Source organism: Oncorhynchus keta, unplaced genomic scaffold, assembly GCF_023373465.1.
Source record: "Oncorhynchus keta strain PuntledgeMale-10-30-2019 unplaced genomic scaffold, Oket_V2 Un_contig_932_pilon_pilon, whole genome shotgun sequence".
NCBI lineage: Eukaryota > Metazoa > Chordata > Actinopteri > Salmoniformes > Salmonidae > Oncorhynchus > Oncorhynchus keta.
Window position 1 is genome coordinate 1 of NW_026290487.1, and position 72,089 is coordinate 72,089.

Below are 72,089 nucleotides of genomic sequence, written 5' to 3' on the forward strand. Positions count from 1 at the left end.
TACCACCACTTGGACAAAGGTATATGCTGAATGTGTTATGTCCCGTGTATCACTCAATGACTGTCTGTTCTTCTGCTACAGTGTGGAACATGGTGGAGAGTACACAATGAAACCTGGGCTTAGAAAATGTGAGTGTTGACTGAATGTTACTAAGAATAAGTCTTAATTCAAGTTAAGTCAAAGACCACCATCATTACTTACTTGGTCATATTAAATATCAGCTGTAGTTCTACAGAAGCAGAAATCAGGGACACCAACGTGTACAAAGAGTTGATTTGACAGTGTGTGTGTGTGTGTGTGTGTGTGTGTGTGTGTGTGTGTGTGTGTGGCGTGTCCGTGTTAAGTAAGGAATGTCTGTTTTTGTTCATGCATGCATATGTGTGTGTGTGTGTGTAATTAATGTGAATAAGTGTGTTTTATATTACCATACTGTGTAACATATGATCCTTCAACAAGTCTCAAGTTACCTTAACTTCTCCTTTTGATACCTAGAAACATCTACATTAAATGAATTAGTGAAAAGTGAGTTAACATTCTAATGTGAATGATGATGATTTCTAATATTGTGTCTGGTTTCATCCATCAGATGTCTGTGATCTCACACTGGACCTAAACACAGTAAACAGACTCCTCTCTCTGTCTGAGGAGAACAGAAAGGTGACATGTAGGACAGAGGAGCAGCCGTATCCTGATCACCCAGAGAGATTTGAGGACTGTGGACAGGTGCTGTGTAGAGAGGGTCTGACTGGGCGCTGTTACTGGGAGGTAGAGTGGAGTGGGAGAAGGGCTGATATAGGAGTGACATATAAAGGAATCAGAAGGAGAGGAGGGGTTAAGGACTGTTATCTTGGATGGAATGACAAGTCCTGGAGTCTGAACTGCTCTGACAACAGTTACATTGCCTGGCACAATAATAATCCCACTACCATAGACGTCCCCTCCTCCAGCCCCCACAGAGTAGGAGTGTATCTGGACTGGCCAGCCGGCACTCTGTCCTTCTACAGAGTCTACTCTGACACACTGACCCACCTGATCACATTCACCTCCACATTCACTGAGCCCCTATATCCAGGGATTCATATTTGGTATGATGGTGACTCAGTGTCTCTGTGTCAAACACAACATGATGTTTCACTCTAATCAGGGTCATGTTCAGTAAGACACTGGAGCAACAATGTAGAATATCTCTCTAGTGTGTTAACCTCTCTATCCAGGGTGTTTGGTATGAAAAATATGTAGTAGCATTACTTTAAGGTTAATATAAATGATAGGTGTGTACAATAGTGTTACTCTGGTTGTGTAAATTGCTGTTTTCACATAAATCTGCACCTAATTCACCACGGCTGTGCACATCTTGTCTGTTCCGAACAAAGTCTCTCCTCATCCTCTATTCTAAGAACCAACTGTTCTTGGTTCTCGTAGGAGAACACAGAGGATTCTGACTAGTTGGCCACCTCATCCTCTATTCTAAGAACCAACTGTTCTTGGTTCTCGTAGGAGAACACAGAGGATTCTGACTAGTTGGCCACCTCATCCTCTATTCTAAGAACCAACTGTTCTTGGTTCTCGTAGGAGAACACAGAGGATTCTGACTAGTTGGCCACCTCATCCTCTATTCTAAGAACCAACTGTTCTTGGTTCTCGTAGGAGAACACAGAGGATTCTGACTAGTTGGCCACCTCATCCTCTATTCTAAGAACCAACTGTTTGGTTCTCGTAGGAGAACACAGAGGATTCTGACTAGTTGGCCACCTCATCCTCTATTCTAAGAACCAACTGTTCTTGGTTCTCGTAGGAGAACACAGAGGATTCTGACTAGTTGGCCACCTCATCCTCTATTCTAAGAACCAACTGTTCTTGGTTCTCGTAGGAGAACACAGAGGATTCTGACTAGTTGGCCACCTCATCCTCTATTCTAAGAACCAACTGTTCTTGGTTCTCGTAGGAGAACACAGAGGATTCTGACTAGTTGGCCACCTCATCCTCTATTCTAAGAACCAACTGTTCTTGGTACTCGTAGGAGAACACAGAGGACTCTGACTAGTTGGCCACCTCATCCTCTATTCTAAGAACCAACTGTTCTTGGTTCTCGTAGGAGAACACAGAGGATTCTGACTAGTTGGCCACCTCATCCTCTATTCTAAGAACCAACTGTTCTTGGTTCTCGTAGGAGAACACAGAGGATTCTGACTAGTTGGCCACCTCATCCTCTATTCTAAGAACCAACTGTTCTTGGTACTCGTAGGAGAACACAGAGGATTCTGACTAGTTGGCCACCTCATCCTCTATTCTAAGAACCAACTGTTCTTGGTTCTCGTAGGAGAACACAGAGGATTCTGACTAGTTGGCCACCTCATCCTCTATTCTAAGAACCAACTGTTCTTGGTACTCGTAGGAGAACACAGAGGATTCTGACTAGTTGGCCACCTCATCCTCTATTCTAAGAACCAACTGTTCTTGGTACTCGTAGGAGAACACAGAGGATTCTGACTAGTTGGCCACCTCATCCACTAAATATGTGTTGGTTCGACACATTGAGTCAGTTGTGGTGGAACCAGCCATGACTAAGCATTTATAGGTTTACTATATGAGACCTCTGTTGGTTTCTGTATGTCAGAGCTCTTGGCCCAACACCCAAGAGTGTGGGGTCGACCAGCCTCATTATTCCAGGGCTCTCAACGAATCACTTATGGGTGCAGTGGCGACCCATCATTCAGGGCAGGTGGAGCTGTTATGAGCACCAAATCTTTACCAACATAAATCAAATCCCACCCAAAATGGTGGCTTGCTTGTTTTGCATGTTATTTTGGCATTAATACGTGACACATATCCGTTTGCAAACAATGTACATTTTTTTAATATATCTATATCATTGAATTAATAAAGCGGCATACAAACATGGTTTCTTTTTCGATTTATTGAGTAAGGCAACTGTTAATTCAGAACTGCGAAAACTTGACTTCAGTGAGTTCAAGACAACTGGGAAGTCGGGAATAAACAAGCTCCGACTGGGAAAATACGTGTTGAACAGTCATCCAACTCGGAATTGTAAATCTGGCCTCTTCCTAGAGAAACGACCTGAAGCTCAATGACGTCATCGTGATTTAATCTTGTTTTTTTGGAGTTACCAGTTGCTTTGAAAGCACCATAAATCCAGAGAATGCCAGAATTTGATGACAACATTTTCCCACAAAGGACCACCGTGCCACCTTCCTGTTCAAGTGAGCACAGCACAGCACAGCACAGCACAGCACAGCACAGCACAGCACAGCACAGCACAGCACAACAATGTGAGTCCAAAACTGTCTTCTACGCTGCTGCATAAATGATGTAATATGCCAGGGAGATGTGTATACTGTAGCTACAAAAGTAATACTAAGTGTATGTTGTGTAGTAAGATGTTAGTAGCCCATGTGCCTCACCCTAAGAATTTGTTCTATTTACCCCTCTTAATTTCGCTGTTCAGACTTGGTGGTGCAAATGTAGCCTATAACCCGTTTTAGAGAAATGTAATCATTGAATATTGTAAGAGCTTTCATTGTCTACTTATATGCCCCCTTTATTTATCCTACGGTTCTGACTTGGTGTACAGGGAGAACACAAAGAACAGCCCATGTTCTGAATTCTGTCGCTGTACATTTCAAAAGTGCTGAACAAATTGTTATTTTGACTATGTCCCATCCTCACTCATTAACCTGTTACTCCTACCCCCTACTTTTTCGAACATTCTGTTAAAAATCGCTGATAGAGGAATTCTAGATTCCTATGTATTTTGTAGCCAAAACCAAATTAGCACTCGTTTCTAATTCATTAATGAGGTGTAAGTTCATTAATTATGCATGAAGTAGATCGAGACCAGTCTTAAAAGCCAGGTAAGAGCGTTTAATTCCAGAGAGTACTAAACGCATACGCATATTTCCACAGGTTATAAACTGAAAATGACATCATCAGTTTCCCACCCTCTCTCCGATTCTCACAAGAGCCCATTGTTTTTAGGTCTGGAACTCTCCTTCTACTCCCCCCATAAAACTACATTCCAAACTGTCTAAAATATATACTTTTCTCCACTAATGGAACACCACCCAAACATTTCTTATCTGTCTGAAAAGCTATAGCATCTTTCGCCGTTAAACTTCCCGAGAGGCACAGACAATTAATTCGTTCTGCTTACATTTTCAGTAACAGCCAATAACCAAGAACCCATACTTTTCATACCATAACATAATAATATTAGAATAAATGGTTCTAATCAATAATGTATACATAATTAATCATTTCAACTATAATTTCCTCTATCAATTAGTGAACTTAGAGCAGAAATGGAGAAAATTATACCAACCGGGGTATGGTCGCAACACGATACAGACGTCGGGTTAGTTAAATCTGCTAGTCCTGTTTGTGTAAAAATAAAACCTGATGCCAAACTTCCATGGAAAACCCAGTATCCTATGAAGCCTGAGGCTGAAGAAGGAATAAGATTGACAATAGAAGGACTGCTCAGGGCAGGTGTATTGATAGAGATGCCCAGTTGTTGCAATAAACCCTTGTTACCTGTTCTTAAAGCCAATTGTAAAAAATGGAGACTGGTCCATGACTTAAGAGCTGTAAATGACATAGTTCAGGATTGTCCTGCTGAAGTCCCAAACCCTCACACGCTGTTGACCAATGTTCCCCCGGATGCCAAATACTTTACGGTTATTGACCTATGTGGAGCGTTTTTTACTGTATCCCTGGCAGAGGAGTGCAGACATTTGTTTGCGTTTAGATATCGGGGCAAAACTCTGTCTTATACTAGAACGCCACAAGGCTTTAAGCACAGTCCGCATTTTTTCAATCAGATATTGAGAGCTGATTTGGAGGAATTAATATTAGATGGCACACTGATTCAATATGTGGATGACCTGTTGATCTGTGCCTCAACTTTGGAACAATGTAATTCAAACTCACTAAAAGTACTGCAGCGACTAGCTGAGGGGGGACACAAAGTCTCTAGAACAAAACTACAGTACTGCCAACCTCAAGTTGAGTACTTAGGAAGAACAATAGCTCATGGGACCACAAACAGTAGCTCAGATGATGACCTTTTTGGGAATGACAGGGTTCAGTTCAGATTGGATAGAAGAGTATGTAGTCAAAACAGCTCCCCTGAGAGAAATAATGAAAGAAGCTGGACAGCTTAATCTAAGAGCAAGACTAGATTGGAACACTGATGCGTTGGTTGCTTTCGAAACACTTCAGACAGAGATACAAACAGCACCAGCTCTAGCAACCCCAGATTACACCAAACCATTCCTGTTATACGTAGCAAACAGGTGCAACAACTATGCAGCAGCTGTTCTTATGCAAGAAACATGTAGCGGTAGGAAGAAACAACCTTTTGCCTTTTACAGCTCTAAACTAGATCCGGTAGCCCAGGGATACCCACCATGTTATCAAGGATTGGCAGCGTTGAATTATGCATATGACAAAGCGTCAACAATTACCCTGTGATTATCAGCACTCATCATAAAATAGTGGAGTTGATAGAGCAGGGAAAATTCGTGCTAACTAATGCAAGGACGATGAATTATATGAGCTTGCTCACGTATCCAGACGTTCTCATTAAAATACGTAGCACTGTGAATCCAGCAGAAAGGATTCCATTTGATTTTGAAGGAGAAGCACACGATTGTGTAGCCGAGGCTTTAACACCAAATTACGCCCTGACTTAGAATCAATTCCGTTAATAGATCAAGAGGGAGATAATCTGGAAAGTTACTTTGTAGATGGTTCTTGCTTTAAAGATTATACAGGTAATCATGCAGGGTTTGCGGTAGTCAAGCAAGAGGGGAAAGCTTTCACTGAGGAAATATTACATCACATACCGGTTCCAGAAGGTCCGTTTAGACACATCGTGATGGACTATGTAGACATGATAAAACCTATACGGGGTAAAAGGTACATGTTAGTTATCATAGACAGGTTCAGTAGATGGGTAGAAGCAATACCATCGGTGGATCAGGGGTCAGGAACAGTCGTAAAATTCTTATCAACAGAAGTAATTCCCAGGTTTGGGATTCCATTTCAGACAATGGTTCGGCGTTTATACAAAAAGTTGTAAAAACAATAATACAGCAGCTAAGGATGAAACAAAGGTTGGGATGTGTCTATCATCCCCAATCGCAGGGGATGGTTGAAAGAGTTAACGGGACCCTGAAAAACAAGATAACAAAGATCTGTGGATCTACAGGACTCAATTGGGTGGATGCTTTGCCGCTTGCACTAATGAGTTGTCGCATGGAAACTAACAGAAACACGCACCTCTCGCCGCATGAAATGCTTATGGGTCGACCCATGCCAATACCAATGTTAGGAGGACTGTATAAAGGTCCCTCCTTAGATATATTGCAAAGTGAATTGAAATCGTATTTGATGTATCTAACCAAAATACACAAAGCCATATACTTACAGGAGAAAAAGATGGTGCCAGAGCCGGGTCTGGAAGGACCTCTCCCAGTGGTACCAGGAGATCTGGTCTACGTTCGAGTGTTCCGAAAGAAGTGGGATCAGCCGAGGAGAGAAGGACCCCCGAGGTGGCAACAGCCACAAACACGGCCGTCCAAGTGAAAAGAAGCAAGACGTGGTATCATCTCAACCACTGCACCCGAGCCCCGACAGAGAGAAGGATACAACCCTACAGAGATGAGGACACAGAGGATGCTGATTCACCAGGCGGGACCCCGGAGGGAGCAGGAGCAGCGGAGACGATCAAAACGCCAGAGAGGAATCAAGAAAATGGCAGACCAGATACAAATGCATCAGCTAACAACTGGCAGAAGCACAGATACAAACCACAGATATGAAGAGTGCGCCAGCTAATTGCACTCAGAAGGAGCACCAGGGGAAAAGAGCCTGAAAAGAAAAGAGACAAACAACCAAAGCCTCCTCCAGTATGGCCAGAAAGCCCAGAAGTGGGTGGGGGGGTAACATGTCTGCTACTCCTGACGATATACCTGTTGGGGCAGACTTTGTTGACGGAAGCCCTCTACAGTGGGACCCCGAGGTAGATCCTCTTATTGTCACTCATATGCATCCTGATTTACAAATTATTATTATTATTAGATATTCTCACAGAACTAGTTTGACTCCAGGTCTGATAAACATCCTAATGAATGTTCCCCTCCCAGTCTAGGATGTTATATATTCATTGATAAATGACTCCAGGTCTGATTACAAGCTGTTTGCAGCCCAGTCTGATCTCCACCATTGAAAGAGGTTGACCAGGGACTTCATCTGGGAAAATTACATTATATAATACATGTCCCACTGATGTTGATTTTACATTCATACATAAGCCCAAGAAAGATAAATACTCTGCTCAACAAACTTCAAAATTATTAGCTTATATATTTGCCCGTTTTGTTGACTAGGAGGTGAAACAGTTACAGACTTGGTCTTCTGATAAACACTCCTGTGTGATAGACATAACAACCCAACCAGAAGCTGTTACTCAATTATGATAGACATATGTTTTTATCACATTCTAATACAGAATCAAACTGTGTAATAGGAGACAAATATGAACTGGTATGTTAGTATCAGACCTCATGTACAGACAGATTGCTCTGATGATGTTGATTTGGGATAGCATATGTTGACACTGTGTGATAGAGAGTTCTCCAGACTGTCTGATAGGTCACTGGTTCGACAATACAGACCAAGCTGTGTCCATCTGACATATGTTCAGACTGTGGTGAAAATCTGTCTGATAGACATATGTCCATCCGTTACAGAGGTGTAAGACATATGCAGACCTGATAACCTATGTTGACCTGCCCTCCTAGGAGTAATCCATATGTTATTTTGCTCTACTCATGTTATTTAGAGAACTGATAGACATACTATGGTTAACCCTGTGTAATGTATGAACAACACTTTTCACTGCATGTGACAATAAAACATTACAATTCTTTCTCAATTGAAGAAAACAACAATTCAGTTTAACATTGTTGATTACCAAAAGTTATAATACCTTGTTGACATTCATCCAATGACAATTAACCCCACGTTGACTTGCATTACATTCTCAGAGCGCTAATTTGTCTAGAACAACATGCTCATGTTATGAACCAGAAATGTCACATATCTGTTTGACAGTAACCCTGGATGAGGAATGTGTGAACTATCTTGTCATCTTTTGGGTAACCTGTCACCCTGACCATCAAAACTGTTTGCCCCACCACTTTGTATGTTTCTATGTTTTGGTTGGTGACAGGAGGTGTGATCTGAGCATTCTATGTTGGATGTCTTGTTTGTCTATTTCTGTGTTTGGGCCCTGATATGTTTCTCAATACAGAACCCTGTTGAACAGCAGTCACTGCATGTGTGTTAGTCATTTTCTCTGATTAAACATTTACATTGATTTTACTATAAATGACATGACATATTTAAAGGTAGAAAACCTGAATCAGAAATGTCACATATCTGGTTTCATTATACTGTGTGTGTTTGTTACTTTGGGTGATCGTTCCTGTTTTTGTGTTTGAAACAGTCTTTATTTTTGAAGAACAGCATATGGTTCAACTTTTTAATGCAGAAGGATTACATTTGTTGTTTTGTTAGTTATCTCATGTGTTTCTTTATATCTGGAATCTCATGTGTTTCTTTATAAATTAAAGAACATGAATAACCACGCTGCATTTTGGTCCGCCTCTACTTCACCTAAAGAAAGCCGATACATAACCACATTGGAACATTCTAGTCTTTAATGACATGAACTGGCAGAACAGGTTTCAGCAAAGTATGGAGTCATTGTTTTCAGGAAGGTGTAACCATGACGATGGGAGGGACAGGAGGAGACTAAGTGCAAAGACCTGAACTACAGAGACAAACAGCCACCTGAACTACTGTCCTACAGAGACAAACAGCCACCTGAACTACTGTCCTACAGAGACAAACAGCCAAATGAACTACTGTCCTACAGAGACAAACAGCCACCTGAACTACTGTCCTACAAAGACAAACAGCATCTACACAAACAGCCACCTGAACTACTGTCCTACAAAGACAAACAGCATCTACACAAACAGCCACCTGAACTACTGTCCTACAAAGACAAACAGCCACCTGAACTACTGTCCTACAGAGACAAACAGCATCTACACAATCAGCCACCTGAACTACTGTCCTACAAAGACAAACAGCCTCCTGAACTACTGTCCTACACCTGAGACAAACAGCATCTACACAATCAGCCACCTGAACAACTGTCCTACATCGTTCCTGTTTTTGTGTTTGCAAGACAAACAGCATCAAGACAAACAGCATCTACACAAACAGCCACCTGAACTACTGTCCTACAAAGACAAACAGCCACCTGAACTACTGTCCTACAAAGACAAACAGCCACCTGAACTACTGTCCTACAAAGACAAAGAGCATCTATAAAAACAGCCACCTGAACTACTGTCCTACAAAGACAAACAGCCACCTGAACTACTGTCCTACAAAGACAAACAGCATCTACACAAACAGCCACCTGAACTACTGTCCTACAAAGACAAACAGCATCTACACAATCAGCCACCTGAACTACTGTCCTACAGAGACAAACAGCATCTACACAAACAGCCACCTGAACTACTGTCCTACAAAGACAAACAGCATCTATACAAACAGCCACCTGAACTACTGTCCTACAGAGACAAACAGCATCTACACAAACAGCCACCTGAACTACTGTCATACAAAGACAAAACAGCATCTACACAAACAGCCACCTGAACTACTATCCTCCAAAGACAAACAGCATCTACACAATCAGCCACCTTAACTACTGTCCTACAAAAACAAACAGCCACCTGAACTACTGTCCTACAGAGACAAACATCATCTACACAAACAGCCACCTTAACTACTGTCCTACAAAGACAAACAGCCACCTGAACTACTGTCCTACAAAGACAAACAGCATCTACACAAATAGGGAATCTGAGAAAAATGGCTTTAAAGTTTGTTTTCTTGTCCATGCATATCAACCATGACCACTGATCTGACCTATGACCCCTAAGTACTGATACTACACTCTGCCTTGGTATGACCTATGACCCCTAAGTACTGATACTACACAAACTGACCTATGACCCCTAAGTACTGAAACTACCACCTGCCTTGTCTGACCTATGACTAAGTACAGCATACTGCACTGCCTTCCTGACCTATGACCCCTAAGTACTGATACTACACAAACAGCCTTGGTCTGACCTATGACCCCTAAGTACTGATACTGCACTCTGCCTTGGTCTGACCTACTAAGTACTGATACTGCACTGCCTGGTCTGACCTATGACCCTAAGTACTGTCCTACACTCTGCCTTGGTCTGACCTTAAACAGCTGTCTGGGTAATGAAACAGCAAAGTGCAGCATCTAGAAATCTAAATGTTGATCCAGATTTATTGTTGTTTTTCTGTTTGATGGAAACAGTTTGAGTTCTAACTACATTCCAACTGTATTTAATGGTGTTATGTAGTTGTGTTGTCATGTTGTATTGTAGTAACCTCAACTGTATTTAATGGTGTTAAGTTGTGTTGTCATGTTGTATAGTTACTGTATTTAATGGTGTTATGTAGTTGTGTTGTCATGTTGTATTGTAGTAACCCTCAACTGTATTTAATGGTGTTATGTAGTTGTGTTGTCATGTTGTATTGTAGTAACCCTCAACAGTATTTAATGGTGTTATGTAGTTGTGTTGTCATGTTGTATTGTAGTAACCTCAACTGTATTTAATGGTGTTATGTAGTTGTGTTGTCATGTTGTATTGTAGTAACCCTCAACTGTATTTAATGGTGTTATGTAGTTGTGTTGTCATGTTGTATTGTAGTAACCCTCAACTGTATTTAATGGTGTTATGTAGTTGTGTTGTCATTGTAGTAACCCTCAACTGTATTTAATGGTGTTATGTAGTTGTGTTGTCATGTTGTATTGTAGTAACCCTCAACTGTATTTAATGGTGTTATGTAGTTGTGTTGTCATGTTGTATTGTAGTAACCCTCAACTGTATTTAATGGTGTTATGTAGTTGTGTTGTCATGGCCTTGTATTTAAGTTAACCCTCAACTGTATTTAATGGTGTTATGTAGTTGTGTTGTCATGTTGTATTGTAGTAACCCTCAACTGTATTTAATGGTGTTATGTAGTTGTGTTGTCATGTTGTATTGTAGTAACCCTCAACTGTATTTAATGGTGTTATGTAGTTGTGTTGTCATGTTGTATTGTAGTAACCCTCAACTGTATTTAATGGTGTTATGTAGTTGTGTTGTCATGTTGTATTGTAGTAACCCTCAACTGTATTTAATGGTGTTATGTAGTTGTGTTGTCATGTTGTATTGTAGTAACCCTCAACTGTATTTAATACACTAGTTGTTTGTCATGTTGTATTGTAGTAACCCTCAACTGTATTTAATGGTGTTATGTAGTTGTGTTGTCATGTTGTATTGTAGTAACCTCAACTGTATTTAATGGTGTTATGTAGTTGTGTTGTCATGTTGTATTGTAGTAACCCTCAACTGTATTTAAAGTTATGTAGTTGTGTTGTCATGTTAGTATTGTAGTAACCCTCAACTGTATTTAATGGTGTTATGTAGTTGTGTTGTCATGTTGTATTGTAGTAACCTCAACTGTATTTAATGGTGTTAGTTGTGTTGTCATGTTATATTGTAGTAACCTCAACTGCATTTAATGGTATGTAGTTGTGTTGTCATGTTGTATTGTAGTAACCCTCAACTGTATTTAATGGTGTTATGTAGTTGTGTTGTCATGTTGTATTGTAGTAACCCTCAACTGTATTTAATGGTGTTATGTAGTTGTGTTGTCATGTTGTATTGTAGTAACCCTCAACTGTATTTAATGGTGTTATGTAGTTGTGTTGTCATGTTGTATTGTAGTAACCCTCAACTGTATTTAATGGTGTTATGTAGTTGTGTTGTCATGTTGTATTGTAGTAACCCTCAACTGTATTTAATGGTGTTATGTAGTTGTGTTGTCATGTTGTATTGTAGTAACCCTCAACTGTATTTAATGGTGTTATGTAGTTGTGTTGTCATGTTGTATTGTAGTAACCCTCAACTGTATTTAATGGTGTTATGTAGTTGTGTTGTCATGTTGTGAAAGTTGTATTGTAGTAGGCCTAACCCCAAATACTTTTTTCTGGTGATGGAGAGAGACACAGACACAGCAACAGAATAGGATATGATGGAGAGAGACAGACAAGACACGGAGACAGCAACATAATAGGATATGATGGAGAGAGACAACAGACAAGACACGGAGACAGCAACAGAATAGGATACAGGAGAGAGACACCAGACAAGACACAGACAGAACAGAATAGGATATGATGGAGAGAGACACCAGACAAGACACAGAGACAGCAACAGAATAGGATATGATGGAGAGAGACAGACAAGACACAGAGACAGCAACAGAATAGGATATGATGGAGAGAGACACAAACAAGACACAAGACAGCAACAGACACCAGACAAGACACAGAGACAGCAAAGAATAGGATATGATGGAGAGAGACACCAGACAAGACACAGAGACAGCAACAGAAGAATAGGATATGATGGAGAGAGACACCAGACAAGACACAGAGACAGCAACAGAAGAATAGGATATGATGGAGAGAGACACAGACAAGACACAGACACAGCAACAGAATAGGATATGATGGAGAGAGACACCAGACAAGACACAGAGACAGCAACAGAATAGGATATGATGGAGAGAGACACCAGACAAGACACAGAGACAGCAAAGAAGAATAGGATATGATGGAGAGAGACACCAGACAAGACACAGAGACAGCAACAGAAGAATAGGATATGATGGAGAGAGACACCAGACAAGACACAGAGACAGCAACAGAAGAATAGGATGTGATAGAGAGAGACACCAGACAAGACACAGAGACAGCAACAGAAGAATAGGATATGATGGAGAGAGACAACAGACAAGACACAGAGACAGCAACAGAAGAATAGGATATGATGGAGAGAGACAACAGACAAGACACAGAGACAACAGAATAGGATATGAAGGAGAGACAACAGACAAGACACAGAGACAACAAAAAAATAGGATATGAAGGAGAGAGACACCAAACAAGACACAGAGACAGCAACAGAATATGATATGTGGAGAGAACACCAGACAAGACACAGAGACAGCAACAGAAGAATAGGATATGGAAGAGACTGTTAAGAGACACAGAGACAACAGAATAGGATATGAAGGAGAGACACCAGACAAGACACAGAGACAAAATAATAGGATATGTAAATGAGAGAGCAACAAGACACAGAACTCACTTTTGGAGAGAGACAGACAAGATAGAGACCTGATGATCAGACCAGACTGTGTTTCTGATTGAGAGAAATAAAAGGAATAGTTCCAGACGACGATTGTTGTGTGTATTAATATAGTTGATGATATTGTTATGTGTATTCATATAGTTGATGATATTGTTATGTAGTTGATGATATTGTTATATAGTTGATGATATTGTTATGTGTATTCATATAGTTGATGATATTGTTATGTAGTTGATGATATTGTTATATAGTAGATGATATTGTTGTGTGTATTCATATAGTTGATGATATTGTTATGTGTATTCATATAGTTGATGATATTGTTATATTCATATAGTTGATGATATTGTTATGTGTTTTCATATAGTTGATGATATTGTTATGTGTATTCATATAGTTGATGATATTGTTATGTGTATTCATATAGTTGATGATATTGTTATGTGTATTCATATAGTTGATGATATTGTTATGTGTATTCATATAGTTGATGATATTGTTATGTGTATTCATATAGTTGATGATATTGTTATGTGTATTCATATAGTTTATTATATTGTTATGTGTATTCATATAGTTGATGATATTTTTGGTGGACAGTGTTATAATAGTCCTACTCTCCTTAAATGTTTTTGATATAAATTAGATGAATTTGTTCTGTGCCCATCTGTGTGCCCCAAGGTGATCACTCCTACACTATCTAGAATCTAAAAGGGTTCTTTGGCTGTCCCCATAGGAGAACCCTTTGTAGAACCCTTTTTGGTACTAGGTAGAACCCTTTTGGCTTCCATGAAGAATCCTTTCCACAGAGGGTTCTACATACATAAGAGTGATGGACCAGGGGTTCTCCTACTGTATCATAGGTAGACCAGGGTCTCCTACTGTATCATAGGTCTATAGACCAGGTGTGATCTAGACCAGGGTGATTCTGTATTATAGGTCAATAGACCAGGGTGATCTCCTACTGTATCATAGGTCTATAGACCAGGGTGATCTCCTACTGCATCATAGGTCTATTAACCAGGGTGATCTCCTACTGTATCATAGGTCTATAGACCAGGGTGATCTCCTACTGTATCATAGGTCTATAGACCAGGGTGATCTCCTACTGTATCATAGGTCTATAGACCAGGGTGATCTCCTACTGTATCATAGGTCTATAGACCAGGGTGATCTCCTACTGTATCATAGGTCTATAGACCAGGGTGATCTCCTACTGTATCATAGGTCTATAGACCAGGGTGATCTCCTACTGTATCATAGGTCTATAGACCAGGGTGATCTCCTACTGTATCATAGGTCTATAGACCAGGGTGATCTCCTACTACTGATCATAGGTCTATAGACCAGGGTGATCTCCTACTGTATCATAGGTCTATAGACCAGGGTGATCTCCTACTGTATCATAGGTCTATAGACCAGGGTGATCTCCTACTGTATCATAGGTCTATAGACCAGGGTGATCTCCTACTGTATCATAGGTCTATAGACCAGGGTGATCTCCTACTGTAAGAATCCTTTCCACAGAGGGTTCTATATGGAAGCCAGAAGAGTTTTAACTAGAACCCAAAATAATATCCTATGGGGAAAGCCAGAAGACCTGTTTGGAACCCTTTAATCTAAGAGTGCATCATCACAACAATCAACAATCAAACATTTTCTGTTAATGCTTTTCACTCAGGAAGGTTTGTTGTGTGAAAGAGACAAATAAATATTGTGGAGAGACTAACAACAACTTACACTTCCTCAAAACAGGTTGTGTGTGTTCATTAGTTCCCACCGTAGCAAACCGTTTGGCAACAGAAACCGGTTAGGTCACATTGTACAGCGTTTACAGTGAACTGTTTAGGTCACATTGTACAGTGTTTACAGTGAACTGTTTAGGTCACATTGTACAGTGTTTACAGTGAACTGTTTAGGTCACATTGTACAGCGTTTACAGTGAACTGTTTGTGTTTTATGCAACTGTCACGGTCGTTGTAATGGACGGACCAAGGCACAGCGTGTGTTGAGTTCCACATATTTATTTAAAGTGAAACTACTTAACAAAACAAGCAACAAAACGTGACGACGTGGTGCAACACAAAACAACAATGGAGAACTGAAGCTGATCCCCAATTAGAGACAACGATAATCAGCTGCCTCTAATTGGGAACCATACCAAAACACCAACATAGAAATAGGAATACTAGAACACCCCCTAGTCATGCCTTGATCTACAACACCATAGAGAACCAAGGGCTCTCTGTGGTCAGGGCGTGACTGCAACATTTTAAAACTGTTGTCTGTGGAGTAAACTAATGAATACAACCCAGGTTGTTGCCTACGACTCGGCATATTGATACCTGCCTGATGCTGAAACCTGAACGTAGCCTGAGGGTTAAACTATGATACTAGCCAGATATACTGGTTTTCTAAAGTTAGCCAGCTTCAGTTAGCTTCACATTCCAGCTCAGACCTCATCCATCAGAATATACAGAACAGAAAATATCTCAATGACTTGACATGTTCTGGTTGTGAATTCAGGCTACAAGGTGAGAATCCTGCCAGGGATTATTGTAAAGTGTGTAGATACATTAAATGTATGGTGTTATTTTAGTATAGTGAAGTAAAACACTCCTAACAGTAGATACATTAAATGTCTGGTGTAATGTTAGTATAGTGAATGACAGTAAAACACTCCTAACAGTCTACTTCTACTGAGACAGGTTGGTGTCAGTTTAATCATACAACATGGAGCTGACTGGACGTGGTCAAGTCAAATTCAATATATCAATATTCATATATTATAGTTCTACATTTAACATTTCGTATGATAATGTAATTGTGTCATAGTTCCACTATAGTGTAGTGATCCTCTACATTTCATATGATAATGTAATTGTATCATAGTTTCTCTATAGTGTAGTGATCCTCACTATATGAGCCACGTCACAATTTCAACCAAGTTACCAATTGATGTCAATGGTGCGATGCGTCGGTTGTTCATGACACATGCAACCTGAGTTCGCTTCCCTGCCCCGCTGTTTGCTACATTGGTGTCTGAGACATGCTTTTGTGTGAGCCAGGTAACAATTCCCACCATGTGGGTTAACCCTATTGGTGCCGTAGGGTGTTGACCTTGCCTGCTGTTTTCAACTATATTAACAGCACAGGCTGCCTGTAGGGTGTTGACCTCCCTGTCTGCTGTTTTCAACCTGCCTGCTGTTTTCAACTATATTAACATCACAGGCTGCCTGTAGGGTGTTGACCTCCCTGCCTGCTGTTTTCAACTATATTAACAGCACAGGCTGCCTGTAGGGTGTTGACCTCCCTGCCTGCTGTTTTCAACTATATTAACATCACAGGCTGCCTGTTGCCTGCTGTTTTCAACTATGGTAACAGCACAGGCATGCTTGACCTCCCTGCCTGCTGTTTTCAACTATATTAACATCACAGGCTGCCTGTAGGGTGTTGACCTCCCTGCCTGCTGTTTTCAACTATATTAACATCACAGGCTGCCTGTAGGGTGTTGACCTCCTGCCCGCTGTTTTCAACTATATTAACAGCACAGGCTGCCTGTAGGTTGTTGACCTCCCTGCCTGCTGTTTTCAACTATATTAACAGCACAGGCTGCCTGTAGGGTGTTGACCTCCCTGCCTGCTGTTTTCAACTATATTAACATCACAGGCTGCCTGTAGGGTGTTGACCTCCCTGCCTGCTGTTTTCAACTATATTAACATCACAGGCTGCCTGTAGGGTGTTGACCTCCCTGCCTGCTGTTTTCAACTATATTAACATCACAGGCTGCCTGTAGGTTGTTGACCTCCCTGCCTGCTGTTTTCAACTATATTAACAGCACAGGCTGCCTGTAGGGTGTTGACCTCCCTGTGTTTTCAACTATATTAACATCACAGGCTGCCTGTAGGGTGTTGACCTCCTGCCTGCTGTTTTCAACTATATTAACATCACAGGCTGCCTGACCTCCCTGCCTGCTGTTTTCAACTATATTAACATCACAGGCTGCCTGTAGGTTGTTGACCTCCCTGTGCTGACAGCACTCCCTGCCTGCTGTTTTCAACTATATTAACATCACAGGCTGCCTGTAGGGTGTTGACCTCCCTGCCTGCTGTTTTCAACTATATTAACATCACGCTGCCTGTAGGGTGTTGACCTCCCTGTCTGCTGTTTTCAACTATATTAACATCACAGGCTGCCTGTAGGGTGTTGACCTCCCTGCCTGCTGTTTTCAACTATATTAACATCACAGGCTGCCTGTAGGGTGACCTCCCTGCCTGCTGACCTCACAGGCTGCCTGCCTGCTGCTGTTTTCAACTATATTAACATCACAGGCTGCCTGTAGGGTGTTGACCTCCTGCCTGCTGTTTTCAACTATATTAACATCACAGGCTGCCTGTAGGGTGTTGACCTCCTGTCTGCTGTATTCAACTATATTAACAGCACAGGCTGCCTGTAGGGTGTTGACCTCCCTGCCTGCTGTTTTCAACTATATTAACAGCACAGGCTGCCTGTAGGGTGTTGACCTCCCTGTCTGCTGTTTTCAACTATATTAACATCACAGGCTGCCTGTAGGGTGTTGACCTCCCTGTCTGCTGTTTTCAACTATATTAACATCACAGGCTGCCGTAGGGTGTTGACCTCCCTGTCTGCTGTTTTCAACTATATTAACATCACAGGCTGCCTGAGGGTGTTGACAAATATTAACATCACAGACCTCCCTGCCTGCTGTTTTCAACTATATTAACATCACAGGCTGCCAGACATTCGTTGAACAAAGAGACACAATTTTGAAAGGATTTTAGGATAATATCAGTAAGTGTTGATTTAGAGTTGTCTTCTGGGTTGTCTTCTGGGTTCAGCCTTCTCGTTGCTGTCACGTTCTTTCAAAATCGAACCCAGAAGCAGACCAGGACAAGGAGAGTAGGAAGAAGGTGAGTATTTATTTACAAGTGAATGTGAATGGGTAGATATATCCAGGTGGCGTAGCGGGCAGCGGTGGTGAGTTGATGGGAGTAAATAGGTGGATCCAATGGGGTAGCGGAATCCTCCGACGACCAGGTGGGAATGGGGTAAATGATCCGGGTGAGTAACTGAAGACAGAACAAACGGAGGTAAGTTTAAGGCAAGCAATATGTAAAAAAACAACAAAACAAATTCTATTCAACTTGAGGCTGATACTATGGCACAACATACTGTTCATGGCTAACGATCCAGCAGGGAATGGATGTCAGGTCAGAGCTTTAGAAGGGGAGAGCTGATGATCAGGACAGGTGTGCAGATTACTGATGGGATACAGGTGCGGGTGAACATCGATCTCCCAACAAGCTAATTCGCCCGGCAACCAGACAGGGTGCGTTCCAGGACACCGGAAACACACTCCAGGACAGAAACACAGGCAAACACAGACTCAGGAAGCGGGATTCGTGACAGTACCCCCTCCGACGAACGCCACCGGGCGGACTACCTGGAGCGCCAGGATGGAGGCGGTAAAGTCACGAAGCAGGTCGTCATCAGGATCTGACGCCGAGGAATCCAACTCCTCTCCTCTGGACCATATCCTTCCCAATCCACGAGATATTGGAAACCTCGATCCCGCCGTCTGGATCCATTATGCGGCGCACCGTGTAGGCAGGACCACCTCCGATCATCCGAGGAGGAGGAGGACGAGGAGGAGGGGGCAACAGAGGACTGAGGAGAACCGGCTTGAGGCAGGAGACATGAAAGGTGGGGTGTACTCGAAGCGTTGCCGGCAATTTGAGTCGGACCACAACAGGGTTAATGATTCTCTCCACCACAAACGGACCAATGAACCTTGGTAACAGTTTCCTCGACTCAGTCCGTAGAGGAAGATCCCGTGTAGCCAACCAAACCTTATCTCCGATGGTATAAGCGGGAGCAGGAATACGGCGACGATTCGCCTGGATCTGATACCGGTCAGAAACTCTAAGGAGGACCTTCCTGGCCCGATGCCAGGTCCGGTGGCAACGACGAATGTGGGGCCTGGACAGAAGGAACAGAAAGATCCCTCTCCTGAGAAGGAAACAAGGGAGGTTGGTATCCGTACAGGCATTGGAAGGGGACATCCCAGTGGCAGATGAAGGAAGGGTATTATGGGCATACTCGACCCAGGGTAATTGAGATGACCAAGAGGTGGGATCAGAGGAGGTAAGACAACGCAGCGTGGACTCCATCTTCTGGTTGGCTCTCTCCGCCTGACCATTAGATTGTGGGTGAAATCCAGAAGTGAGACTGACTGTAGCTCCAATGGCCAAACAGAAGGATCTCCAGACAGCAGAGGTAAACTGAGGACCACGGTCATAAACAATGTCACTGGGCAATCCGTGGACCCTGAAAACCTCCGTAACCAGGATCTCGGACGTCTCCGTGGCAGATGGAAGCTTGGAGAGAGGGACAAAATGAGCAAATTTGCTGAATCTGTCCACAATGGTCAGAATGACCGTGTTCCCAACAGAAGGGGGCAATCCCGTGACAAAATTCAGGGCCAGATGCGACCAAGGTTGCCGAGGAATAGGTAGGGGTGAAGAGGCCGATTGGTACTTTTGTTCTGAGCACAAATCAAATCAAATCAAATCAAATTTTATTTGTCACATACACATGGTTAGCAGATGTTAATGCGAGTGTAGCGAAATGCTTGTGCTTCTAGTTCCGACAATGCAGTGATAACCAACAAGTAATCTAACTAACAATTCCAAAACTACTGTCTTATACACAGTGTAAGGGGATAAGGAATATGTACATAAGGATATATGAATGAGTGATGGTACAGAGCAGCATACAGTAGATGGTATCGAGTACAGTATATACATATGAGATGAGTGTGAAGACAAAGTAAACAAAGTGGCATAGTTAAAGTGGCTAGTGATACATGTATTACATAAGGATGCAGTCGATGATGTAGAGTACAGTATATACATATGCATATGAGATGAATAATGTAGGGTAAGTAACATTATATAAGGTAGCATTGTTTAAAGTGGCTAGTGATATATTTACATCATTTCCCATCAATTCCCATTATTAAAATGGCTGGAGTTGGGTCAGTGTCAATGACAGTGTGTTGGCAGCAGCCACTCAATGTTAGTGGTGGCTGTTTAACAGTCTGATGGCCTTGAGATAGAAGCTGTTTTTCAGTCTCTCGGTCCCAGCTTTGATGCACCTGTACTGACCTCACCTTCTGGATGATAGCGGGGTGAACAGGCAGTGGTTCGGGTGGTTGATGTCCTTGATGATCTTTATGGCCTTCCTGTAACAACGGGTGGTGTAGGTGTCCTGGAGGGCAGGTAGTTTCCCCCGGTGATGCGTTGTGCAGTCCTCACTACCCTCTGGAGAGCCTTACGGTTGAGGGCGGAGCAGTTGCCGTACCAGGCGGTGATACAGCCCGCCAGGATGCTCTCGATTGTGCATCTGTAGAAGTTTGTGAGTGCTTTTGGTGACAAGCCGAATTTCTTCAGCCTCCTGAGGTTGAATAGGCGCTGCTGCGCCTTCTTCACGACGCTGTCAGTGTGAGTGGACCAATTCAGTTTGTCTGTGATGTGTATGCCGAGGAACTTAAAACTAGCTACCCTCTCCACTACTGTTCCATCGATGTGGATAGGGGGTGTTCCCTCTGCTGTTTCCTGAAGTCCACAATCATCTCCTTAGTTTTGTTGACGTTGAGTTAACAGGACATGCGGCAACAAACCTCCGGGTATCTTCTCCCATGGCAGGCCACCAAAATCGTCTGCGCAGTAGCGCCATAGTCTGAGCAACGCCAGGGTGACAAGCTATCTTACTGGCGTGGGACCACTGAAGGACAGCAGAACGGACCGACTCAGGCACGAACAACCGACCAGGTTACTGGGGCCGGGCTGCGTCCGAAGGGCCGCCATCGCATCCTCCTCAATCCTCCATGTAACGTCTCCCACGACAAGGTTCTGGGGAAGAATCGTCTCAGTCTTGGCCCCACTCTCATCCGTCTTGGAGAACGTCCGGGACAAGGCGTCCGCTTTGCCGTTCTTCGACCCAGGTCGGAACGTCAGGGAAAAATTGAAGCGTCCAAAAACAAAGCCCACCTGGCCTGACGGGAGTTGAGACGTTTAGCTGATTGCACGTAAGCCAGATTCATGTGGTCAGTCCAGACCACAAACGGTTGCTCCGCTCCCTCCAACCAGTGACGCCACTCCTCCAAGGCAAGCTTCACAGCGAGAAGCTCCCGGTTACCTACATCGTAGTTTCTCTCAGCTGGTGAAAGACGACAAGAGTAGAAGGCGCAGGGATGGAGTTTACCGTCAGTGGAGCTACGCTGGGACAGGATGGCGCCCACTCCCACATCAGACGTGTCCACCTCAACAACAAACTGACGGGAAGTGTCAGGTTGAGAGAGAATCGGCGCGTTGGTGAATCGGCTCTTCAAATTCAGAAATGCTCGGTCTGCCTCAGGAGTCCAACAGAAAATTCTGGTGCAAGACGTCAGAGCAGTTAAAGGGGCGGCCACCCGGCTGTAATCACGGATAAACCTCCGATAGAAGTTCGCAAATCCCAGGAATCTCTGGAGCTGCAATCTCGTACCGGGCCGGGCCCAATCCCGAACCGCCCGAACCTTCTCTTGGTCCATCTTGATCTCACCCCTGGAGATGATGTACCCGAGGAAGGATGTAGTGTGGGCGTGAAAATCACACTTCTCTGCCTTCACAAACAAACGGTTCTCCAATAACCGCTGCAGGACCTGCTTAACATGCTGGATGTGGCTGGAAAGCTCCTTGGAGAAAATCAGGATGTCATCCAGGTAAACGAACACAAACAGACCGATCATATCCTCAGCACGTCATTCACCAAACCTTGAACACTGCTGGAGCGTTGGAAAGTCCAAACGGCATCACCTGGTACTCGAAATGTCCCATAGGTATATTGAATCCAGTCAACCACTCGTCCCCCTCTTTGATCCGAACCAGATGATACGCATTGCGTAGATCAAGCTTCGTAAACACAGTAGCACCCTGTAAAGAATCGAAAGCGGAGCTCATCAAGGGCAAGGGGTACTTGTTCTTGACCGTAATATCATTCAACCCCAGATAATCAATACACGGTCGAAGAGAGCCATCCTTCTTACTCACAAAAAAAAAATCCAGCTCCCAGGGTGATGACGAGGGACGAATGAGACCTGCAGCAAGAGACTCCTATATGTAGGTCTCCAGGGCCTCCAGCTCAGGTCGAGAAATACTGTATAACCGTCCCTTGGGAAAGGCAGCTCCAGGGAACAGCTTAATTGTACAATCATAAGGTCGGTGGGGAGGAAGTGACTGAGCTTTCTGCTTACTGAACACCTCACCCAACTCGTGATATGTTTCAGGAACCAGGGACAAATCAGGAGGAGCAGACTCACTGACCCGACTGGGGACAGCATGAGAACAGGCAGTCCTGAGGCAGTTAGCATGGCACTCAATGCTCCAACTAGTTACCTTACCAGTCACCCAATCGAACGAAGGATTGTGTTCTTTTAGCCAGGGGTATCCAAGAACCAGAGGAACATGGGGGAAGGCAGAATGAAAAAAGAAATAACCTCTAAATGATTCCCGACAACAACATCTTAACCGGTTCAGTCCTCATAGTGATCCGTGCCAGACTACTGCCGTTCAGAGTGGTTGCTTCAATGGCTCCTTGGAAAGCCCCAGCAGTTCCACTAAGTCGGCATCAATGAAGCTCTCATCGGCACCTGAATCGATGAAAGCGTTAATCGCTAAACTCTAAACTCTGATTCTTATTTATGAGGGTAGCAGGAAAACGAGGTCTGACAGGGCTCTTGAGAGGTTGAAACTGGCTCGCTAACAAACCTCCCAAACTTAACGAGCCGAGCAGTTTAACGGGCGCTGAGGACAAACGGAGATGTAATGTCCCGAGCTACCACAGTAGAGGCAGCTGTTGGTCTCACGTCTATGTTGGCACTCGTCCTTAGTTAACCCGTGCCGCCCCACTTGCATAGGTTCAGGATCTGGCGGCAGGACTCCTCCACTAATCCCGTGTGAGGGAAAATTATCAACCCGTTCTGGTCCACTTCCTGACCCGAATGGTAACAAAGTCTCAGATTGATTAGATGGACCCCACTGCTTCTACCTCCTTCTCTCTCGGACTCTATTATCTACCCGAATAGCTAAGGTGACCAAACTATCTAGGTCACTAGGCTCTGGATAGGAGATCAGCTCGTCCTTGAGTTGCTCCGACAACCCCTGGTAAAAAACCGCTTGTAGTGATTCCTCATTCCAACCACTCTCCACAGCCAATGTCCTGAATTCTATCACAAAGTCTGCCACACTGCGAGCTCCTTGGCGAAGAGAGAATTAAATAGTCAGAGTAGGTTTGAGTTAGGGTCACTTATCATGCTGACAAACCTGATGGTCTCTGTGAACTGATCTGGTCATCTATGATATGTAGGCTATAGCTGAGGTATAGACCTTGATCTGCATATCACTAACAACCCACTACTATACATTATAACCTAGTCTACTTTACATAATATAATAATAATAATAATAATAATATATGCCATTTAGCAGACGCTTTTATACTTACAGTCATGTGTGCATTATATAACATCTACATATCACTAACAAACCACTAATATACATTATAACCTAGCCTACTTTACATAATATAACATCTACATATCACTAACAACCCACTACTATACATTATAACCTCGTCTACTTTACATTATACAAAATATCTTACTTGTTGCAAAAAAACCTTTCTGAATGGATCAAAGATTTCCTCCTCAGATCAATCAAGTCCGTTTTAGCCCTTCTGTCTACATTCTCAGATACATTTAGAAAATAACAGATTGAAAGACAATAAATATCCTACTTTAATGAATAAAAATAAGTGTGAGACATGGCCTTGTGTTGCTGTACTGTCTATAACTACCTTAACAAACAGTAACTTATTATTATTATTATTATTATTATTATTATTATTGTTGCTGTACTGTCTATAACTACCTTAACAAACAGTGACTTATTATTATTATTATTATTATTATTATTGTCTATAACTATTATTATTATTATTATTATTATTATTATTATTATTGTTGCTGTACTGTCTATAACTACCTTAACAAACAGTGACTTATTATTATTATTATTATTATTATTATTATTATTATTATTATTATTATTATTATTATTATTGTTGCTGTACTGTCTATAACTACCTTAACAAACAGTGACTTATTATTATTATTATTATTATTATTATTATTATTATTATTATTATTATTATTGTTGCTGTACTGTCTAGAACTACCTTAACAAACAGTGACTTATTATTATTATTATTATTATTATTATTATTATTATTATTATTGTTGCTGTACTGTCTATAACTACCTTAACAAACAGTGACTTATTATTATTATTATTGTTGCTGTACTGTCTATAACTACCTTAACAAACAGTGACATTATTATTATTATTATTATTATTGTTGTTGCTGTACTGTCTATAATACCTTAACAAACAGTGACATTATTATTATTATTATTATTATTGTTGTTGCTGTACTGTCTATAACTACCTTAACAAACAGACATTATTATTATTATTATTATTATTGACTGTACTGTTATTATTGACATTATTATTATTATTATTATTATTGTTGTTGTACTGTCTATAACTACCTTAACAAACAGTGACATTATTATTATTATTATTATTATTATTGTTGCTGTACTGTCTATAACTACCTTAACAAACAGTGACATTATTATTATTATTATTATTATTATTGTTGCTGTACTGTCTATAACTACCTTAACAAACAGTGATATATTATTATTATTATTATTATTATTGTTGCTGTACTGTCTATAACTACCTTAACAAACAGTGACTTATATTATTATTATTATTATTATTATTGTTGCTGTACTGTCTATAACTACCTTAACAAACAGTGACTTATATTATTATTATTATTATTATTATTGTTGCTGTACTGTCTATAACTACCTTAACAAACAGTGAATTATTATTATTATTATTATTATTATTATTATTATTATTATTATTGTTGCTGTACTGTCTATAACTACCTTAACAAACAGTGACTTATAATTATTATTATTATTATTATTGTTGCTGTACTGTCTATAACTACCTTAACAAACAGTGATATATTATTATTATTATTATTATTATTATTATCTATAACTACCTTAACAAACAGTGACTTATTATTATTATTATTATTATTATTGTTGCTGTACCGTCTATAACTACCTTAACAAACAGTGACTTATTATTATTATTATTATTATTATTATTATTATTATTATTGTTGCTGTACTGTCTATAACTACCTTAACAAACAGTGACTTATTATTATTACAGACAGTTACCATGGAGATGAAATGTCACAACTGCATTTTAATGTGATTGCATTAAATCATCTGATTGTTTCTGTGTCTGTTAGTAAATGTTTTATAAGAGATAAATAATAAATTATAACAATTGACATTAAATAATTACTGTGTTAACCACAAACAACATTTTGGATCTCTGTTTAGGGGTCAGTGCTCTAAAATGAGTCTCTCTGGGGAGAGAGCGGAGGGGGCCCTGCCTCTAAAATGAGTCTCTGGAGCGAGAAAGAAGGGGGCCCTGCCTCTAAAAGGAGTCTCTCTGGGGAACATGACACCAAAGCTAAGAGGTGAGATGACAATTTTTGATATCATTATTATGAGTTTATTTCCAAAATGTTCACATTTGTGTTTTAATCAGAAATGGTTGCTTATGGGTACCTTCAATATTACTGTTCTCAGATTTTTAACTAATAGATTTTAGATGGGTATATATATATATATATATATATATATATATATATATATATATATATATATATATATATATATATATATATATACTCACATAGCTATCTTAATTAAGATGAATGCACTTACTGTAAGTCACTCTGGATAAGAGCATTTGCTAAATCAGGGGTCTGTGGAGGTAGTGCAGGGGTTCTCAATCCGGGGTCTGTGAAGGTACTGCAGGGGTTCTCAATCCGGGGTCTGTGGAGGTACTGCAGGGGTTCTCAATCCGGGGTCTGTGGAGGTACTGCAGGGGTTCTCAATCCTGTGGAGGGGGTCTGTGGAGGTACTGCAGGGGTTCTCAATCCGGGGTCTGTGGAGGTACTGCAGGGGTTCTCAATCCGGGGTCTGTGGAGGTACTGCAGGGGTTCTCAATCCGGGGTCTGTGGAGGTACTGTCTGTGGAGGGGTTCAGGGGTTCTCAATCCAGGGTCTGTGGAGGTACTGCAGGGGTTCTCAATCCGGGGTCTGTGGAGGTACTGCAGGGGTTCTCAATCCGGGGTCTGTGGAGGTACTGCAGGGGTTCTCAATCCGGGGTCTGTGGAGGTACTGGTTCTGCGGCACCCTGACTCGTTGATATGTAAGATATTTGATAGAATTTTCACATGACATGACCACTTTGCCTCTTAATTATTGACTAATATAATGGAATACATATTTTTTTTATTACAAATTCTGATCGTTGTTACAAGCAGAATTTTGATAATATAACCGTTATATCAACACACTCTTCACACCCGTTTAACAACTCTAAATATCTTTGGCATAGTAGGTATCATGTTCCTTGCCAATAATGTTGCCTACAACGTTGTATACAATGTTCATTTTCATCGAACACATATTACGCCCTAGATGCCTTCAACTTCCCCATTTATATCCATTTATATCCATGTCCAATTTAGGATTATTATTTAACAACATAATGTTGTGCTCCAAAGGGAGAACTTGAAATAACATGATGTAGATAATTAAATAATCAGAATAACAACGTGTTTATTATACACTCTTAGAAAACAAGGAAGAAGAAGGTATAGAACCAAAAAGGCTTCTATCACTTCCTTAATATATGGAACCACTAAAATTCTAACATTTATAAAACATTTATAAAATTATAAAATTATATATTTTAGGGTTCAGTGAAGAAGAGCCTCTCGAGTTCTGATCAACGAAAGGTGAATGTTTTGAGGATGTGAAACCAGCAGCCCTCCAGTGGACAGGTCAAATCCGCCTGTATTTTCCAGCACCCGGCCCGGGATTCGAACCAGCCACCTTTCAACCACAAGTCAAATTCTTGCCACATCTCCAACTCCTTAGCCTTTGGGCGAAAACCTGAGTTAATCTTCAGAAATACGCATGAGTGAATCTGCAAAATGGTATCACTTGTTATACATAAACCATTGCCAAAAGCACAAGACATACTGTTGCATGTAGGTCTATATTATTTATGGATTGATCATATAGAAATATAAACACATTATTATAAATTACTACAAAGCAATTACATGTGGCACAGGAACCACATTATTTTATAGTATTATTAAGACACCTGCTGTTAACTCTTAACTACTTAGGACAGCTGTTAACTCTTAACTACTTAGGACACCTGCTGTTAACTCTTAACTACTTAGGACAGCTCACGAGGTGTCCTAAATATCTGCTGACTAGGTGGGACTAGAGACTTCATGCATAGCTTTAATTTATACCCATAAGTGTAAAATGTGTTTATTCTCCGCACTTATACCACCAATTCTCTACTCTGAGACACTTTGTGGATATGGGGCCAGATCTCAGAGTTCGTTACAGTGTTGAGACTGCGAAGTCTATTGTTCAATTTGCTTTATTCTTTACGGTCAGAGACAGTATGAGTGTAGTCAGATCCTTTTCTCTCTCTGTCCTTGTTTCATTTTGTGGTTCACTGGATTTGTCATCATCCTCGAGACGAGGGTCAGCCGAAAGACCTGCTAACTAACCAGGCTAGTTGCTAGCTAGCTACTCTACCAGCAGCATCCTAGTTACCATAGCTACCACTACATGAGTCTCTCTGAGGAGAGAGAGGAGGGGGCCCTGCCTCTAAAATGAGTCTCTCTGAGGAGAGAGAGGAGGGGGCCCTGCCTCTAAAATGAGAGCAGGGGGCCCTGCCTCTAAAATGGGAAATGATGTAAATATATCACTACCCACTTTAAACAATGCTACCTTATATAATGTTACTTACCCTACATTATTCATCTCATATGCATACGTATATACTGTACTCTATATCATCGACTGCATCCTTATGTAATACATGTATCACTAGCCACTTTAACTATGCCACTTTGTTTACATACTCATCTCATATGTATATACTGTACTCGATACCATCTACTGTATCTTGCCTATGCTGCTCTGTACTCATTCATATATCCTTATGTACATATTCTTTATCCCCTTACACTGTGTATAAGACAGTAGTTTTGGAATTGTTAGTTAGATTACTTGTTGGTTATTACTGCATTGTCGGAACTAGAAGCACAAGCATTTCGCTACACTCGCGTTAACATCTGCTAACCATGTGTATGTGACAAATACAATTTGATTTGATTTGATTTACATCATCACCGGCTGTCTGCATTTCTTGTGGACCGATGGAGCTCCCCGGTCGTTTCTTCCACCTGTTAAATCCCGGTGAGGACTTCTCCCTCTCTCGTTGACGGAAGCTGGCTACCTCTGTCCGGTTCTCCTCTCTTCACTAGATGGACGGTAACTTTAGTGTTTAACCCGTCTGTGTCCAAGGACCGAACTTTTGAATATTATTTTCCGTGCGCCTCAATAACAGGTATTGAACCCCGGGTAAATAATTTGAATATTATTTTTGGGGTGCCTCAAGTAGGCTGGACACACAACTTTTTTTCTGATGAATAGTTCACTGCATCCGCCATGGAGCCCAGTTTCATAACATTACCATATGTTATGAGGTAATTGTGAAAAAACAGGCCTTATTTCTGGTCATGTTTCACCCTGCCAGCTCCTATTAGTTCTATTCTATCCATGATCTCGCCATCACGGTTGACAACTCCATTGTGTCCTCCTCCCAGAGCGCTAAGAACCTTGGCGTGATCCTGGACAACACCCTGTCGTTCTCAACTAACATCAAGGCGGTGGCCCGTTCCTGTAGGTTCATGCTCTACAACATCCGCAGAGTACGACCCTGCCTCACACAGGAAGCGGCGCAGGTCCTAATCCAGGCACTTGTCATCTCCCGTCTGGATTACTGCAACTCGCTGTTGGCTGGGCTCCCTGCCTGTGCCATTAAACCCCTACAACTCATCCAGAACGCCGCAGCCCGTCTGGTGTTCAACCTTCCCAAGTTCTCTCACGTCACCCCGCTCCTCCGCTCTCTCCACTGGCTTCCAGTTGAAGCTCGCATCCGCTACAAGACCATGGTGCTTGCCTACGGAGCTGTGAGGGGAACGGCACCTCAGTACCTCCAGGCTCTGATCAGGCCCTACACCCAAACAAGGGCACTGCGTTCATCCACCTCTGGTCTGCTCGCCTCCCTACCACTGAGGAAGTACAGTTCCCGCTCAGCCCAGTCAAAACTGTTCGCTGCTCTGGCCCCCAATGGTGGAACAAACTCCCTCACGATGCCAGGACAGCGGAGTCAATCACCACCTTCCGGAGACACCTGAAACCCCACCTCTTTAAGGAATACCTAGGATAGGATAAAGTAATCCTTCTCACCCCCCTTAAAAGATTTAGATGCACTATTGTAAAGTGGCTGTTCCACTGGATGTCATAAGGTAAATGCACCAATTTGTAAGTCGCTCTGGATAAGAGCGTCTGCTAAATGACTTAAATGTAATGTAAAATGTCTATTGAGCTCCGTGGCACCATCTCACTTTCTGAACGTTCTATTCCCAGCTCATTGTTCTGCGTCACAATGCCAGCTCCTATTAGTTCTATTGAGCTCCGTGGCACCATCTCACTTTCTGAACTTTCTATTCCCAGCTCATTGTTCTGCGTCACAATGCCAGCTCCTATTAGTTCTATTGAGCTCCGTGGCACCATCTCACTTTCTGAACGTTCTATTCCCAGCTCATTGTTCTGCGTCACAATGCCAGCTTCTCTATTGTATCAATGAGACCTGTCGACATTAACCATGAACTCTGACCTCAGGTAGCTTATTATTAACAAGGTTAGGGCTACTTTGTGAAAACTCACTGTTCACCTGTGAACACGTTAAAGTGTACATGTTAAAACCACTAGCATCCCGCTAGTGGGACACCTCGACAACATCCGGTGAAATTGCAGAGCGTGAAATTCAAATTACAGAAATATAAATATTTAACTTTCATGAAGATACAAGTGTCATACATCAAAATAAAGCTTAACTTCTTGTTAATCCAGCCGCTGTGTCAGATTTCAAAAAGGCTTTAGGGCAAAAGTATACCATGTGATTATCTGAGGACAGCGCTCCGCATACAAAAGCATGCAAACATTTTCCAGCCAAGTAGAGGAGTCATGAAAGTCAGAAATGACGATACAATTATTCACTTACCTTTGATGATCTTCATATGGTTGCACTCTCAAGACTCCATGTTACACAATACATGTTTGTTTTAGTTTGTTCTAGTTCATTCGACCACTCATGAAATGCTGTCATTCTTCTTCATTTCTCAGAATACAATCCTGAAACAATGTCTAAAGACTGTTGACATCTAGTGGAAGCCATAGAAACTGCAATCTGGGTCCTGTCCACTTATGTTGTCGATAGACTTTCAATGGAAAAACACTAACATCAAAAGAATCCCACTTCCTGGATGGCTTTTCCTCAGGTTTTCGCCTGCCATATCAGTGTTTTACTATTTAAACAGTTATTTGAACAGTTTTGGAAACTTTAGAGTGTTTTCAATCCAATACTACCATGCATATGCATATCCTAGCTTCAGGCCTGAGGCAGTTTATTTTCGGCTTTTCAATACTGCCCTCGTTCCCTTAAAGGTTCAGGTAACCCAGTTGTCTGGCGCATAGCCATCAAACGTTAAGGTTCAGGTAACCCAGTTGTGATGCCTGGCGCATAGCCATCAAACGTTAAGGTTCAGGTAACCCAGTTGTGATGCCTGGCGCATCAAACCATTTGAACCATAATTGTTTTCCGAAAAGGTATACAATCAAAACAAAACACATGTCCCTGTCCTATTCATCAAGATGTAGCAGATTTAAACAGCCTGAAGAAATGTTAAGAAATGACACATTTTTGGCGACTTGTTGTTTCTTAATGGCTGCTGGGTAATTTGATATGTATCAAAATGTTCTTTGTAGGCATCTAATTGAGCGAATGCTGCGCAGGTTCACTGAGTTACAAACCAAATGGACAGATCTAGCTCATTGATTTCTAGATCTGACTCAGTTGCTACCTCAGATTATGATTTTTAATTAATAAATATTTGTTGGAATTATGTAGCAACTGCAGCAACTGCAGTATTACTGAAGTACTGAATAATGTGTAATTCTTTACTAAAGTAGTAATTATTTAACATTTTCTAGTTCATTTCACCACTTACAACCATAAAATAACAATTTATAGCATAACAAACAATGGAAAACTGACATCAACCAAAAACACCATACAATTTGTTAAAAATTAAATATTTATTTAGATGGGTGACATTATCTGCCAAAGTAACAGCCCTGTAGACAAAGAAGAGCTCTCCAGTAGGTACCAAAACATTCAAAGGTCATTTTCTCAAAAGTTAGGTTACAAGTTATTAAACAATAAAATGTAATTTACCAACATTTCTGAAAAGTGATGTGTAGCATTTTGGAATGAAACACTTCTTATGTTTCCCCATCTGAACTCAGAGTAGATGAGAGATGTAATGTTTGTCTCTGTTGTGTTGAAGTCCAATCAAGCAGAAGAGACCAGCCTCCCCTATTCCCAGCTGTGTGTCCATGAAGAGTGACAAGTCTATGAATCTACCTACGAAGTTTAGAGAGGGAGACTTTTCTACCGAACAAAGGTAAGAAGAACTCATTGGTCAGTGAGATAAACAACTGTAACGAGATTCTTCTGTTGAAGGAGAGGCGGACCAAAACGCAGCGTGGTTATTGTGATACATCTTTAATAAAGATGAAAATAGAACAATATACAAAAAAAACAAAAAACGTGAAAAACAAAACAGCCCTATCTGGTGTAACAAACACAAAGACAGGAACAATCACCCACAAAACCCAACACAAAACAGGGTACCTAAATATGGTTCCCAATCAGAGACAATGACTAACACCTGCCTCTGATTGAGAACCATATCAGGCCAAACACAGAAACAGACAAACTAGACACACAACATAGAATGCCCACTCAGATCACACCCTGACCAAACAAAACATAGAAACAGACAAACTAGACACACAACATAGAATGCCCACTCAGATCACACCCTGACCAAACAAAACATAGAAACATACAAAGCAAACTATGGTCAGGGTGTGACAATGTAACTGTCTAGAACTACCTTAACAAACAGTGACTTATTATTATTATTATTATTGTTATTATTATTATTATTATTATTATTATTATTGTTGCTGTACTGTCTATAACTACCTTAACAGACAGTGACTTATTATTATTATTATTATTATTATTATTATTATTATTATTATTATTATTATTGTTGCTGTACTGTCTATAACTACCTTAACAAACAGTGACTTATTATTATTATTATTATTATTGTTGCTGTACTGTCTATAACTACATTAACAAACAGTGACTTATTATTATTATTATTATTATTGTTATTATTATTATTATTATTGTTGTTGCTGTACTGTCTATAACTACCTTAACAAACAGTGACTTATTATTATTATTATTATTATTATTATTATTATTATTATTGTTGCTGTACTGTCTATAACTACCTTAACAAACAGTGACTTATTATTATTATTATTATTATTATTATTATTATTATTGTTGCTGTACTGTCTATAACTACCTTAACAAACAGTGACTTATTATTATTATTATTATTATTATTATTATTATTATTATTATTATTGTTGCTGTACTGTCTATAACTACCTTAACAAACAGTGACTTATTATTATTATTATTATTATTATTATTATTATTATTATTATTATTGTTGCTGTACTGTCTATAACTACCTTAACAAACAGTGATTTATTTTTATTATTACTGACAGTTACTATATACTATATACTACATTCTATATACTGTAACTACTTGGTCCTTCTGTAGCTCAGTTGGTAGAGCATGGCGCTTATAACGCCAGGGTAGTGGGTTCGATCCCCGGGACCACCCATACGTAGAATGTATGCACACGACTGTAAGTCGCTTTGGATAAAAGCGTCTGCTAAATGGCATATATTATTATTATTATTATATTATTATTAACTATATACTATATACTACATTCTATATACTGTAACTATATACTATATACTACATTCTATATACTGTAACTATATACTATATACTACATTCTATATACTGTAACTATATACTATATACTACATTCTATATACTGTAACTATATACTATATACTACATTCTATATACTGTAACTATATACTACATTCTATATACTGTAACTATATACTATATACTACATTCTATATACTGTAACTATATACTATATACTACATTCTATATACTATATACTACATTCTATATACTGTAACTATATACTATATACTACATACTATATACTATATACTACATTCTATATACTGTAACTATATACTATATACTACATTCTATATACTGTAACTATATACTATATACTACATTCTATATACTGTAACTATATACTATATACTACATTCTATATACTGTAACTATATACTATATACTACATTCTATATACTGTAACTATATACTATATACTACATTCTATATACTGTAACTATATACTATATACTACATTCTATATACTATATACTATATACTACTATATACTACATTCTATATACTGTAACTATATACTATATACTACATTCTATATACTGTAACTATATACTATATACTACATTCTATATACTGTAACTATATACTATATACTACATTCTATATACTGTAACTATATACTATATACTACATTCTATATACTGTAACTATATACTATATATTCTATATACTGTAACTATATACTATATACTACATTCTATATACTGTAACTATATACTACATTCTATATACTGTAACTATATACTATATACTACATTCTATATACTGTAACTATATACTACATTCTATATACTGTAACTATATACTATATACTACATTCTATATACTGTAACTATATACTATATACTACATTCTATATACTGTAACTATATACTATATACTACATTCTATATACTGTAACTATATACTACATTCTATATACTGTAACTATATACTATATACTACATTCTATATACTGTAACTATATACTATATACTACATTCTATATACTGTAACTATATACTACATTCTATATACTGTAACTATATACTATATACTATATACTACATTCTATATACTGTAACTATATACTATATACTACATTCTATATACTGTAACTATATACTATATACTATATACTACATTCTATATACTGTAACTATATACTATATACTACATTCTATATACTGTAACTATATACTATATACTACATTCTATATACTGTAACTATATACTATATACTACATTCTATATACTGTAACTATATACTACATTCTATATACTGTAACTATATACTATATACTACATTCTATATACTGTAACTATATACTACATTCTATATACTGTAACTATATACTATATACTATATACTACATTCTATATACTGTAACTATATACTATATACTACATTCTATATACTGTAACTATATACTACATTCTATATACTGTAACTATATACTATATACTACATTCTATATACTGTAACTATATACTACATTCTATATACTGTAACTATATACTACATTCTATATACTGTAACTATATACTATATACTACATTCTATATACTGTAACTATATACTATATACTACATTCTATATACTGTAACTATATACTATATACTACATTCTATATACTGTACCACTTTAGAAACCTTTATAAAGACTTGAAGTCATTTAATAATTTCTATAAACAATCAAATATAATTTACCAACATTTCTGAAAGTGGACACAGCGTTTTGGAATGAAACTCTTCTTATGTTTCCCCATCTGAGCTCAGAGTAGATGAGAGATGTAATGTTTGTCTCTGTTGTGTTGAAGCCCAATCAAGCAGGAGAGACCAGCCTCCCCTGTTCCCAGCTGTGTGTCCATGAAGAGTGACAAGTCTATGAATCTACCTATATCCTTTAGAGAGGGAGACTTTTCTACTGAACAAAGGTAAGAAGAACTCATGGGTCCTGGTCAGTGAGTTAAACAATACTGTCTCTAGTCATTTCTCCTCCCATTTTCCCATTTATTGTTGTTGTTTTCATAATCCATAGGTTCATCCTTTTGTCCATTTTCATAGTCCTAAAACAACAATAAACAAACACAACATTCCCTCCCTCCCTCCCTCCCTGTGTGTGTGTGTGTGTGTGTGTGTGTGTGTGTGTGTGTGTGTGTGTGTGTGTGTGTGTGTGTGTGTGTGTGTGTGTGTGTGTGTGTGTGTGTGTGTGTGTGTGTGTGTGTGTGTGTGTGCTCCCTGGATGAGGAGATGTAACCTCATGTTTTGTCCACAGAAACCAACAGGAGAGATCAGAGTCAGAGATTCTCAGTGGTCAGTCTTCCCAGAGTCATCAAACAGACCTGGACTCCATATTCAGTGTATGTGGTCCTGTTATGTACATTTATTTTTGTTTACCTCAAGTAAAGTTGATCTGTCAATCATTCATTAATGTGTTAATGAGAAGCATTTAGTCTCTTGCTTAACTGATTGACTTGATTTATTTCAGTTGCTTGAAGAGAAAATGATGACATTTGTGAAGAACGAGCTAAAGATGTTCAAGAGGATTCTTAGTCCAGAACTCCCAGAAGGCTTTGAGAGTCAGATTCAGGATGAGGAAGTGGTGGACCCTGAAGATGAGAAGCAGGAGAGCAGTGCCAGAGAGGGGGCTCTGAAGATCACACTGCACATCCTGAGGAAAATGAACCAGAAGAAGCTTGCTGACACACTGGAGAAATGTAAGATCTGTCTGCCTCATGTTGAATGCTGTTTTATAACATTTAAAAGCTGTAGCTAAAGTACAGCTAAAGTAGCTGTGTAACTCAATGATATTGTAGCAGCCTTAACACAACACCTAGTGACCTCGTCAAGTAGCAGCAGGGATGTGTTGTTTTGTTTTTTATTTTTTTTATTTTTTTATTTCACCTTTATTTAACCAGGTAGGCTAGTTGAGAACAAGTTCTCACTTGCAACTTCGAACTGGCCAAGATAAAGCATAGCAGTGTGAGCAGACAACACAGAGTTACACATGGAGTAAACAATTAACAAGTCAATAACACAGTAGAAAAAAATGGGGAGTCTATATACAATGTGTGCAAAAGGAGGAGGTAGGCGAATAATTACAATTTTGCAGATTAATTTAGAGAGAGAGAGAACATTAATAATCCCATCAATAATACCAATAATAATATAATCAGTCACACCAGTCTATAATGCATTATGAAAACATTTACACATTTATACAGTCAGTTAAGAGAATAATTATTGTAATTTAAAACTTTATAAGCCCTACAATAATGTAAAACATGAATATTAAAATATTCTGTGTTATTTCTTCATTCAGATGAGCTTGCTGTGATTTGCCAACGTGAACTCAAATCTAATCTAAAGAAGAAGTTTCAATGTGTATTTGAGGGGATCGCTAAACAAGGAAACCCAACACTTCTCAATAAGATCTACACAGAGCTCTACATCACAGAGGGTGGAACAGGAGAGGTCAATAATGAACATGAGCTGAGACAGATTGAGACAACAACCAGGAAACAAGCAAGACCAGAGACTGCAATCAAATGTAATGACATCTTCAAACCCTTAACTGGACAAGACAAAACTATCAGAACTGTGCTGACAAAGGGAGTCGCTGGCATTGGAAAAACAGTCTCTGTGCAGAAGTTCATTCTGGACTGGGCTGAAGGAAAAGCAAATCAGGATGTCCAATTTGTATTTTCATTCCCTTTCCGGGAGCTGAATTTGATGAAAGGGGACAAACACAGTTTGATTAAACTTCTCAATCACTTCTCAATGGAAACCAAACAATCAGGAATCTCCAACTACAACAAGTACAAAGTTCTGTTCATCTTTGATGGTCTGGATGAGTGCCGACTGCCCCTAGACTTCCAGAAGAACAAGATCTGTTGTGACGTCACAGAGTCAACCTCAGTGGATGTTCTGCTGACAAATCTCATCAAGGGAAATCTGCTTCCTCTGCTCTCCTCTGGATAACTACCCGACCTGCAGCAGCCAATAAGATCCCTTTAGGGTGTGTTGACCAGGTGACAGAGGTACGAGGGTTCAATGACCCACAGAAGGAGGAGTACTTCAGGAAGAGATTCAGTGATGAGGACCTGGCCAGCAGAATCATCTCACACATAAAGACATCAAGGAGCCTCCACATCATGTGCCACATTCCAGTCTTCTGTTGGATTTCTGCTATAGTCCTTGAATACATGCTGAAACACAAGAGAGAAGAGATGCCCAAGACTCTGACTGAGATGTACACACACCTTGTGATGTTTTATACCAAACAGAAGAATGAAAAGTATCTTGGGAAAGAAGAGACAGGTCCACACTGGAATAAAGAGAGCATTCTGTCACTGGGAAAACTGGCTTTTCAACAGCTTGTGAAGGGCAATCTGATTTTCTATGAAGAAGACCTGAAAGTGGCTGGCATTGATGTCAACGAAGCCTCAGTGTACTCAGGATTGTGCACACAGCTCTTTAAAGAGGAATGTGGGCTGTACCAGGACAAGGTGTACTGCTTTGTTCATCTGAGCATTCAGGAGTTTCTGGCTGCTGTATATGTGTTCCTCTCATTCATCAACAACAATGAGAATGTAATGGACAAACTGAGAACGACGTCCAGGAGCTTTTCTGTGAGGATCAAACAAAGGCGTAAAGTTACTTTCTACAAGAGTGCTGTGGATAAAGCCTTACAAAGTGAGACAGGAAACCTGGACCTGTTCCTCCGCTTCCTTCTGGGCCTCTCACTGGAGTCCAATCAGAAGCACTTACGAGGTCTACTGACAAAGACAAGAAGCAGCTCACAGAGCCATGAAGAAACAGTCAAGTACATCAAGGAGAAGATCAGGAAGAATCCCTCTCCAGAGAGGAGCATCAATCTGTTCCACTGTCTGAATGAACTGAATGACCATTCTCTAGTGGAGGAGATCCAAAGCTACCTGACCTCAGGAAGTCTCTCAGAAGAAGAACTGTCACCTGCACAGTGGTCAGCTCTGGTCTTTGTGTTGCTGACTTCAGAAAAGGAGCTGGATGTGTTTGACCTGAAGAAATACTCCAGATCAGAGGAAGGTCTTCTGAGGCTGCTGCCAGTGGTCAAAGCCTCCAGAGCTGTTCTGTGAGTAAATAAAATGACATATAAGAACTAATCATCAGGAAGAAATATTCAGTTTAGAGAAAAATATGTATTATAATATGTATATGATATTTTATTGAAAAACATACTGAATAAATGCATTGATTTTCATTAGTAATAAACATTAGTATTATGACCATACGATTCTAGGAAACGGATGATGAATCTATATGTTATTTGAGAGAATAAACCAAATGCATCTGCCATTGTCCTTCTACACTACTGGTGTTAAATTAACAGTGTGTTTGTGAAGTCATGATGATCTCTTTGTCAGGCTGTCAGGCTGTGGAGTCACAGAGGAAGGCTGTGCTTCTCTGGTCTCAGCTCTGGAGTCAAACCCTCACACCTGAGAGAGCTGGATCTGAGTAACAATGACCTGAAGGATTCAGGAGTGGAGCTGCTCTCTGTTGGACTGGGGAATCCCCACTGTAAACTGGAGATTCTGAGGTCAGTATTATCAGATATGAAAGCACTTTAATAATGTAGTTCTCCCATTTGAAAAAGTCGTAATTACTCTGAAACATTCACTTATAGTGTATTAAAGTAGTCATAAGTTTAGTATTTGGTCCCATATTCCATGCCTGCAGTGATTACATCAAGCTTGTGATTCTACTAACTTGTTGAATTAATTTGCAGTTTGTCTTGGTTGTGTTTTAGATGTTTTTCCTAATAGAAACTGAATGGTGAATAATGTCCTGTCATTTTGGAGTCACTTCACTTGTATTGTCAGTAAGAATAGAAGATGTTTCTGAACACTTCTACATTCATGTGGATGCTACCATGATTATGAATAATAATGAATGAATGATGATGAATGAGAAAGTTACAGAGGTACAAACCCCTCTGTTATTGATAATGGTGAGAGGTTAGCATGTTTTGTTGTAGTCTCTGTAATTGGTAATGGTGAGAGTTTAGTATGTTTTGGACAATGACCCCAAGCATACGTCCAAAGTTGTGGCAAAATGACTTAAGGACAACAAAGTCAAGGTATTGGAGTGGTCATCACAAAGCCCTGACCTCAATCCCATAGAACATTTGTGGGCAGAACTGAAAAAGTGTGTGCGAGCAAGGAGGCCTACAAACCTGACTCAGCTACACCAGCTCTGTCAGGAGGAATGGGCCAAAATTCACCCAACTTATTGTGGGAAGCTTGTGGAAGGCTACCTGAAACATTTGACCCAAGTTAAACAATTTAAAGGCAATTCTACCAAATAGTAATTGAGTGTATGTAAACTTCTGACCCAGGGGGAATGTGATGAAAGAAATAAAGCTGAAAAAATAATTCTCTTTACTATTATTCTGACATTTCACATTCTTAAAATAAAGTGGTGATCCTAACTGACCTAAGACAGGGTATTATAACTAGGATTAAATGTCAGGAATTGTAAAAATTATTTTGTAAAAAGTATTTGGCTAAGGTGTATGTAAACTTCTGACTTACACTGTATGTATTAAAATATATGGTGTGGACTGTATACTCAATACAATCTAAATCTGATACCTCACTGTCTAAATAGATATGGTGTGGACTGTATACTCAATACAATCTAAATCTGATACCTCACTGTCTAAATAGATATGGTGTGGACTGTATACTCAATACAATCTAAATCTGATTCCTCACTGTCTAAATAGATATGGTGTGGACTGTATACTCAATACAATCTAAATCTGATACCTCACTGTCTAAATAGATATGGTGTGGACTGTATACTCAATACAATCTAAATCTGATACCTCACTGTCTAAATAGATATGGTGTGGACTGTATACTCAATACAATCTAAATCTGATTCCTCACTGTCTGTCTTCTGACTGATACTGCTTTTTAAACTGGTCTGGTCAGTCTACTATAATATTTGTACTATACATGTTTCTATCTGCAGTCAATACTTTGATCATTTGTCATTTCTAATAATGATACAATATTTAATTTATGAATAGATATGTCAGGTTTCAGGACACTGATATATCTGAATATGTTGAAAAAATATACTGCCACTATTTTCACCACTAAAGAATATCAGTGTGATTTTAATATGATTTAACTCTTTGCAGGCTGTCAGGCTGTCTAGTCACAGAGGAAGGCTGTGCTTCTCTGGTCTCAGCTCTGAGGTCAAACCCCTCACACCTGAGAGTGCTGGACCTGAGCTACAATCACCCAGGAGACTCAGGAGTCAGACTGCTCTCTGCTGGACTGGAGGATCCACACTGCAGACTGGAGAAACTCAAGTATGTAAAGGGTTTATGTCAATGTTCATATCAGACATGTTGGACTTATCAGGATAGTTAAGACAAACATTATTACCACCACTTGGACAAAGTTATATGCTGTGTGTGTGTGTGTGTGTGTGGGTCCTGTCTGTATACAAAGTTGTGTGTGTTCAGTGTTCAGTGAATCTCTCTCACACACTGGACACACACACACACACACACACACACACACACTGGACACACACATACTGGACACACACACACTGGACACACCCACACACACTCACACACTGGACAAACACACACTGGACACACACACACACTGGATATACACACACACTGGACAAACACACACACTGTACACACACACACACACACACACACACACACACACACACACACACACACACACACACACACACACACACACACACACACACACACACACACACACTGGACACACACTGTACACACACACACTGTACAAACACACACACACACACTGTACAAACACACACACACACATACACTGGACACACACACACATACTGGACACACACACATACTGGACACACACACATACTGGACACACACATTCTTACCAACGCGTGTGTGTGTGTGTGTGTGTGTGTGTGTGTGTGTGTGTGTGTGTGTGTGTGTGTGTGTGTGTGTGTGTGTGTGTGTGTGTGTGTGTGTGTGTGTGTGTGTTCAGGTGTAACCCTCAATGACTGTCTGTTCTTCTGCTTACCGCTACAGTGTTGAACATGGTGGAGAGAACAGAATGAAACCTGGGCTTAGAAAATGTGAGTGTTGACTGCTGTGAAGAATATGACTAAGAATAAGTCTTAATTAAAGTTAGGTCAAAGACCACCATCATTACTTACTTGGTCATATTAAATATCAGCTGTAGTTCTACAGAAGCAGAAATCAGGGACACCAAAGTTTACAAAGAGTTGGTTTGACAGTGTGTGTGTGTGTGTGTGTAATTAATGGGAATAAGTGTGTTTTATATTACCATTCAACAAGTCTCAAGTTACCTTAACTTCTCCTTTTGATACCTAGAAACATCTACATTAAATGAATTAGTGAAAAGTGAGTTAACATTCTAATGTGAATGATGATGATTTCTAATATTGTGTCTGGTTTCATCCATCAGATGTCTGTGATCTCACACTGGACCTAAACACAGTAAACAGACTCCTCTCTCTGTCTGAGGAGAACAGAAAGGTGACATGTAGGACAGAGAAGCAGCCGTATCCTGATCACCCAGAGAGATTTAAGGACTGTAGACAGGTGCTGTGTAGAGAGAGTCTGACTGGGCGCTGTTACTGGGAGGTAGAGTGGAATGGGAGAAAGGGTGCTGTTATAGGAGTGACATATAAAGGAATCAGCAGGAGAGGAGGGGGTGATGACTGTTATCTTGGATACAATGACAAGTCCTGGAGTCTGTTCTGCTCTGTCAACCGTTACATTGCCAGGCACAATAGTAATCTCACTACCATAGACGTCCCCTCCTCCAGCTCCCACAGAGTAGGAGTGTATCTGGACAGGCCAGCCGGCACTCTGTCCTTCTATAGAGCCTCCTCTGACACACTGACCCACCTGATCACATTCACCTCCACATTCACTGAGCCCCTCTTTCCAGGGTTTAGGGTTTATGATGAAGACTCCTCAGTGTCCCTGAAATAATAACTTGACACACACACACACACACACAGGACAAACACACACACACTGGACACACACACACTCTGGACACAAACACACTGGACAAACACACACTGGACAAACACACACACACACACACACACACACACACACACACACAGTGGTCACACACACACACAGGACACACACAGGACACACACACACACTGGACACACACACACACACACACACACTGGACAAACACACACAGTGGACACACACACAAACCCACACACTGGACACACACATACTGGACAAATACACACACACACACAGTGGACACACACACACACACACACACTGGACACACACACTGGACACACACACACACACTGGACACACACAGACACACTGGACACACACACACACTCTGGACACACACACACACTCTGGACACACACACACTCTGGACACACACACACTCTGGACACACACACACTCTGGACACACACACACTCTGGACACACACACACACTCTGGACACACACACACTCTGGACACACACACACTCTGGACACACACACACACTCTGGACACACACACACTCTGGACACACACACACACTCAGGACACACACACACACTCTGGACACACACACACACTCTGGACACACACACACTCTGGACAAACACACACACTCTGGACACACACTCTGGACACACACACACACACACACTCTCTGGACACACAGACTCTGGACACAGAGACTCTGGACACACACACACACACTGGACACACACGCACACACTGGACACACACACACACACACTGGACACACACACACATTCTGGACACACACACACACACACTGGACACACACACACTCTGGACACACACACACACACTGGACACACACACACACTGGACACACACACATTCTGGACACACACACACAATCTGGACACACACACACTCTGGACACACACACACTCTGTACACACACTCTGGACACACACACACACACACACTCTGGACACACACACACACTCTGGACACACACACACACACACATTCTGACACACACACACATGCACGTCTTTCTATAGTTGTGAGGACCTCTTACAACAACACTGTTAAAATACCAATGTGATCATGTGTTGTCTTTTATGTTGAAAAACTAATTATACAATTATATATAATTATATATGGACATACGCTCCATAGTTGTACAAGTATACAAGGATATATTGTACTTTTCATAATAAAACATACTTGAAACAAGAAAAGCTTGTTAATTGTGAAAACAGTTTGTTTATTGATTTAACGTTTCCTCTGTCAGGTTGATGTTAACCTGCGACTGGTTGAAACATGAAACAAATATGAAATCAAATACAAAACAATTAAATATGTGGAATAGAATTAAACAAATTGTACAATTAGTACAATAGAGTGTTGTAATGCAGGGTTACTATAGCAACAGAGTGTTGTGATGCATGGTCACTATAGCAACAGAGTTCTCTCTGCTCTCTCTTTCTGCTCTCTCTCTCTGTTCTCTACTCTCTCTCTCTGTTCTCTACTCTCTCCCTCTGCTATCTCTCTGTTCTCTGCTCTCTCTCTGTTCTCTGCTCTCTCTCCCTTTGCTCTCTCTGCTTGCTGCTCTGCTCTCTGTTCTCTGCTCTCTCTTCTCTGCTCTCTTTCTGCTCTCTCTCTTCTCTGCTCTCTCCCTCCCTCTGCTCTCTCTCTCCCTCTGCTCTATCTGCTCTCTCAGCCTGCTCTCTGCTCTCTCTCTGCTCTCTGCTCTCTCGCTGTTCTCTGCTCTCTGCTCTGCTGCTCTCTCTCTGCTCTTTGCTCTCTGCTATCTCACTCTTTGCTCTCTCACTCTTTCTTTGCTTTCTCAGCCTGCTTTCTCTCTCTGCTCCTTCTCGCTCTCTCACACTCTCTGATCTCTCTCTCCCACACACTCTGCTCTCTCTCTGCTCTCTCTCTCTCCCACACTCTGCTCTCTCTCTCTCTCCCACACACTCTGCTCTCTCTCTGCTCTCTCTCCCACACTCTCTGCTCTCGCTCTCCCACACACTCTGCTCTCTCTCTGCTCTCTCTCTCCCACACACTCTGCTCTCTCTGCACTCTCTCCCACACTCTCTGCTCTCTCTCAATTTCAATTCAATTCAATTCAAGGGCTTTATTGGCATGGGAAACATGTGTTAACATTGCCAAAGCAAGTGAGGTAGACAACATACAAAGTGAATATATAAAGTGAAAAACAACAAAAATTAACAGTAAACATTACACATACAACAGTTTCAAAACAGTAAAGACATTACAAATGTCATATTATATATATATATATATATATATATATATATATATATATATATATTTATATATATATATATATATATATATATATACACACAATGTACAAATAATTAAAGGACACAAGATAAAATAAATAAGCATAAATATGGGTTGTATTTACAATGGTGTTTGTTCTTCACTGGTTGCCCTTTCTCGTGGCAACAGGTCACAAATCTTGCTGCTGTGATGGCACACTGTGGAATTTCACCCAGTAGATATGGGAGTTTTTCAAAATTGGATATGTTTTCGAATTCTTTGTGGATCTGTGTGATCTGGGGAAATATGTCTCTCTAATATGGTCATACATTGGGCAGGAGGTTAGGAAGTGCAGGTCAGTTTCCACCTCATTTTGTGGGCAGTGAGCACATAGCCTGTCTTCTCTTGAGAGCCATGTCTGCCTACGGCGGCCTTTCTCAATAGCAAGGCTATGCTCACTGAGTCTGTACATAGTCAAAGCTTTCCTTAATTTTGGGTCAGTCACAGTGGTCAGGTATTCTGCCGCTGTGTACTCTCTGTGTACGGCCAAATAGCATTCTAGTTTGCTCTGTTTTTTTGTTAATTCTTTCCAATGTGTTAAGTAATTATCTTTTTGTTTTCTCATGATTTGGTTGGGTCTAATTGTGCTGTTGTCCTGGGGCTCTGTAGGGTGTGTTTGTACACACTCTGCTCTCTCTCTCTCTCTCCCACAATCTCTGCAATCTCTCTGCTCTCTCTCTCCCACACTCTCTGCTCTCTCTCTCTGCTCTCTCTCTCCCACACTCTCTGCTCTCTCTCTCTCTCCCACAATCTCTGCAATCTCTCTGCTCTCTCTCTCTCCCACACTCTCAGCTCTCTCTGCTCTCTCTCCCATACTCTCTGCTCTCTCTCTGCTCTCTCTCTCTCCCACACTCTCTGCTCTCTCTCTCTCTCCCACACTCTCTGCTCTCTCTCTCTCCCACAGTCTGCTCTCTCTCTCTCTGCTCTCTCTCTCTGCTCTCTCTCACTCTGCTCTCTCTCCCACACTCTGCTCTCTCTCTCCCACACTTTCTTCTCTCTCACTCTGCTCTCTCTCCCACACTCTGCCTCTCTCCCACACTTTCTTCTCTCTCTATCTCTCACTTTCTCTATCGTAACAGTGGTGCAGTTTGGACAATCACCACTTGATGGTGTGTTAAACCAGAAGTGATGAAAACAACATCACTGCATCGAGAGAGAGAGAGAGAGAGTCTAATATACTGATATACAGTGAGAGAGAGAGAGAGAGAGAGAGAGAGAGAGAGTCTAATATACTGATATACAGTAACATTCAGAAAGTATTCAGACCCTTGACTTTTTACACATTTTGTCACATTACAGACTTATTCTAAAATGGATTAAATGTGTTTCCCCCTCATTAATCTACACACAATAACCCACAATAACCCAGAATTACAAAGCAAAAACAGTTCACTTTGTGTGAACATTTTTATTTAAAAAAAACTTAGATATCACAGAGGAGAGTAGAGAGTCAGAACAGATTGAAAGAGAGAGAGGGAGGGTAATGAGTCATAACAGAGGGAAAGAGAGAGAGAGGGAATGGAGACTCAGAACAGAGGGAAAGAGAGAGAGAGGATGTGTGGAATTTGCTTTATGTTTGGTAATTGGGGCCTTTGAGCCCTGATGGGCTGGGTGACATCAGTGACTCTCTGAGAGATATGAGCTGCTGAGGAGGGAGAGCAGAGAGAGAGAGAAGGAGGAGGGATTAGTCAGCAGAAATGATTCAGGACGACGTTCATCTTTAAATGTACTTCTTAATTTCTCTCTTTCCCCAGTGAGGAAGATAGACAGACAGAAACAGACAGACAGACAGACAGACAGACAGACAGACAGACAGACAGACAGACAGACAGACAGACGAGGGCTAGGTAATCAGGTATTCCTCCCAAGGTGTGTATATAGTCCCCTTCTCATTAACTAGATGCTGACAGTGACCAGAGATGGCTAGATTGAGCTAGAAGGTGTGTGTGTGTGTGTGTGTGTGTGTGTGTGTGTGTGTGTGTGTGTGTGTGTGTGTGTGTGTGTGTGTGTGTGTGTGTGTGTGTTGTATGTATATGTATGTGCAAGCGTGTGTTTTTGTGAGATAGTTAACAGGACTTTCATACCTTAAGGGAAGATTTCGGCAGTAGCTGTATGGTTAGTGAGAAAGTCCATATTGCAAATGTACGGTCCCTTACTAGACGTCCGAAATCGTTTGTAAAATTCGCGGACGGCGTCGGGCCGAGCGGCAGGGCCGGACCTACCAGGAAGTCATCAAATGAACTTTGTCGGACATTCGGTTTCCGTTTTACAAAAATAATAAGATTTTGGTCATTTTGCCGCTGTCCCGGAAATTCCCACAAGAGGGCATAAGCAATCATATTGCTGTTGGACAGAACATCACGATTCACGACGGGGCCTTATCTCGAAAACTGAAAATATTTAGAAGCCGAAACTCGGTGAGCGTAGGGGCGGCATAATGGGCAGTTGGCCCCGAACAAGATGGCGTCTAGGCCTCAACGGTTTTTGAGTTATGGCCATTTATCTGGGATTAAAGGTCCAAAATGAAAATAGAGAAATTATTTTTCCACTTCACGTCAAAGTCAAGGAGCCTCCGGTGTCAATAAAAAAGAACCAGCCATTTATCTATCGTTATTTAAGAGAAATCGTATAAAGACAGATTCGTGATGTTCACGGATAGGTGTTTTTTTTTCAACGGTTATAGATCCAGCTGCAGGGTGTTCTTACGAATCTTTTTAAAGTCTGCTGCGGAGCTCTGGGAGATTTCTGTGATTTTCTAGGATTTTCTGAAGTAACACACACTCACTAAACCCTCCGTAAATAACTCAGTTCTTAACGTAAAGACTTAAAACTCAGGATTCTGTAAAGGCATACCCCAATCAGGATATGAGTTTATTTATAGCTTCCTGTGTCAACCGGAAGTGCCTTAAATGGTGTCACAGTGGCAGTTTCCAAGGGTTAAAAAGGTCAGATCTTTTCAAAACTTCATGTGTGATTAGGCAACCCCATGAACTGTAAATCAGTCATTTTTCCCATAAAATTTCAAAGGAAAACTAAATCACACACACACACAGCTTGGAAGTAGGGACCCATTGGGGTGCGTAGAGACATACACTGCCTGCATTAGTTAACCTTGTTGGAACTTTTAAAGAACCGTCAGACCTAGAGTTCCGAAACTTTAGAATCCTGTTCTAGACCTCAGGTCGATAGTGCGTGGTGAGTTACGTGGCTCTAGACGGTTCTCGGACCGAGAAACAGCTTCGTACATTTGCAATGACTTCAATTCATTTTTGCATCACGAAAATGGCGACATTTAGAAATGTCCCAGAGTCGCAAGACTAGGTGCATTGCGACCGTCTCGGCCCATATAGACAGACCCCAACGTTTCTGTCCGATAGCTCATTCAAGGACCCCGTATCAAGTCATGGAAAAAAGTGGATTTTCAGCACCAATTAGGGTTTTGCTCGGACACCAAATGACCGATCGAGCCAAAACTTGGGATTCGGGGTCGCCTCAGCTAGGCCTACACGTAACATAAGAAATGGACCCGCAGCTAGAACGTAACTACGTGTTTTATGTTTTTTTATGGTTTGAACCAAAGGCGTTGTGAATTTTGGGCCAGCTCTGAAGTATGTGATAGTTGGCTACTAAATAGGTTGGAAAAAGTGGGTTTAGTGTCAGTTTGTATCAGTTTGGTGTCAGAATGATATCTAATATGATAATAAAATTGGACAAAAGTATATTCATACAGTTCTTACACATGTGTAATTGACAAAAAAATCGAAAGAATTTCAAAAACGGTCCAGAAAGCACTTTTTAAGGGTGTGTGAAGTTTTTTACAAAATTTTGATATTTTTGACTTTTGACTTTTGACTTCCTATGAAATCATATTGAAATTGGACAAAACATATTCCTTATGCGCATGTAAAAAAAAAAAAAAAAAAAAAACAATTATGATAATAAAATTGGACAAAAGTATATTCATACAGTTCTTACACGTGTAATTGACAAAAAAATCGAAAGGATTTCGAAAAACGGTCCAGAAAGCACTTTTTAAGGGGTGATAAGTTTTTGACAAAAATTAATTTTTTTAAAATGTTGCTTTTGGACGTTGACTTGGGTTACATTTCCAATATGAAAAACCCCGGTGGAGCGGATTCGCCCCTGTTGAATTTTTAAAGTGTTACAACTGGCAATTGCCATATGGCATTTGCAATACACTTTGCATGAATCAACGCCAAATTGGGTGGTATTGGACAATGTGTATATGGTTTGTCCGATGCCAATGACTTCCCATTCATTTTTATCCAATACAGGGGTTATTCCCTTACTTTTCTAAGAAGCTGTCCGGCGGAGCGGAACTATGATGTGGGGGACCGGGTGTTACTAGCTATGGTAAAGGCCCTGAAGGTGTGGAGACACTGGCTAGAGGGGGCTAAACACCCTTTCCTCATCTGGACTGACCACCGCAATCTGGAGTATATTCGAGTAGCGAGGAGACTGAATCCGCGTCAGGCTAGGTGGGCCATGTTCTTTACACGCTTTAGATTTCCGATCTCTTACAGACCAGGTTCCTTAACACTAAGGCCGACGCGCTGTCCTGTTTCTATGACACCGAGGACCGGTCCATCGATCCCACCGATCCTTCCAGCCTCTCGGCTGGTGGCCCCGGTGGTATGGGAGGTGGACGTCGAGCGGGCATTGAGGGTTGAACCTGCGCTACACAGTGTCCGACCGGTCGTAGGTCCGTGCCGCTTGGTGTCCGTGATAAATTGATTCGGTGGGCTCACACACTACCATCTTCGGGTCATCCGGGGATTGATAGAACAGTGCGGGGTCTTAGGGGGAAATACTTAGCTAAGGATGTGAAGCTCTATGTCTCTTCCTGTTCGGTATGCGCTCAGAGTAAGGCTCCTAGGCATCTGCCTAGAGGGAAGTTACAACCCCTCCCGGTTCCACAACGGCCATAGTCCCTCTCGGTAGATTTCCTTACTGATCTTCCCCCATCTCAGGGAACACTACCGTTCTGGTCGTTGTGGATCAGTTCTCTTAGTCCTGCCGTCTCCTCCCATTGCCTGGTCTGCCTACGGCCCTACAGACTGCAAAGGCTCTATTGACCCACGTCTTCTGGCACTACGGGGTTCCAGAGGACATCATATTTGATCGGGTCCCCAGTTCACGTCCCGGGTTTGAAAAGGCATTTATGGAGCGTCTGGGGGTCTCGGTCAGCCTTACCTCTGGTTATCACCCCGAAAGTAAGGGGCAGGTGGAGAGAGTAAACCAGGAAGTGGGTAGGTTTCTGAGGTCGTATTAGCAGGACCGGCCAGGAGAATGGGCGAGGTACGTCCCGTGGGCAGGCCAGTGAACGGCAGAAAAGAAACTCTGACCGCCACCGCAGTGAGGCCCCGGTGTTCGCACCAGGGGACAGGGTCTGACCCTGCCGGAGGCTGGGGCCGCAGTGTGTGGGGCCATTTAAAGTCCTGAGGAGGATAAACGAGGTGTGTTATAGATTGCAACTTCCATCTTACTATCGCATTAACCCCTCGTTTCTTGTGTCTCTCCTCAGACCGGTGGTAGCTGGTCCCCCACAAGACGGTGAGGTACCGGAGGTCCCTCCGCCCCTCTGGACATCGAGGATCCCCGGCTAGTACAGTACGAGCTATTCTGGACTCGAGACGCCGGGTGAGGTGCCTGCAGTACTCGAGGACTGGAAGGGGTACGGTCCGGAGGAGAGGTGCTGGGTACCGGGGAGGGACATTTTAGATCCTTCCTCTTGAGGGATTTCCACCGCTCCACCCGGATCGCCCCGCGCCTCGTCCTCCGGGTCGGCCTCGAGGCCTGCTGGAGCCACGTGTCAGGGAGGGGGGTACTGTCACGAATCTCGCCCAAGATGGTGCCTCTTCCTGTTCGGGGGCGGCGCTCGGGGTCGTCGTCGCCAGCCTATTAGCTGCCATCGATTCCCTTTCCTTTTGTTTCTGTTTATTGGGTCTATTGGTTACACCAGTTTTGAGTTAGTGTTGTTTGTAGGCTATTTAAGGGCACTAGGCCTGCTGGGTATTTGTGCAGGCTTGTTCTCTGTTATTTTGGTGTTGGTGCATAAGTGTTGTCTCATTATTTTCCGGACAGTTTTAGTCCTGTGTATTTTGGACGTGTTGTTTCATGCGCCCTAGTGTTGGGATGTCCATGGTCCGCTGTTGTTGGATTAAATAGATTCACGTACGATATTACCTGCTCTCTGCGTTTGACTCCTCCACCGCACCATTTATAGAAGTCGTAACACTGCTGTACAGATATGAGCACTTGACAAGATGTTGACATTTCTGGTCTCACCTGTAACATAATAATAATAAAGATTATGATAATAATAATAATGATATCTTATTTTTTTAGAATAATACAAATCTGTCAATGAACCAAATGTATTTCTTAAAACACCTTTTTGCATCTTCAATAGTTATAACATCTAATGTTGGATGATACAAATCAATTATTCCCGGCAGCAGCTGGGTATCCTATAGACGTTTTAAATAATATTAAAATATATTTATATGAAATATATACATTTTAACTTAACTAAAAATACATACAATTGACAAAGGCATACCGGACAATTCAATGTCCTCCACTTTTCGAATATCTTCAGTGAATATTGTTTCTACCAAGTCAAGCTGTTTGGCCACTTCATACATCAACACATCGTCTTCCTCATCATTGTCATTTACAGCGTTGAAATTATCATCAGGTTTAGATGTTTTACTCTGTATGTCATGGGCGCCCTCTTCCTCCTCGGCCTCTTCCTCTAGACATATTGTGCCTTCTGTGTCTATATACACCTGGGAGGAGTCTGAAAGAAAAATATATACAAAATAGTGTATTAAAAATTAAATGTATATTATATAAAAATTTCAATTTCAAATACATTTGAAATACATCAAATACATTTCAAATATATTAATATATTAACAAAGTTCTCACTGTTAGGCCTTGAGGTTTTAGCTAAATTACCTCTGGAATCCTTGATAACGTGGTTATGTTCTCTGGCTGTGTAGATTCTTCATGGTTTGTATAGCTATCGTTGGAGTCTGAAAAAAACAACATTATTTGACATTCTTTTAACATATTCTATCAAATAAGGTATAACTAATAAAATAAAATAAATCCAATCGTTTTCAGACCAGTCGTCCTTCTCGGGCCGGGGTGATTCTGCAGGGTGCACTTGTGCCCCAGTTCTGTGGAGTCTTGAAGTATTGTGATGCTCCTCAGGTGCTGGATTATAGAGTGATTGGGTGGAGTTTCCAGGGGGTGTGTAGTTGTGTGTTAAATCTATGATTCTTGGTTCAGTGTTTTGTTAAAGCCGGCCGTACAGAACGGTACAATATCGTCGGTTTCAACGACCCAAGTCAGTCCCCGGTAGGGTCCATAATGCCTGATGTATTCTTGTTGGCGTGCTGTCCGCTGTAAACACAATATTCGATTTTTAAAATAGTGTACACACTTTTTAATGCTTAACCTTTTGCGTGTAGGGGGCAGTATTTTCGTTTTTGGCTAAAAACGTACCCATTTGAAACGGCCTATTTCTCAGCCCCAGAAACGAGAATATGCATATAATTGTCAGATTAGGATAGAAAACACTCTAAATTTTCCAAAACTGTAAAATTATTGTCTGTGAGTATAACAGAACTGAAATTGCAGGCAAGAACCTGAGGAAAATCCAATCAGGAAGTGCCTCTTATTTTGAAACCTCTCTGTTCCTATGCATGCCTATCCTCCATTTAAAGGGATATCAACCAGATTCCGTTTTCTATGGCTTCCTAAGGTGTCAACAGTCTTTAGACATGGTTTCAGGCTTTTATTTTGAAAATGAGCGTGAAAGATCACATTGCGTAAGTGGATTGGTGGGTGCTCTCAGAGTGAGTTTTGCGCTACAGAGTAAAGCGGCCATTGTTTCTCCCGGTGTTACTGAAAAACCTACACACCCGGTTGATATATTATCGAATATATGTTTTAAAAACAAACTGAGGTTTGACTATAAAAAATGTTTGACATGTTTCTTATGGAGACTATTTGGAATATACGTCTGCGTTGTCGTGACCGCTCTTTCCTGTGGATTTCTGAACATAGGTATTTTGGGTATAAACATAATCTTTATAGGAACATAGGTATTTTGGGTATAAACATAATCTTTATGGAACAAAAAAAACATTTGTTGTGTAACTGGGAGTCTTGTGAGTGAAAACATCCGAAGATCATCAAAGGTAAATTATTAATTTGATTTTTGGACTTACATCTAAAATGGCTTGAGGGTGTAGTGCTGCGTGAAGAAGAACTGGCCTTCGTTTGTTCCTCTGAATCCTCATCTTGGATAGTTATAACAGCTGATGTTGAATGATCCAAATCAATTATTCCTGGTAGCAGCTGGGTAAATGTTGGGTATTCTATAGACGTTTTAATAATATAGGAATAATAATAGCTCCATAATAATAGAGTTCCAACCGTACAGTAATACCTACCCTGTAATATCTAACATTTCCCACAAACTACCTAATGAAAAACAACATCTAATATATATTATTTTCACATCCTCACCTTCAAAATGATCCATGCGTAATGGCCTGAAAATAGTTTTCAGTTGAGCATCTGTGTCCTAACTGAGTCATAGTATGGACAGACTTTGGGATTGACTGTTGATGTTGATCCCACATCCTAACACCTGTTTTTTTGTAGCCCCTCTATGTGCAAATGATCCCCTAGTGTTGATATTGTTTAGAAGAAAGCATTGTTTTGAAACCTTAGGGGTGTCTAGGCCTATTCTATGGTGGTTGTGGGGATTGACTGTTGATCCCCCATCCTCGGGAAACATGTTTGTTTTGAAAGCCTTACGTGTAAATGACCCCTAACACCCCTGACACACATACATACACCCCCACCCCTCCCCCACACACACATCTTTCCCTGAAGCCTTTCTCTGAGATTCCTTTCATTAAAGGTAAGACACAATTGTAAAACCCTTTATTTAATTCAAATCTTTAGTACAGACCTTTTAAACATGTTATAATTAAGTAAACAATTTTAACTATGCAATATTTACCAAGCCAGAATGTTTTATACACAGAATAATTATGTTATACAACAGATATATATATATATAAATATATATATATATAAATATATATATAAATATATTATTACCCCACAGTACTACACTTTAATACCCTTTAAATAATTATATGTAGAATTGTCTGTTGTTGGAAAGACTGTATTCATATAAAATAAGGCCTTTTGATTATCTTGAAGATTCTCTTGGTGTGGTTGACTGTTGATCCATCCTCAGGAAATAACAGCTGTTGTTTTTCGAGACCCCTCATATGCAAATGACCCCTAATGTTGAATTGTTTCATACACAATTGCAGAGAAAACCCTCTAAAGTTTCCAAAACTGTTTAAAAATGTCTGTATAACAGAACTGATATGGCAGGCAAAAACCTGTGAAAAATCCATCCAGGAAGTGGGATTTTTTTATGTTTGTAGTTTTCTAATGAATGCCATTACAGTATCCATTGACTTAGGACTCAAATTGCACTTCCTATGGCTTCCACTAGATGTCGACAGTCTTTAGAAATTGTTTCAGGCTTGTATTCTGAAAAATGAGAGAGTAAGACCACTTTGAATAAGTGGACACCGTAATCCGAAAGGTTTTTCATGTGCCTGACCGAGAGCATGCTTTTCTTGTTTACCTTTTATATTGACGAAGCTATTATCCGGTTGAAATGTTATTGATTATTATGACTAAAAACAACCTGAGGATTGATTATAAACATCATTTGACATGTTTCTACAAACTTTACTGATACTTTTCAGATTTTTCATCTGTCTGTTGAGCCTGTGGATTACTGAACAAACGCGTAAACAAAACTGAGGTTTTTGGATATAACGAGGGACTTTATCGAACAAAACAAACATTTATTGAGTAAATGGGAGTCTGTGAGTGCAACCATATGAAGATCATCAAAGGTAAGTCATTAATTTTATCACTATTTCTGACTAGTGTAACTCCTCTTGGCTGATAATTGTTTGTAATTATTTGTCTGCTGGGCGCTGTTCTCGAATAATCGCATGGTATGCTTTTGCCGTAAAGCCTTTTAGAAATCCGACACCATGGTTGGATAAACAAGAAGTTAAGCTTAATTTTGATTTATAACGCATATATTTTCAAGAATGTTCAATATTTGAATTGAGTATTTTTGAATTTCACGCTCTGCAATTTCACTAGATGTTGGCCAGGTGGGACGTTACCGTCCCACGTACCCACAAGAAGTTAACTTCTTGGATATAGGGGGCGCTCTTTTAATTTATGGATAAAAAACGTTCCCGTTTTAAACAAGATCATTTGTCACGGAAAGATGCTCGACTATACATATAATTGACTGCTTTGGAAAGAAAACACTCTGATGTTTCCAAAACTGCAAAGATATTGTCTGTGAGTGCCACAGAACTAATGCTACAGGCGAAACCAAGATGAAATTTCATACAGGAAGTTCCCCAGATTTTGAATGCGCTGTGTTCCAATGTCTCCTTATATGGCTGTGTATGGGTCACGAATGAGCTTAGACTTTCTGTCGTTTCCCCAAGGTGTCGACAGCATTGTGACGTATTTGTAGGCAAATCATTGGAAGATTGACCTTAAGAGACTACATCTACCAGGTGGCCGCTTGGTGTCCTCCGTTGCAAATATTGCGTAATCTCCAGCTGCGTGTATTTTTAGTTTGCTTCGAGGAGAAACACAGCTGCCACGAATGATTTATCATCGAATAGAAATGTGAAAACACCTTGAGGATTGATTCTAAACAATGTTTGCCATGTTTCTGTCAATATTATGGAGTTAATTTGATAAAAAGTTTGGCGTTGTAGAGACTGCATTTTCAGATTTTTTCTTAGCCAAACGTGATGAACAAAACGGAGCGATTTCTCCTACACAAGTAATCTTTTTTGAAAAACTGAACATTTGCTATCTAACTGAGAGTCTCCTCATTGAAAACATCCAAAGTTCTTCAAAGGTAAATTATTTTATTTGACACGCAGGCGTCCCATTTAGACATCTGGATATGCAATGCGCTACGCTAAATGCTAATAGCACTCGTTAGAACTCAAACGTTCATTAAAACACACATGCAGGGTACTGAATTAAAGCTACCCTCAAGTGAAATTCCAGCCAACGAGTCAGATTTTTAAAATGCTTTTTGGCGAAAGCATGAGAAGCTATTATCTGATAGCATGCAACACCCCAAAAGACCCGCAGGGGACGTAAACAAAATAATTAGCATAGTCGGCGCTACACAAAAGGCAGAAATAAAATATAAAACATTCATTACCTTTGACGATCTTCTTTGTTGGCACTCCTAGATGTCCCAAACACACAAACACAGTCATATTAAATATATACATCAATCTCATTTACTCTCTTACATTATTTACATCATTATTGGGTCTTTTTTCGATTAAATCGGTCCATATATAGCCTGGATATCGATCTATGAAGACTGTGTGATCAAGGAAAAAAACAGTGTTTTATAACGCAACGTCATTTTTTTAAATTAAAAAGTCTACGATAAACTTTCACAAAACACTTCGAAATACTTTTGTAATGCAACTTTAGGTATTAGTAAACGTTAATAATCTATCAAATTGATCACGGGCGATGTATATTCAATAGCTCCAGGTCTTGAACTAATGTCCGGATATTTCAAGACCAAAACATCCTGTCGGAGACCGGAAGAAATGGGCTGTCTCTTGTTCGTTTGACCAAGAAACAAAGCCCAGGCAAATGACAAGACTGGTGACATCGTGTGGAAGCTGTAGGAATTGCAATCTCGGCTCCAGGTAATTTCGTTTCCATTCAACAATACATGCAAGTGGCGCATTGATATATTTTCCCATTTTCAGTGATCAGATTTTCCTGCACTTTTCGATGAAACGCACGTTCTGTTATAGTCACAGCCGTGATTTAACCAGTTTTAGAAACGTCTGAGTGTTTTCTATCCACACATACTAATCATATGCATATACTATATTCCTGGCATGAGTAGCAGGGCGCTGAAATGTTGCGCGATTTTTAACAGAATGTTCGAAAAAGTAGGGGGTAGGATTAAGAGTTAATAACCTTCTGGCTTGCAAAACCAGGATTTATGCTCTAGTTCATTTATGGTAGTGCACCTTACCACAGGTCAATTTCAGGCCTGTTTCCTTCCTATCGATTTTGGTTAAAACCCCAGGTAGAAACCCATTTTATTTGTTCAGAATATTCAAGCACCTATCATTGATTAAATCCAATCTCCTTTATAACATTTTAATCAATAAATATCCTAAATAATCCCTCCCAGATTTGAGAATAAAGGCTACTGACCTGCTGCCGACTGGGAAAAGCACTGTTCATTTGGATCTGTCACCATACGTCTGTAGTCTATACCAGCCTGATCTGTCACCATACGTCTGTAGTGTATACCAGCCTGTTTTTAACCTCCATTCAGGGGCCAGGTCTTCAATACGGGCACGATTTTTGCGACGTACGACCTCCAGATGGCAGGGACGGATTTTTAGATCCCGGCTTCGAAGGACCAATTGTTGAAGGAATTTAATTCCTCTGTTTTAATTCCCAATTAAAATTAAACACTCTGTCAATTCATAAGAATTTGTAAGACACTTATTTTATAGGAATGGACAGAGCCCGGTCTTAAAAGTCAAGATACAGCCTTTATTCAAGAGTACTGCCACAATACAGGTTACCACAGGTTATAAACTGAAAATGACGTCCTTAGTTCCATCCCCAATCTGTGCTATATCCATTCCAGTACAAAGGCTGTCTCTCCAGCCTTTCCACATCTGCCTCCCTACCAATTTAATATAATTTATGACTCAAGGCCTTCTCGAGTAGATAAGCATTCAAATATCAGTCTGAAGATTTGTACCAAGGAACAGACAGTCATTGTTCTAACTTTTGCCCACGTTCACACACATTATTTTCAGTACTGGGATCAAGAAAGAAAATTCATACATATACAGTAACATTTAGTATTCTGATTAGTGAATACTGATTGAAATGTATACATAATTAGTCATTATAGATAAAAATTCCCTTAACATCCTACAGCCAATTTTTACTTTGCAGCTGGGGCTAGGGGGCACAAGGAGTTCCCAAAAGGGAACACCCCTCCCATTCTGCTGAAAAAATGTTCTTTAGAAATATTTAACTTTCACACATTAAAAAGTCCAATACAGCAAATTTTTATTTTTAATTTTACCTTCATTTAACCAACAAGTCCAATACAGCAAATTTTAATTTTTTTTTTTCTTTATTTAACCAGGCAAGTCAGTTAAGAACACATTCTTATTTTCAATGACGGCCTGGGAACAGTGGGTTAACTGCCTGTTCAGGGGCAGAACGACAGATTTGTACCTTGTCAGCTCGGGGTTTGAACCTGCAACCTTCCGGTTACTAGTCCAACGCTCTAACCACTAGGCTACGCTGCTGCCCAATGAAAGATATCTTGTTAATCTACCCATTGTGTACGATTTTTTAAAATGTTTTACAGTACACAACATATATTTATGTTAGATGACCACCAAATTCAAAAACACACACAGAGATTTGTCACAGTCACAAAAGCATAAATATAGGTAAAATGAATCACTAACCTTTGATTATCTCCATCAGATGACACTCATAGGACATCATGTTATACATGTATTGTGTGTTTTGTTCGATAATGTGCATATATATATATATATAAAATATATATAAAATCTCAGTTTACATTGGAGCGTTACGTGCAGTAATGTTTTGATTCCAAAACATCCGGTAATTTTGCAGAATTACTCACAATAAACATTGATAAAAGATGCAAGTGTTATTCACAGAATTAAAGATAAACGTATCCTCTATGCAACCGCTGTGTCAGATTTAAAACAAACTGTAAGGAAAAATAATAATCTGAGAACGGCGCTCAGAACCCAAAGAAATAGCTGCCAATTTGGCGTCAACAGAAGCTACAAAAACACTATAAATATTCACTTGCCTTTGAATATCTTCATCAGAAGGCAGTCCCAGGAATCCCAGTTCGACAATAAATTACTGATTTGTTCCATAAAGTTCCAAAAAGCCCATAATTTAGCCACTTGTTTTTAGCTTGTTCAGCCCAGCATTCAATCTTCAAAAGCACGAGTAATTCCTCCAGACAAAAACTCAAAAAGTTCCGTTACAGGTCGTAGAAACAAGTCAAATGATGTATGCAATCCATATTTAGGATATTTTAAACATTAATCAGCAGTAAGGTTCCTACCGGAGAATTTCATTGTCTGAAGAAAAGCATAGGAACTCTCTCGTGACCGCGCGTAACGAGACCGAGGCTTTCTGCCAGACCACCCACTCAAAGAGCTATTATGAGTCCCACCTTTAGGTTTTTGTCTGCCATATGAGTTCTGTTATACTCACAGACATAATTCAAACAGTTTTAGAAACTTCAGAGTGTTTTCTATCCACCAGTAATAATATTATGCATATATTCCCATCTGGGACTGAGTAGGAGGAAGTTCACTCTGGGCACGCCTTTCATCCAAAAGTGAAAATACTGCCCCCTAGCATCAACAGGTTTTTAATATCTGGAGGAAACAGTTCTGCCTCCATGTCAAGATTCATGACAAACATCAACCTGCGACTGGGAGAGGCAATGTAACAGGCCTTTTCTTGTTTCAATTATATGTTTTATTATGAAAAATACAATATCTTCTTGTATACTTGTACAACTAAATAAACTAAAATCACATTTTATTTGTCACATACACATGGTTAGCAGATGTTAATGCGAGTTTAGCAAAATGCTTGTGCTTCTAGTTCCGACAATGCAGTAATAATCAACGAGTAATCTAACCTAACGATTTCACAACAATTACCTTATATACACAAGTGTAAAGGGATAAAGAATATGTACATAAACATACATGAATGAGTGATGGTACAGAACGGCAGAGGCAAGATGCAGTAGATGGTATCGAGTACAGTATATACATATGAGATGAGTAATGTAGGGTATGTAAACATTATATTAAGTGGCATAGTGATGCATTTTTTTTCCATCTATTCCCATTATTAAAGTGGCTGGAGTTGAGTCAGTATGTTGGCAGCAGCCACTCAATGTTAGTGGTGGCTGATAAACAGTCTGATTGCCTTAAGATAGAAGCTGTTTTTCAGTCTCTCGGTCCCAGCTTTGATGCACCTGTACTGACCTCTCCTTCTGGATGATAGCGGGGTGAACAGGCAGTGGCTCGGGTGGTGATGATGCACCTCTCCTTCTGGATGATAGCAGGGTGAACAGGCAGTGGATCGGGTGGTTGTTGTCCTTGATGATCTTTATGGCCTTTCTGCGACATCAGCAGTGTATGTGGAGCGTATGTCCATATATAATTGTACTATTTGTTATTCAACATAAAAGACGTACAACAAATGATCACATTGGTATTTTAACAGTATTATTGTTTACATTGTTTAAATTTAGGATCCATCTAAAACAGTATAAAACAAGATGATAAACAGAGGATCCATCTAAAACAGTATAAAACAAGATGATAAACAGAGGATCCATCTAAAACAGTATACAGTAAACAGTAAAACAAGTGCAGTATGTTCTGAGAATGTTACTTTAACGTCACCTCATAACGTCACACTATAACTTCATGGGAGTCTTGTGGAAAGACTGCATGTTGTTTTGGGGGATTGAGTGACGTCTTCATCAACATTTGCAGAATATTCCTGTAATATTTTCACCTCTTGTCAGACGCCAACAGTCTAGTCGGCTGCAGACATTCATAAGGACTTCTAGTAGTTTATTTGCCATTTGCAGGTATTAAAAGTAATACATACATTGTAATTCCTTGTTGGATCTCTCTCACATATAGGACAGTACATACCAGTGGAGGCTGGTGAGGGAGGGACGGCTCATAATAATGTCTGGAACAGAGTGGATGAAATGGAACACATGGAAACCACGTGTTTGATACCATTCTACTTATTCCCCTCCAGCCATTACAAGCCTGTCCTCCCCAATTAAGGTCCCACCAACCTCCTGTGGTACAAACACAAACAGTAAAATATATCATAAAAATGCAAAGTGGTAAAAGATCAGAAAAGGAACCAAAAGGTTCAGTCATGTTCTAATAGTCTGATGGAAACAGTTTAGGTTGATGATTTAACAGGCAGATAGAACTGGGATAGAAGCTGTTCTAGAACCTGTGGTCCAGAAACTGATTTAACAGACAGATAGAACTTGGATAGAAGCTGTTCTGGGATAGAGCTGTCTGTAGAACCTGTGGTCCAGAAACTGATTCAACAGACAGATAGAACTGGGATAGAAGCTGTTCTAGAACCTGTGATCCAGAAACTGATTCAACAGACAGATAGAACTGGGACAGAAGCTGTTCTAGAACCTGTGATCCAGAAACTAATTTAACACAGATAGAACTGTTCTAGAACCTGTGGTCCAGAAACTGATTTAACAGGCAGATAGAACTGGGATAGAAGCTGTTCTAGAACCTGTGATCCAGAAACTGATTTAACAGGCAGATAGAACTGGGATAGAAGCTGTTCTAGAACCTGTGGTCCAGAAACTGATTTAACAGGCAGATAGAACTGGGATAGAATCTGTGGTCCAGAAACTGATTTAAAAGGCAGATAGAACTGGGATAGAAGCTGTTCTAGAACCTGTGGTCCAGAAACTGATTTAACAGGCAGATAGAACTGGGATAGAAGCTGTTCTAGAACCTGTGGTCCAGAAACTGATTTAACAGACAGATAGAACTGGGATAGAAGCTGTTCTAGAACCTGTGGTCCAGAAACTGATTTAACAGGCATATAGAGCTGGGATAGAATCTGTGGTCCAGAAACTGATTTAACAGGCAGATAGAACTGGGATAGAAGCTGTTCTAGAACCTGTGATCCAGAAACTGATTTAACAGGCAGATAGAACTGGGATAGAAGCTGTTTTAGAACCTGTGGTCCAGAAACGGATTTAACAGGCAGATAGAACTGGGATAGATGCTGTTCTAGAACCTGTGGTCCAGAAACTGATTTAACAGGCAGATAGAACTGGGATAGAAGCTGTTCGAGAACCTGTGGTCCAGAAACTGATTTAACAGGCAGATATAACTGGGATAGAAGCTGTTTTAGAACCTGTGGTCCAGAAACTGATTTAACAGGCAGATAGAACTGGGATAGAATCTGTGGTCCAGAAACTGATTTAACAGGCAGATAGAACTGGGATAGAAGCTGTTTTAGAACCTGTGGACCAGAAACTGATTTAACAGGCAGATAGAACTGGGATAGAAGCTGTTTTAGAACCTGTGGTCCAGAAACGGATTTAACAGGCAGATAGAACTGGGAAAGATGCTGTTCTAGAACCTGTGGTCCAGAAACTGATTTAACAGGCATATAGAGCTGGGATAGAATCTGTGGTCCAGAAACTGATTTAACAGGCAGATAGAACTGGGATAGAAGCTGTTCTAGAACCTGTGATCCAGAAACTGATTTAACAGGCAGATAGAACTGGGATAGAAGCTGTTCGAGAACCTGTGGTCCAGAAACTGATTTAACGGGCAGATATAACTGGGATAGAAGCTGTTTTAGAACCTGTGGTCCAGAAACAGATTTAACAGGCAGATAGAACTGGGATAGATGCTGTTCTAGAACCTGTGGTCCAGAAACGGATTTAACAGGCAGATAGAACTGGGATAGATGCTGTTCTAGAACCTGTGGTCCAGAAACTGATTTAACAGGCAGATAGAACTGGGATAGAAGCTGTTCTAGAACCTGTGATCCAGAAACTGATTTAACAGGCAGATAGAACTGGGATAGAAGCTGTTCGAGAACCTGTGGTCCAGAAACTGATTTAACAGGCAGATATAACTGGGATAGAAGCTGTTTTAGAACCTGTGGTCCAGAAACGGATTTAACAGGCAGATAGAACTGGGATAGAAGCTGTTCTAGAACCTGTGGTCCAGAAACTGATTTAACAGGCAGATAGAACTGGGATAGAAGCTGTTTTAGAACCTGTGGTCCAGAAACTGATTTAACAGGCAGATAGAACTGGGATAGAAGCTGTTCTAGAACCTGTGGTCCAGAAACTGATTTAACAGGCAGATAGAACTGGGATAGAAGCTGTTCTAGAACCTGTGGTCCAGAAACTGATTTAACAGGCAGATAGAACTGGGATAGAAGCTGTTCTAGAACCTGTGGTCCAGAAACTGATTTAACAGGCATATAACTGGGATAGAATCTGTGGTCCAGAAACTGATTTAACAGGCAGATAGAACTGGGATAGAAGATGTTCTAGAACCTGTGGTCCAGAAACTGATTTAACAGGCAGATAGAACTGGGATAGAAGCTGTTCTAGAACCTGTGGTCCAGAAACTGATTTAACAGGCAGATAGAACTGGGATAGAAGCTGTTTTAGAACCTGTGGTCCAGAAACGGATTTAACAGGCAGATAGAACTGGGATAGATGCTGTTCTAGAACCTGTGGTCCAGAAACTGATTTAACAGGCAGATAGAAATGGGATAGAAGCTGTTCTAGAACCTGTGATCCAGAAACTGATTTAACAGGCAGATATAACTGGGATAGAAACTGTTTTAGAACCTGTGGACCAGAAACGGATTTAACAGGCAGATAGAACTGGGATAGAAGCTGTTCGAGAACCTGTGGTCCAGAAACTGATTTAACAGGCAGATAGAACTGGGATAGAAGCTGTTTTAGAACCTGTGGTCCATAAACGGATTTAACAGGCAGATAGAACTGGGATAGATGCTGTTCTAGAACCTGTGGTCCAGAAACTGATTTAACAGGCATATATAGCTGGGATAGAATCTGTGGTCCAGAAACTGATTTAACAGGCAGATATAACTGGGATAGAAACTGTTTTAGAACCTGTGGACCAGAAACGGATTTAACAGGCAGATAGAACTGGGATAGAAGCTGTTCGAGAACCTGTGGTCCAGAAACTGATTTAACAGGCAGATAGAACTGGGATAGAAGCTGTTCGAGAACCTGTGGTCCAGAAACTGATTTAACGGGCAGATAGAACTGGGATAGAAGCTGTTCGAGAACCTGTGGTCCAGAAACTGATTTAACAGGCAGATAGAACTGGGATAGAAGCTGTTTTAGAACCTGTGGTCCAGAAACTGATTTAACAGGCATATAGAGCTGGGATAGAATCTGTGGTCCAGAAACTGATTTAACAGGCAGATAGAACTGGGATAGAATCTGTGGTCCAGAAACTGATTTAACAGGCAGATAGAACTGGGATAGAAGCTGTTCTAGAACCTGTGGTCCAGAAACTGATTTAACAGGCAGATAGAACTGGGATAGATGCTGTTCTAGAACCTGTGGTCCAGAAACTGATTTAACAGGCAGATAGAGCTGGGATAGAATCTGTGGTCCAGAAACTGATTTAACAGGCAGATAGAACTGGGATAGAAGCTGTTCTAGAACCTGTGATCCAGAAACTGATTTAACAGGCAGATAGAACTGGGATAGAAGCTGTTTGAGAACCTGTGGTCCAGAAACGGATTTAACAGGCAGATAGAACTGGGATAGATGCTGTTCTAGAACCTGTGGTCCAGAAACTGATTTAACAGGCAGATAGAACTGGGATAGAAGCTGTTCGAGAACCTGTGGTCCAGAAACTGATTTAACAGGCAGATATAACTGGGATAGAAGCTGTTTTAGATCCTGTGGTCCAGAAACGGATTTAACAGGCAGATAGAACTGGGATAGAATCTGTGGTCCAGAAACTGATTTAACAGGCAGATAGAACTGGGATAGAAGCTGTTTTAGAACCTGTGGACCAGAAACGGATTTAACAGGCAGATAGAACTGGGATAGAAGCTGTTTTAGAACCTGTGGTCCAGAAACGGATTTAACAGGCAGATAGAACTGGGAAAGATGCTGTTCTAGAACCTGTGGTCCAGAAACTGATTTAACAGGCATATAGAGCTGGGATAGAATCTGTGGTCCAGAAACTGATTTAACAGGCAGATAGAACTGGGATAGAAGCTGTTCTAGAACCTGTGATCCAGAAACTGATTTAACAGGCAGATAGAACTGGGATAGAAGCTGTTCGAGAACCTGTGGTCCAGAAACTGATTTAACGGGCAGATATAACTGGGATAGAAGCTGTTTTAGAACCTGTGGTCCAGAAACAGATTTAACAGGCAGATAGAACTGGGATAGATGCTGTTCTAGAACCTGTGGTCCAGAAACGGATTTAACAGGCAGATAGAACTGGGATAGATGCTGTTCTAGAACCTGTGGTCCAGAAACTGATTTAACAGGCAGATAGAACTGGGATTGAAGCTGTTCTAGAACCTGTGATCCAGAAACTGATTTAACAGGCAGATATAACTGGGATAGAAGCTGTTTTAGAACCTGTGGTCCAGAAACGGATTTAACAGGCAGATAGAACTGGGATAGAATCTGTGGTCCAGAAACTGATTTAACAGGCAGATAGAACTGGGATAGAAGTTGTTTTAGAACCTGTGGACCAGAAACGGATTTAACAGGCAGATAGAACTGGGATAGAAGCTGTTTTAGAACCTGTGGTCCAGAAACGGATTTAACAGGCAGATAGAACTGGGAAAGATGCTGTTCTAGAACCTGTGGTCCAGAAACTGATTTAACAGGCATATAGAGCTGGGATAGAATCTGTGGTCCAGAAACTGATTTAACAGGCAGATAGAACTGGGATAGAAGCTGTTCTAGAACCTGTGATCCAGAAACTGATTTAACAGGCAGATAGAACTGGGATAGAAGCTGTTCGGAGAACCTGTGGTCCAGAAACTGATTTAACGGGCAGATATAACTGGGATAGAAGCTGTTTTAGAACCTGTGGTCCAGAAACAGATTTAACAGGCAGATAGAACTGGGATAGATGCTGTTCTAGAACCTGTGGTCCAGAAACGGATTTAACAGGCAGATAGAACTGGGATAGATGCTGTTCTAGAACCTGTGGTCCAGAAACTGATTTAACAGGCAGATAGAACTGGGATTGAAGCTGTTCTAGAACCTGTGATCCAGAAACTGATTTAACAGGCAGATGGAACTGGGATAGAAGCTGTTCGAGAACCTGTGGTCCAGAAACTGATTTAACAGGCAGATATAACTGGGATAGAAGCTGTTTTAGAACCTGTGGTCCAGAAACAGATTTAACAGGCAGATAGAACTGGGATAGATGCTGTTCTAGAACCTGTGGTCCAGAAACTGATTTAACAGGCAGATAGAACTGGGATAGAAGCTGTTTTAGAACCTGTGGTCCAGAAACTGATTAAACAGTCAGATAGAACTGGGATAGAAGCTGTTCTAGAACCTGTGGTCCAGAAACTGATTTAACAGGCAGATAGAACTGGGATAGAAGCTGTTCTAGAACCTGTGATCCAGAAACTGATTTAACAGGCAGATAGAACTGGGATAGAAGCTGTTCTAGAACCTGTGGTCCAGAAACTGATTTAACAGGCATATAGAGCTGGGATAGAATCTGTGGTCCAGAAACTGATTTAACAGGCAGATAGAACTGGGATAGAAGCTGTTTTAGAACCTGTGGACCAGAAACGGATTTAACAGGCAGATAGAACTGGGATAAAAGCTGTTCTAGAACCTGTGTTCCAGAAACTGATTTAACAGGCATATAGAGCTGGGATAGAACCTGTGGTCCAGAAACTGATTTAACAGGCAGATAGAACTGGGATAGAAGATGTTCTAGAACCTGTGGTCCAGAAACTGATTTAACAGGCAGATAGAACTGGGATAGATGCTGTTCTAGAACCTGTGGTCCAGAAACTGATTTAACAGGCAGTTTGGGTATGGACCTGGAAAGTATGACATTACTTTGCAGGCTATCTTTGCAGTAGACTGCAACTCCTCCCCCTTTGGCAGTTATATCTTGACGTAAAATGTTATAGTTGGGTATGGAAATCTCAGAATTTTGGTGGCCTTCCTGAGCCAGGATTCAGACACGGCAAGGACATCAGGGTTAGCAGAGTGTGCTAAAGCAGTAAGTAAAACAAATTTAGGGAGGAGGCTTCTGATGTTGACATGCATGAAACCAAGGCTTACATATCTGTTTCACCATTTAGAGAAATAAAAGCACTTTATGTATCTAGTCCCCATTCGAAGAAGTGATAAATATTCTGACCAACTCACTTATAGTGTATTAAAGTAGTCAAAAGTTTAGTATTTGGTCCCATATTCTATGAACACAATGACTACATCAAGCCTGTGACGTCATCATTGAGAAAGATCATGAATTAATCATGAATAATAATGAGTGAGGGAGTTAGAGGCTACAACAAAACATACTAACCTCTCACCATTAACCTCAAATAAAAGGTGACACTCTGTACTGTCTCCTAATTTGAAACGTTCTATCTCAAATCCAAAATGCTGGAGCACAGCACCAAATTTAAAACTGTAAGCTTCACTGTCCAAACACATATGGGCTCTGATAAAAACACATGTGGGTCTGGTGAACAGTTATCACTTGTTGACCAACTACAGGAATACTGACCTCAGAGTCTCCAGTTTACAGTGGGGATTCCCCAGTCCAGCAGAGAGCAGCTTCACTCCTGAATCCTTCAGGTCATTGTTACTCAGATCCAGCTCTCAGGTGTGAGGGGTTTGACCTCAGAGCTGAGACCAGAGAAGCACAGCCTTCCTCTGTGACTCCACAGTCTGACAGCCTGCAAAGAGATCATCATGACTTCACAAACACACTGTTCATTTAACACCAGTAGTGTAGAAGGACAATTTCAGATGCATTTGGTTTATTCTCTCAAACAGGATATATTCATGTTCCGTCTCCTAGAATTGTACGATCATAATGTTATGTAATGTGAAAATCAATTAATTGGCATAAAAAGTTATTCAATAATAAATATTTTTTCTCAACGGAATATTTCTTCCTGATGATTAGTTATGTAATGTGAAAATCAATTAATTGGCATAACAAATTATTCAATAATAAATAGTTTTTGATCAACTGAATATTTCTTCCTTATGATTAGTTCTTATATGTCATTTTATTTACTCACAGAACAGCTCTGGAGGCTTTGACCACTGGCAGCAGCCTCAGAAGACCTTCCTCTGATCTGGAGTATTTCTTCAGGTCAAACACATCCAGCTCCTTTTCTGAAGTCAGCAACACAAAGACCAGAGCTGACCACTGTGCAGGTGACAGGAAGGGTTTTGAGAGACTTCCTGATCTCAGGTATCTTTGGATCTCCTCCACTAGAGAATGGTCATTCAGTTCATTCAGACAGTGGAACAGATTGATGCTCCTCTCTGGAGAGGGATTCTCCCTGATCTTCTCCTTGATGTACTTGACTGTTTCTTCATGGCTCTGTGAGCTGCTTCTTGTCTTTGTCAGTAGACCTCGTAAGTGCTTCTGATTGGACTCCAGTGAGAGGCCCAGAAGGAAGCGGAGGAAAAGGTCCAGGTTTCCCGTCTCACTTTGTAAGGCTTTATCCACAGCACTCTTGAAGAATGTAAATTTAGGCTTGTGTCTTTTCCTCACAGAAAGATTCCTGGACGTTGATTGAGCTTTGGCCATTAGATTCAAATTGTTGTTGATGAATGAGAGGAACACATATACAGCAGCCAGAAACTCCTGAATGCTCAGATGAACAAAGCAGTACACCTTGTCCTGGTACAGCACACATTCCTCTTTAAAGAGCTGTGTGCACAATCCTGAGTACACTGAGGCTTCATTGACATCAATGCCAGCTTCTTTCAGGTCTTTTTCATAGAAAATCTGACTGCCTTTCACAAGCTGTTGAAAAGCCAGTTTTCCCAGTGACAGAATGCTCTCTTTATTCCAGTGTGGACCTGTCTCTTCTTTCCCAAGATACTTTTCATTCTTCTGTTTGGTATGAAACACCACAAGGTGTGTGTACATCTCAGTCAGAGTCTTGGGCATCTCTACTCTCTTATGTTTCAGCATGTGTTCAAGGACTGTTGCAGAAATCCAACAGAAGACTGGAATGTGGCACATGATGTGGAGGCTCCTTGATGTCTTTATGTGTGAGATGATTCTGCTGGCCAGGTCCTCATCACTGAATCTCTTCCTGAAGTACTCCTCCTTCTGTGGGTCATTGAACCCTCGTACCTCTGTCACCTGGTTGCGCTGAGAGAGAACCTTCCTGATGACAAGTGTCTCTGTATCTATGTTCTAGGTTCAGTTGATCTTTGGATGCAATAATATCTGGTCAAAGTCTAGTGACACAACACCATAGTATATCATAACCATAACAGCAGTTGGCCAGTAAAGGCCATGGAATACTATAAAACAGGGTTCGTCAACTAGATTTGGCTTCGGGACAATTGTTTTCTGAGTTAAAGTCGGTGGGTCAGAACATAATTAGCTCATTTGATAAGTACATAGCATTCAGTGAGAAAAAAATAATTTGATCTGATTAAGTTCATAAAATCACCAATATCTCTATTAAATTCTCATGATTTGTTTATTTCTCTGTGTGTTGATTGGTAGTTAAAATGTGTAAAACAGGTTTATGCAGCCTACTGTAGTCTACACTACTTTATTAATGGGTAAAACAGGTCTATGTAGTCTACTGTAGTCTACACTACTTTATTCATGGGGTAAAACAGGTCTATGCAGCCTACTGTAGTCTACACTACTTTATTAATGGGTAAAACAGGTCTATGCAGCCTACTGTAGTCTACACTACTTTATTAATGGGTAAAATAGGTCTATGTAGTCTACACTACATTATTAATGGGTAAAACAGGTCTATGTAGCCTACTGTAGTCTACACTACATTATTAATGGGTAAAACAGGTCTATGTAGCCTACTGTAGTCTACACTACTTTATTAATGGGTATAACAGGTCTATGTAGCCTACTGTAGTCTACACTACTTTATTAATGGGTAAAACAGGTCTATGTAGCCTACTGTAGTCTACACTACTTTATTAATGGGTATAACAGGTCTATGCAGCCTACTGTAGTCTACACTACTTTATTAATGGGTAAAACAGGTCTATGTAGCCTACTGTAGTCTACACTACATTATTAATGGGTAAAACAGGTCTATGTAGCCTACTGTAGTCTACACTACTTTATTAATGGGTATAACAGGTCTATGTAGCCTACTGTAGTCTACACTACTTTATTAATGGGTAAAACAGGTCTATGTAGCCTACTGTAGTCTAAACTACTTTATTAATGGGTAAAACAGGTCTATGTAGCCTACTGTAGTCTACACTACTTTATTAATGGGTAAAACAGGTCTATGTAGCCTACTGAAGTCTACACTACTTTATTAATGGGTAAAACAGGTCTATGTAGTCTACTGTAGTCTCCACTACTTTATTAATGGGTAAAACAGGTCTATGTAGCCTACTGTAGTCTACACTACTTTATTAATGGGTAGAACAGGTCTATGTAGCCTACTGTAGTCTACACTACTTTATTAATGGGTAAAACAGGTCTATGTAGCCTACTGTAGTCTACACTACTTTATTAATGGGTAAAACAGGTCTATGTAGTCTACTGTAGTCTCCACTACTTTATTAATGGGTAAAACAGGTCTATGTAGCCTACTGTAGTCTACACTACTTTATTAATGGGTAAAACAGGTCTATGTAGCCTACTGTAGTCTACACTACTTTATTAATGGGTAAAACAGGTCTATGTAGCCTACTGTAGTCTACACTACTTTATTAATGGGTAAAACAGGTCTATGTAGCCTACTGTAGTCTAAACTACTTTATTAATGGGTAAAACAGGTCTATGTAGCCTACTGTAGTCTACACTACTTTATTAATGGGTAAAACAGGTCTATGTAGCCTACTGTAGTCTACACTACTTTATTAATGGGTAAAACAGGTCTATGTAGCCTACTGTAGTCTAAACTACTTTATTAATGGGTAAAACAGGTCTATGTAGCCTACTGAAGTCTACACTACTTTATTAATGGGTAAATCAGGTCTATGTAGTCTACTGTAGTCTCCACTACTTTATTAATGGGTAAAACAGGTCTATGTAGCCTACTGTAGTCTACACTACTTTATTAATGGGTAAAACAGGTCTATGTAGCCTACTGTAGTCTAAACTACTTTATTAATGGGTAAAACAGGTCTATGTAGCCTACTGAAGTCTACACTACTTTATTAATGAGTAAAACAGGTCTATGTAGTCTACTGTAGTCTCCACTACTTTATTAATGGGTAAAACAGGTCTATGTAGCCTACTGTAGTCTAAACTACTTTATAAATGGGTAAAACAGGTCTATGTAGCCTACTGAAGTCTACACTACTTTATTAATGGGTAAAACAGGTCTATGTAGCCTACTGTAGTCTAAACTACTTTATTAATGGCTAAAACAGGTCTATGTAGCCTACTGAAGTCTACACTACTTTATTAACAACCCTAGCTTACGAATTGGCTGAGAACTCTGGGGTCGATAATTCTCTAACAAAGTGGTTTGACAGTGTGTTTGGGAAATGGAAAAATGTCATTATCACTGTGTTGTGGGCAACCGTCACCTGTATGAGTGTTTTGGTTCTGTGTGGGGTTTGTTTGGTACCTTGTGTGACAGTTTTGCTTATCAAGACTCTGGAGAGGTCGGTAGGGCAACAGATGGTGATGAGGTATGGACCGATTTCCAGCGCTGGTCTGTGTGATGTCGAGTTCGAGCTTCAAGGTCCAGCAGAGGATTCCGTTTCTTTCAGCTATGAGGAGTCAGTGTTGGATGAGACCGTTATTTTTGAGGGATGAGACCGTATTGTTATGAAGCTTGTAATACAAATCCTAACGGAAGTGTTACAGTGGGATTTAGACCGATAACAGTCATGAATGAATATCTGATGTACATTATATTCCCTTGTATTAATTAGGATTATTTGTTATGTTTCCTTGTAGGATATTAGTTCCAGGATGTATCATCTCGTCATTTAAGGGTGGATTGATTAGGAAATGTGTTTTAATAAATGATTAGAATGTTA

At 40.4% G+C, this 72,089-nt stretch overlaps 2 protein-coding genes, 4 long non-coding RNA genes and 1 pseudogene across 61 annotated transcripts; 3 read left to right on the forward strand and 4 right to left on the reverse strand.

Moving 5' to 3' along the window:
• The first annotated feature begins 76 nt into the window (after window positions 1-76).
• On the forward strand, window positions 77-1,337 carry LOC127927081 (stonustoxin subunit beta-like). Its single transcript, XM_052512828.1, has 2 exons — window positions 77-128; window positions 587-1,337. Exons 1-2 carry the CDS (start codon window positions 107-109, stop codon window positions 1,138-1,140), a joined length of 576 nt encoding a protein of 191 aa, XP_052368788.1. The 5' UTR covers window positions 77-106; the 3' UTR covers window positions 1,141-1,337.
• A 192-nt stretch (window positions 1,338-1,529) lies between these two features.
• LOC127927082 (uncharacterized) lies at window positions 1,530-2,592 on the reverse strand. 3 transcript variants are annotated; one of them, XR_008126091.1, is made up of 5 exons: window positions 2,503-2,592; window positions 2,278-2,352; window positions 2,053-2,202; window positions 1,753-1,977; window positions 1,530-1,679 (listed from the first exon to the last, which is right to left on the reverse strand). It is a non-coding gene; the product is annotated as an uncharacterized LOC127927082 (long non-coding RNA). The 3 variants fall into 3 exon arrangements; XR_008126090.1 differs by having other exon boundaries at window positions 2,428-2,577; XR_008126089.1 differs by lacking the exon at window positions 2,503-2,592 and having other exon boundaries at window positions 2,278-2,427.
• A 13,887-nt stretch (window positions 2,593-16,479) lies between these two features.
• On the reverse strand, window positions 16,480-17,600 carry LOC127927084 (uncharacterized). Of its 5 annotated transcripts, none has more exons than XR_008126096.1 (5): window positions 17,506-17,600; window positions 16,926-17,099; window positions 16,753-16,810; window positions 16,626-16,661; window positions 16,480-16,549 (listed from the first exon to the last, which is right to left on the reverse strand). It is a non-coding gene; the product is annotated as an uncharacterized LOC127927084 (long non-coding RNA). The 5 variants fall into 5 exon arrangements; XR_008126093.1 differs by having other exon boundaries at window positions 16,753-16,868; window positions 16,926-17,215; window positions 17,506-17,583; XR_008126094.1 differs by lacking the exon at window positions 16,626-16,661 and having other exon boundaries at window positions 16,775-16,868.
• Window positions 17,601-25,987: 8,387 nt separating this feature from the next.
• Window positions 25,988-43,199, forward strand: LOC127927080 (NLR family CARD domain-containing protein 3-like; annotated as a pseudogene).
• Window positions 26,353-26,803, forward strand: LOC127927083 (uncharacterized). The gene is made up of 3 exons (XR_008126092.1): window positions 26,353-26,458; window positions 26,501-26,605; window positions 26,655-26,803. It is a non-coding gene; the product is annotated as an uncharacterized LOC127927083 (long non-coding RNA).
• A 1,945-nt stretch (window positions 43,200-45,144) lies between the features above and the next one.
• Window positions 45,145-51,877, reverse strand: LOC127927079 (uncharacterized). Its single transcript, XR_008126088.1, has 3 exons — window positions 51,642-51,877; window positions 51,266-51,367; window positions 45,145-46,703 (listed from the first exon to the last, which is right to left on the reverse strand). It is a non-coding gene; the product is annotated as an uncharacterized LOC127927079 (long non-coding RNA).
• Window positions 51,878-59,774: 7,897 nt separating this feature from the next.
• Window positions 59,775-66,958, reverse strand: LOC127927075 (uncharacterized). 50 transcript variants are annotated; one of them, XR_008126077.1, is made up of 14 exons: window positions 66,319-66,581; window positions 65,610-65,837; window positions 64,746-65,501; window positions 64,398-64,457; window positions 63,654-63,773; window positions 63,128-63,307; window positions 62,948-63,067; window positions 62,828-62,887; window positions 62,480-62,647; window positions 62,012-62,131; window positions 61,844-61,903; window positions 61,556-61,783; window positions 60,371-61,312; window positions 59,775-60,312 (listed from the first exon to the last, which is right to left on the reverse strand). XR_008126077.1 is itself a non-coding variant. In XM_052512804.1 (13 exons), the coding sequence occupies exons 1-12, from the start codon at window positions 66,586-66,588 to the stop codon at window positions 61,259-61,261; spliced, it is 2,412 nt and encodes an 803-aa protein (XP_052368764.1). In that variant the 5' UTR covers window positions 66,589-66,725; the 3' UTR covers window positions 59,775-60,312; window positions 60,371-61,258. The 50 variants fall into 50 exon arrangements, 39 of the variants coding, with proteins under 39 accessions (XP_052368764.1, XP_052368748.1, XP_052368753.1 ...); XR_008126076.1 differs by lacking the exon at window positions 64,398-64,457 and adding an exon at window positions 64,002-64,061 and having other exon boundaries at window positions 63,654-63,833; window positions 64,686-65,501; XM_052512804.1 differs by lacking the exon at window positions 64,398-64,457 and adding exons at window positions 61,390-61,449; window positions 63,414-63,533; window positions 63,834-64,121; window positions 64,182-64,241; window positions 64,626-64,685 and having other exon boundaries at window positions 61,556-62,251; window positions 62,420-63,307; window positions 63,714-63,773; ... (1 more) ...; window positions 65,730-65,777; window positions 66,559-66,725.
• Window positions 66,959-72,089: the final 5,131 nt, after the last annotated feature.

Bases quoted from the DNA above. Each gene is read 5' to 3' on its own strand.
- LOC127927081 (XM_052512828.1), top strand. From the start codon at position 107: ATGAAACCTGGGCTTAGAAAAT. The intron at 129-586 runs GTGAGTGTTGAC...TTCATCCATCAG, and splicing joins GAAACCTGGGCTTAGAAAAT to ATGTCTGTGATCTCACACTG.
- LOC127927075 (XM_052512785.1), bottom strand. From the start codon at position 66,588: ATGCCTGTTAAATCAGTTTCTGGACCACAG. The intron at 64,122-64,181 runs GTTCTCGAACAG...TCTGGACCACAG, and splicing joins AATCAGTTTCTGGACCACAG to GTTCTCGAACAGCTTCTATC. The intron at 63,774-63,833 runs GTTCTAAAACAG...TCTGGACCACAG, and splicing joins AATCCGTTTATGGACCACAG to GTTCTCGAACAGCTTCTATC.